Genomic DNA, 72089 nt, shown 5'->3' on the forward strand with positions numbered 1-72089 from the left:
AGCCTTGTTCATGAAAAGCAAGGCAAAAGACATTTTTATTTCCAGAAAGTCATTTTAAGAAGAAAATCATAAATGATAATAAACCATTTTAGCTAACACAAGCTATACACACACACACACACACACACACACACAGTAGAAGGAATCTAATATTTTGAAATAAATTAAATTTTCAAATATTTAGTGATATAAAAACATCCCAATAACCTTAAATTAGAAATTTAAAACGGGAAAGAAACTACCAAAATTGTAAAAAAAAAAAAAAAAAAAAAATGGTAGTTGATCCACCTTAGGAAAGAAATAGAAGAAAAAAGAGAAAATTGCTTAAGTAAAGATGAAATTATAAGATTCCTGAGAAACAAAAGTAGGAAAACATCAAACAGAATAAAAGTTGAGAAAATGGAGTAAAATTGGTCAGAGAGGCACCAGTTGAAAAAGACAAGCAAAGAAGATTCATATAAATATAACTGAAGTTACTGAAGAAGAAACAATGCTGGAATGACATTAATATTTATATTTATTAGACAGAACACTTTCCAGAAACAAAATATAGATCTATAGAGCTTCCTAGTTATCTTTGAAAGATGATCCAGAATAATCAGGCCATAGGCATAATTTAGCAAAACTATTCAACTTAAAATACAAAGAAAAAATTAATCAGGCCCTCTAGGCCTACACAAACACATTTCATGAAAATCAGGCTGTCATTAGCCTTCTCAAAAGCAATTATAAAGCAAGAAAGCAATGAGCAACCGTTTCAGGATATTCAAGGAAGGAGTGGATGAAGAAGGCTTTTTTACCTCGGCAAACTGTCCTTTGAGTGATCAGGCTATAGTCAAAAAATTGAAAACATGATATTAGGGATCAATTTTTTTTGAGCAATCTGAGAGGACAAGCTTTGTTAAACCAAGAGGTGACTAAGGGAAGTTTGGCAAAAAAAATAAAATAAAATAAAAGGATGGTGACAACTTTATGTGTTTAATTAATGATCTAAGACTAAAATAACATGGGGAGGAGGGCTACAGAAAAACATACAAATATATCTTTTGATGGTAGAAATAATATACCTACAAATGCAGGAAGAGAGTGGGAAAAAGGAAAGTAGAAACCTCATTCGCTGTTGTGTAAACAATAGGTATAGTCAAAAGATTCTACTACAAATTTACTAACTAGATAATAAAAGATCAAACAAGAAAACCAGAACAAAGGGGCACTTGAAATATAAAGATAGCCATTAGGACAAAAAATACGAAATTACTTTTTTTTTAAAATAAACAAACAGAGAGCACATTACACAGAGAAAGCAAACACAACAGGCCTAGTAATTGTGCTTGCTTGGATAGAGTGGAGACCAAACAGTATCAGTCTTTTCAATAAATGTGCATGGGTTTAAGATTCTCAGTTTAACTCACAAAGCAAGACTCAACTGTATGATGTATATAAAAGCATATGCAAACAAAAGGATCCAGAAAGGTTAAAAACAGAGATGGACAAAGGTATGCCAGGCAAAGGAAAACAATAAGAAAGCACAGGTTGAAATTCTGATATCAGACAAGTAAGAGTTTAAGTCACAACTATTAAACATGACAAAGAAAAGCACATTTTATATCAAGACACAATTCAAAATGAAAATATAATATTCATTATCTATGCACTGAGCATCTATATAGTAGATACCTCAGGTAATATACGAAGACACTGAGGAAAAAACATTATAAAAATGAGAGAATTGGGCAGCCCAGGTGGCTCAGTGGTTCAGTGTTACCTTCGGCCCAGGGCCTGATCCTGGTGACCCGGGATCGAGTCCCACATCGGGCTCCCTGCATGCAGCCTGCTTCTCCCTCTGCCTGGGTCTCTGACTCTCTCTCTCTCTCTCTCTGTGTCTCTCATGAATAAATAAATAAAATCTTAAAAAAAAAAGAGAGACTTTTATACACTTCTTTAAGATTAAAAGGACAAATAATAAGTGGGTATATAGAAAATCTGAATAAGAAAATCAATTAGGAAGACCTTACAATTACTGATCTTTTACATCCTGACAAAAGAAAAGACATTGATAATTTTTTCTAACAATGCAATAAAACTAGAAATTAGTTACAAGATATAAACCAAAGGGTCTTTCTACCAGGAATAAAAACTTACTGTTAAACACCTCTTTATTCAAAATATAGCTTTTATTGTTATTTAGGTATGGCAAAGGCAACAGGTCAGAAGACAACTGCCATTGAAAAGGTAATCTCTTACGCTCACAGATCCCAAAAGGAAGAGTCATACCTTACAATAGGGACCACATACAGAAGCGCACTAGTTAGCTTGTACTGCTTTCTTAGAAACACATGGTGGAGTCATTGTAGTTCCTACTTTCTAATTTAATCACTATTGATTAATACACAGGCTTTACTTTCTGCTATCTGCTGTTCTATTACTAATTCCAGCAATCAGACTGTGTTGTCAAGTGCATGAACCAGGATGACAGAAGCTATCTACTTACACAAGAAGAATCCAGTGAATATACTTTAGACACATGACTTAAATAAAAAAAAATAATAAAAAAAAATGGAAGAGTCATGTATTTTTGAAGAATATAAAATATAACATGAAAAACAACACTGTGTGGAAGGAAGCATAGGAGGCAATAGTGACCAAGAGTGTGATAGCCTGATAAAGAAGGTATTTGGGAGTATGGACCCTGGACTGGTTGGTTTGCATATGAAAGATATAATCTAAGTGAGTTGTTTGCTATATCTAGGAATTGACTAGCCTTGGGAGGGCAATCTCTCCAGGGTCAGCAGGACTCCAAAAATGTGAAAGCATCAAAAATACAAAATAAAAAGACATGATTTATATATTAGTGAAAAGGGAAATACAAACTAAAAAGTAAACAAATTTAAAAATAATGATAAAAAAAAACAACACTACAGCTGGTACAAAAGATAAGAAAAATAATATAGGGCAGCCAGGGTGGCTCAGTAGTTTAACGCCGCCTTCAGCCCTTGGCATGATCCTGGAGACCTGGGATCAAGTCCCACATCCGGCTCTCTGCATGGGGCCTGCTTCTCCCTCTGCCTGTGTCTCTGCCTCTCTCTCTCTCTGTGCCTGTCATGATAAAGTAAATAAAATATTTAAAATATATATTTAAAATAAAAAGAAAAATAATATAAATGCTAATAGGTAGAAAGAAAAAAATAAAATTATTTCTATTTACAGATTATATTATTGTTTCTTTAGGTGTAAGCATAGGTTGTGGATATGAGACTTTTCTTGCTTCTTGAAGAAGACCTGTATTACTATATCCTGCCTTCTTATGACAACCTCTGCTTCATCCTAAAGGTTTTGGACTGTCATGTTTTCATTTCCATTTGCTTCCATGCATTTGTTTTTATTCCTTTTCTAATTTCCTTGTTAGTACATTCATTCTTTAGTAGGATGTTCTTTAATCTCTGTATATTTGTGGTCTTTCCCATTTTTTTTTTCTTGTGGTTGACTTCAAGTTTCATAGCATTGTGGTCTGAAAATATACATGGTTTGATCTCAGTCTCTTTATATTGGTTGGGGTTTGATTTGTGACCCAGTATTTGATCTATTCTGGAGAATGTCCCATATGTACTTGAAAAGAATGTATATTCTACTGTTTTAGGATAGAATGTTCTCAATATATCTGTTAAGTCCATCTAGTCCAGTTGCCATTCAAAGCCATTGTTTCCTTGTTCATTTTCTGTTTTGATTATCTATCCTTTGTTGTAAATGGGGTGTTCAAGTCTCCCACTACTATTGCATTATTATCAATAACTGTCTTTAAGTTTGGTACTAATTGATTTTTACATTTGGGTGTTCCTAATTTGGGGAAATAAATATTTTTAACAGTTAGATCTTCTTGTTGGATAGACCCCTTATTATAATATTATGTCCTTCTTCATCTCTTATTACAGTCTTTGTTTTAAGTATGGCCAATCCAGCTTTCTTTTGATGTCCATTATCATGATAAATGATTCTCTAATCTCTCAGTTTCATTCTAGAGGTGTTTTTGGATTTAAAATGAGTCTCTTGCAAGCAGTATATCAATAGATCTTATTTTTTACCCATTCTGATTCTCTGTGTATTTTGATTGGAACATTTTTTTCATTTACATTCAGAGTAATTATTGATAGATATGAAATTAGTGCCATTATATTACTTGTAAAGTTGTTGTTCCTGTAGATTGTTTCTTTCTAGTCTTTGTTGCTTTTGGATTCTCTTTCCTGCTTAAAGAGCTCTCTTTAATAGTGCTTGCAGAACTGGCTTAGTGTTCACAAACTCCTTTAGTTTTTGTTTGTCTTGGAAACTCTTAATCTCTCCTTCTATTCTGAATGACATCCTTGCTGGATATAATATTCTTGGTTGGATATTTTTCCCATTTAACATGCTGAATATATCATGCCACTGACTTATGGCCTGTTTAGTTTCTGTGGACAGATCTACTGCTTACCTTATATGTCTACCCTTGTAGGTTAAGGATCTTTTATTCCTATCTACTTTCAGAATTCTCTCTTAATCTTTGTATTTTGCAAGTTTCACTATGATATTTCTTTTTGTTGACTGATTTTTATTGATTTTGAGGGGAGTTCTCTGTGCCTCTTAGACTTGAATGCCTGTTTCCTTACCCAGTTTAGGAAAGTTCTCAGCTATAATTTGTTCAAATAAACTTTCTGACCCCTTTTCTCACTCTTCTTCTTCTGGGACTCACGTGATATGGATATTATTGTGCTTTATGGAGTTGCTGAGTTTCCTCAGTCTACATTTGTGATCTAGAGGTTTTCTTTCCCTCTCCTTTTTGGTTTATTATTTTCCATAATTTTATCTTTTATACCACCTCTTCATTCCTCTGCTTCTTCCATCCTCATTGTGATTACCATCAGTTTTGCACTTCAGTTATAGCATTTTTAATTCAGTCTGACTAGTTTTTAGGTCTTTTACCTCTGTAGTAAGGGTTTCTCTGGTATCTTCTTTTCTTATTTCAAGCCCAGCTCGTATTCTTATGACTATTGTTTTAACTTCTTGTTCAGATATTCAGATACATTGCTTATATTTATTTTGAGGAAATCCTGGTCTATGATTTCTTCTTGATCTTCCTTTCAGGGATAATTCTTCCATCTTGTAGTTTTGTTTAGGTTTCTGTCTTTTGTGTGTTATGAAATCTTGTTATAGTTCCTGCTACTGAGAGTCATATTATATTAAGAAGGGGTCATACACTGTACAGGGTCTGGTGCTTTCAGAAATGTTTCTGGTGGACAAAACTCTATAAACCTGATTCCAAAGAAAAATAAGAAAACTAAAAAAGAAGCCTGATCTAAAAAAGAGAAAAGGAAACAAAAGAAACAAAAAACGATAAGCCTGATACCAAAGGAAAAAAGAAGAAAGCAAGCAAGCAAGCTTGGTCTTTCCATCAGAAGTTAAGCTGACACTTTGGAGCAGTCTATGACCAGTAGACTTAGTGCATGTGGGGGGCTTGTGCTGGTCTTCTGTAGGAAAGGACCACTGTCCTTAGTCAAACCTTCCCTTTTACTTCTAGGGTACAGCAGGGCAGGGTTTGGTGTAAGCAACTCTAGCCTCTACTGGGGGTGCTATGTTGCTCCTGAAATCCAACCATGCTACTACATTCTCTCCTAATTATGCAAATTGTTCTCTAAATCCTCAGATCGATTTCCTAGGTGTTAAATTTTGTTTAATGTTAATCTAGGAACCCTTGGGTGGCTCAGTGGTTGAGTGGCTGCCTTTGGCTCTGGGCGTAACCCTGGAGTTCCAGGATCAGGTTCCACATCGGGTTCCCTCCAGGGAGCCTGTTTCTCCCTCTCCCTCTGCCTGTGTCTCTGCCTCTTTCTCTGTGTCTCTCATGAATAAATAAATAAATCTTAAAAAAAATAATGTTAATCTAGCTGTGTTTGAGTGATGAGGCAAACCCAGTGTCCCCCTACTTCTATGCCATCTTAACTTCTTCCCTTATATTATTATGTAAAATATTGCAAAAATCTACAAAAAGAAATTCCTAGGACTAACAAGTATTCTAAAGTTACAGGATATGACATTAACAGACAAAAATTAATTCACTAGCTAAGATTGAAATTTGACTAAGAAACAATATCACAGTTGCTCCAAAGAAAATAAAATTCTTATATATTATGAAAGGAACAATATATGTAAGGTTAAAATTATAGAATGCTGGTGAAAGAAATAAAAAAAAATCTAAATAAATGAATAGGCATACTGTGTTCATCAACTGGAGCCTTAATATAGTAAAAAAGTCAATTTTCAGGGTGCCCGGGTGGCTCAAACTGTTAAGTGCCTGACCTTTGATTTCAGCTCTGGCCATGATCTCAGGATCATGAGATTGAACCCTGGGTTGGGCTACATGGTCAGTGGGGAGTCTGCTTAAGATTCTTTTTCTCCTTCTCCCCCTCTTTCTCTGCTTGTGTTTTCTCTCTCAATAAATAAAATCTTTTAAAAATTCTCCCCAAATCAACTAATGGGTATAATGCAACTCTTATTTAAAAAAAAAAAAAAAATCCCAGCAAGGTTTTTCTGTAGACATATGCAAGCATATTCTAAAATTTATATGGAAAGTCACTGGGCCTAGAATAGCCAAAATAATTTTGAAAAATAAAAAGGAATAAAGTGGGAGGAATTATAACTTATATTAAGGCTTTCCAAATAGCTAAAGTAACCAAGACTATATGCTATTGTTGGAGGAACAGACATAGTTGTGAAAATTTTGACAAAGATGTGAAGGCAATTACATGGAGGAAGGATTGACCCTTCAACAAATGGTGCTGGAGAAAATGAGCATCCATAAACAAAAACTAAAATTTGATTCAAATCTCAAAACTTTATACAAAAATTAACCAAAGTATATGATGAACTTAAATGTAAAGCATAACACCATAAAATTTTAGAAAAAAACATAGGAGATAATATTCATGACCTAGGGCTACATGAAAAATTCTTGAGCTTGACACCAAGAGCATGATCCACAGAAGTAAAAATTGATAAAATGGACCTCATCAAAGTTATGAATATTTACTATATAAAACAGTTTGCTTTACAAAGACACTGTTCTATTCTGTGAAGAGTATAAAACAAGCTACAGGTTGGGAGAAAATACTTGCAAACTACATATTTGAAAAAGGACTTATATTTAGAATATATAAAATAAAATTCTCAAACTAAGCCCTAAAAATAAAAACAAAAAATCTTATTAGAAAATTACCAAAAAGACACGAACAGATGGATATACAGATGGCAAATAATCAGTGAAAAGATGTCCAACATCATTTGCCAGTAGGGAAATGCAAATTAAAACCATACTGAAAAAAAAAAACATACTGAGATAGCTGTATACACATATCAAAATAAAAGATAGTTATATACTAAATGCTGATGAGGATGTAGAGAAACTGTACATTCATAAATTGCTGGTGGGAATGTAAATGGCATAATCATTCTTGATAAGAGTATAGCAGGTTATTATAAAGATAAATTTGTAATGACTATACAACCCGGCAATTGAACTCTTGGCTATGTATCCAAGAGAAATGAAAACTTATACTCATGCAAAGTCCTGCACATGAATGTTCATAGGATACTTTATTCAAAATAGCTAAAACCTGGAACAAATCCAGACGTCCTTCAAAAGGCTTGTGGTTAAACACTGTGTTGTTTATCCATTCCATGGATATTAATCTGCAATAAAAAGGAATGAGCTATTGATACATACAACAACTAGAGTGGATCTTGAGGTATCAGGTTGAGCAAATAAGGCCAATCTCAAAAGCTACATATTGTGTGATTCCATTTATATGACATTTTGAAATGATAAAATTACAGAGATGGGGAACAGATTTATTTGTTGCCAGGAGTTAGGGATGGGGAAGAGAGCTAGTTTGTTGTGCAATAGAAGGGCAGCATGAGGAATCTTTGTAATAGAACTGTTCTATATCTGGATGTTGGTGGCGTTCACACAAATCTATATATGTGATAAAATTAATAAGTAAATACACACATTCAAATAAATACATGAAAACTGGAGAAATCTGAATAAGGCTGTCAGACATGGAAATTATTACTATTGTTAGAAGCAAAATGAAGGATATACTGGATATCCATGTTATTTCTTAAAACTGTATGTGAATCTGCAATTATCCCAAAATAAAATATTAAAAATATCACTACATCTTAGAATCTATGAAATGCATTTAAAGCATATTAGTGGAAAATGTATAACCTTAAGCACTTGTGTTAATGAAAATGAGAGAATGAAAATTAATGTAATTCCCAACTCAAAACCTAGGAAAATAAGACCAAATAAAGCAAAATAAAAACACACATACACAGACATCATAAATATAAAACTAGAAGTTAAATTAGGTAGGAAATTGGAAACATTATATGTAATTAATAACTCAAAAATCCTATTTTTAAAAAAATAATTAACAGACTTCATTAGAAAAATAAAACACCAATATTCATGTAATGCATGACAAGGGAAGAAATAAATATTTAAAGGGAATAAATTAAAAACATATGAAACTGCTGACATTTTCAACAAATAAATATGAAAACCTTGATTAAATGTGTATTGTCTCTAGGAGATACAGCAAGTTCTGTAAAAGAAATAAAGAAGATTATCTAGGAAATACTCTACAAAAAGTACTAATGTCAGATATTTCTACAGAAAAATTCTACCAAACCTTTTTATCACATATATAGATTTGTGTGATCCCCACCACCATCCAGATATAGAACAGCTCTATTACAAAGATTCCTTATGCTGCCCTTCTATTGCACAACAAACTAGCTCTCTTCCTCATCCCTAACTCCTGGCAACAAATAAATCTGTTTATATACTAAACATCTCTGTAATTTTATCATTTCAAAAACGGTGTATAAATGGAATCATACAATATGTAGCTTTTGAGACTGGCCTTTTTGATAAGCCTGATACCTTGAGATCCATTCTAGTTGTATGTATCAACAGCCCATTCCTTCTTATTACAGATTAGTATACACACACATTAAAGAATAATACAGCTGTATAAAAGAATGAGCAAGCTTTCTGTGAACTGATGTGGAGGGATTTTCAAAATAGAGTTTTAAGCTAAAGAAGAGAAAAAGATTAATGATAGTATGCTACTTTTGTGTAAGAAAAAGGAGAAATAAGAAAATAGACATATATGTTTTTAACATTATAAAAAAGAAACACAGAAGAAATGTCAAAAACTAGTGAGATTGGTTGCTTACAGAGAATGAGTGGGATGAGGATGGGAAAACTGAGGACATAAATATGGGAGAAAAGGGGTAGGAAAGGTGTAGAGAGGATACTGTCACCATCAGTGACTCCTTCATTGATCTCAACTCCCAGCATGATTCCACTCATGGTAAATTCCATGGTACAGTCAAGGTGGAGAATGGGAAAGTTGCCATCAATGGAAAGCCTGTTATTATCTTCTAGGAGTGAGATCCCACTAATATCAATTGGGGTGATGCTGGTGTATGTTGTGGAGTCCACTGGGGTCTTCACCACCATAGAGATTATTAGGGCTTACTTGAAAGGTGGGACCAAGAGAGTCATCATCTCTATACCTTATGCTGATGCCCCCACATTTGTGATGAGTTTAAAACATGAGAAGTAGACAAATCCCTCAAGATTGTCAGCCATACCTCCTGCACCACTAACTCATTGGCCCCTCTGGCCAAGGCCATACTTGACAACTTCAGCATTATGGAGGAAACCCATGACCACAGTCCATGTCATCACTGCCACCCAGAAGACTGTGGACAGTCCCTTGGGAAGCTGTGGCATGATTGTCAATGGGCTGCCCAGAACATCATCCCTGCTTCTACTGGCACTGCCAAGGCTGTAGGCAAGGTCATCCTTGAGTTCAATAGGAAGCTCACTGGCATGGCCTTCTGTATCCCCACCAGGTGTCAGTTGTGGATCTGACCTGCCACCTGAAGAAAGCTTCCAAATACAATGACATCAAGAAGGTGGTGAAGCAGGCATTGGAGGGTCCCTTCAAGGGCATTAGGGCCATGCTAAGGATCAGGTTGTGTCTTGCAATTTTAACAGTGACACCAACTCTTCCATCTTTGATGCTGGGGCTGATACTGCTCTCAATGACCACTGTGTCAAGCTCATTTCCTGGTATGGAATTTGGCTGTAGCAACTGGGTGATGGATCTTATGATCCATATGGCCTCTGAGAAGTAAGGGCCCTTTGGACCACTAGCCCAGCAAGAGCAAGAGGAAGAGAGGCCCTCAGCTGCTGGGGAGTCTTTGGGCCCAACTAATCCCTCAACATAATGGGAATCTGCTGATATCCACAATTTCCATCCCAGACCCCCTGAAGAAGAGGAGGAACTTGGGGAACCCCACTTTGTCATGTACCATCAATTAAGTATCCTGGGCAACTTTCCCCCCCAAAAGAAAAGGATAGCTAAACCAATATTGAAATCTAGTTACTAGTTTTCCTCTCACAAACTCCTAATGGGATTGGTTGGCAATTTTGAAACCTTTTTTTTGGTGTATTCTAGCATTGAGCAAATAAGTAAATATACAGATTCAGATACCTGGGTTGAAGACAGGATCATGGTGAATACTGTGTTATGTCCCTATGTCCCATTTTAGGACTAAAGGACTTTTTCTCTGAGCTGCTACCAATGCTGCAGGCTGACAGTCCTCAGCTGTCAGTAATCCATGGGAATTACCCTTAGCTCAATAGAGTTGTCTAGCCTTTTACAGAATGTATGATCCAGAAATACAAATTCCACATCCTATATATAACTATGTGATTCTTGGTTTAAATAATACATATGAACAGGGCGCCTGGCTGGCTCAGTTGGAAGAGTGTGTGCTTCTTGTTCTCAGGGTAGTGAGTTCGAGCCCCACAGTAGGTGTAGAGATTACATAAATAAACAAATAAACTTAAAAAAAGAAATATTAATAATAACAATAATAATATAAATTAAAATAATGCTAACCAGGGGTTTGAAATTTATGACACAGAAGGCCAAATTCAGACCACCATTGAATTCAGAGGCTGCTTCCCTCTGTATCTACAGAGCTGAGCAATTGCAACAGATACCATATGGCTCACAAAACCTAAGATATTTACTACCAGGCTCTTGTCTGGGAAGAGGACCTTTTTCTTCCCTTTAAGGTCCTTCTGGCTGGACTTAGAATCAAATTGACATGAGACAGATTAACAGGAGAAAATAAAATTTATTAGCGTACATATGATGAGTCTAGTTAGGTTCTAACAGCAGGCCTGTAGGCCAGCAAAAAAGGAAGTCATGGCCAGCTATGGGAAAAGCCAGAGGCCTGTCCTGGCAGTGCTCCAAAACAAAGCTGGATCAAATCAGACAGGCCCAAGATGGCAGGTGCCATGACAGAAAACCTTTGACCAAATAAGGAAGAAAAAGTGTTAAACTCAGTTTCCAAGAAATCCCTGCCACAAATAATGAGTATTCCACCCCCTTGTTAACAACTGTCAATGAAAGAAAAACCCAGACTATGGTGTATGGAGCTCTTTCTCGAGCTCATCTGCTCTCTTATTTCCAGAGAGTACTTTTGCTTTAAAAAACTGCTTGTATTCTGTGTATCTACTGTATTGTGTCTGTCCTTGAAATTTTTCTTCTGATGGGATGAAAAGCCTTCAGGGACATCTTTGGGATGGGCTGGGTTGAGGCCTCAGGGCCTTGGACCCAATGTCTCCCCAGTTCACCTGGCAACAAGATTGCAGGAAACTCTATAAGCAAGGGATCAAGTCAACATCTCCAATGGGCTCTATTGGCTTCTTAAAGTCAACCTTAGTTCCTTAAATCTGTCTAGACATATCTGAGTCTATGCATGTCTCAAATATGAAATTCCAGTCAAAGCCTTGATAATATAACCAATGTTTCCATTGGTGTCCTCTTACAAGGAGAATAGATTCTTACTGAACTTATGCAAATAAATATATGGCCATAAAATATTAAGAATACTCACTGAAGTTTTGAATTCTGGAGGGTTCAGTAGGAAGAAAAGACAAATTTCTCAATTCTACTTATAATAGTATAATTTAACAAATTGCTATGGGTCAATTTGCATAAGAGATTTCTTTAGATCTGGAAAAATAAAACATTTAAAAAAGTTGGCAGGGCACTGGGATAGCTCAGTTGGTTAAGCGCCTAACTCTTGATTTTGGCTCAGGTCATGATCTCAGGGTCATGAGATCCAGCCCTGCATTGGGCTCCATGCTGAGCATGGAGCCTACCTAAGATTCTCTCTCTCCCTCTCCTTATGCCTCTCCCCCTGCTCACACACTCTCTCTCTCTCTCTCTAAAAAAAAAAAATAGAAATAATAAAGTTAAAAGTCGGCCGTATTTTATTTTATTTTTATTTTTTAAAGATTTTATTTATTTATTCATGAGAGACACACACAGAGAAAGAGAGAGAGAGAGAGGCAGAGACACAGGCAGAGGGAGAAGCAGGCTCCACGCAGGGAGCCCGATGTGGGACTCGATCCCATGGCTCCAGGATCACACCCTGGGCTGAAGGCGGCGCTAAACCACTGAGCCACCCGGGCTGCCCAAAAGTCGGCCATATTTTAAACAAAGAGTCATAAAAATTATGATTAACTTCTTCAGTTATTTCAGTCCATGTCATTAATTTTTGTTTTGTTAGAATCTAGTTTTTCCACTAGTTTTGAAAATTCTTACCTAATTCAGTTTTATAATCTTAAAGTTATCAGAAATCTGTACTCAAGAATTCTTTTTATGGGTCTCACTGAGGAGGAAACATATTTTTGGGATTCCTGGGTGCCTCAGCGGTTGAGCGACTGACTGGCTCAGGGCGTGATCCTGGAGTTCCAAGATCGAGTCCCACATCAGGCTCCTTGCATGGAGCCTGCTTCTCCCTCTGCCTATGCCTCTGCCTGTCTCTCTGTGTGCCTCTCATGAATAAATAAATATAATATAAAAAACAAAACACAACATATATGCAACAGCATCCATGTAAAACAGTAACTTAAAAAATGGCCATGGTTAAAGATCTGATTAAAGTTCATCATGATGTAATGGACATTTGGTTATTTCTGACACACAACACTTCAAGGTAATAACATACCTTGATGTCAGATTTCTAGGGATTTTATACAATTTTTAGAACACTTATTTTAATTATGATCTACACAAATATAATCTAATAAAGTTTAGTACTCTTATTTGACAAAGCTTTCCATTTAACATACAAAAAAAGTCTGATTAGTTTAATTTCTCACAAAATCTTTGAAGTGTTTCAGAGAGCTGGAACATCTCAGATTGTGGTCAAAGGATTTTGTTTTAGAATTTGGCTTTGGGAAATATGTCAGAAAATATCAATGGTTTGAATATTTGATTAAATAGGATCATATCATTATGAAACAATATTTAATTATCCATTTAACCAAAATGCAATAAAAATGTCAAAGATGAATATGTAAGGTTACATAGCTGTGAACAAAATTTAGTTTTTTAAAAATATGATTTTTTAAGTAAATCAAAGATCTGATAAACATAAGAAATTATTTTGCCAAACCACAGAATCCTTGTTTTCTAGGCAGATAACTTTAAAGATAAAAACATTTACAATGTCATATTAAAAGCAGATCAGTGGTTTAGGAAAACTTTGTTTTTTTAAAAGGAGAAAACAAAAATTTTAACTTCACATCAGTGTATTTTTGATATTAAAACTTACTTGCTTACTTAAATTTATTCCAATTTAGCCAGTATTGACCACACACAAAATTCCCTTCTACAGATTCTCTCTCCATAAACCTTCTATAACTACCTTTTTACATTCAGATTTTGTCTCAAGTTTTCCTTCTTTAAATAAACTTTCTCACTTTAAGACAGAATTACTTTCTTTTCTCTCATCAAAAATCTATTCCCATTTCTCATTTTTTTCCTTCAAAAACTCAGATCTTAACTTTTCTTGCATACAAAGTTGTTTCCCTTATTTCTAGTAGTCTTAGTAACATTTATTAGACTTCTCAACTCTTAGAAACTTAATTTCTAGTGAAAACTAAGTAATAAGCAATTGTGAACAGTTTGCTATGCCAGTATTTTTTAGATTAGCAAATCTACGAATACATTTTATGATTTCCGGAAATGTGTTTTTTTCAATGTACAATTTTTATTAAAGCACAAATCAAGTTTACTAGCAGATCCATACTATCTTTAGTTTCTTGCAGTAAGACAAAAGTAGGCAAATGTATAAGTAGTACTCAGTCATTATTTTATCTTATTTGGAAATGATCTCGATATTCAACAAACTGAACTTCTCATCTAACTTAGCAAAACTCCAAAATTTCAGTTTACCAAATATTTTGGAGGCTACCCAATAGCTTATCCATAAATATTTTAATCTTATTTACATCTATTAAATCTACTTATTCTTAACAGTTTAGATTACCCACAAAATTTCAAGAGGAATTAGACAAAGTTAACCATTATTCTAATTTTTCTTTTTGACTAATTTGTAACAGAAATGATATGAACCCATTCAACCTTAATTAAATGCAGGTAAAGTAAGTCTTACATTTAATGCATAACTAACTCTAAAGGCAATTTTATTTTAATTAAACCAAACCTTAAATTAGCGTTAGTATTGAATATTTTCCTAGATCATATACATGTGAAAAACATTTTGATTAGTTTCTATCTTTCAGGGTTTTGGAATGCCCAATTCTTACAATTCTTACAAGTGCTTGCCTTCAAATCAACAAAATAGAACTTTTTTGCAAATGGATTTTAGCACTATCATCGAGAGGAAAAATATCTCACATTTATAGCATATAATGACACATACACAGACATCGATGCATAGAAACATACAAAGACAAGATGCAAACAGTCTTCTAGCTTTTGTTCTATTTGTGGAAAGGACATTAAAGGCCCAATTTCCAAATACATCCCTCTTCTTTTTTCTCATTTTGCGAAAAATTATCCCCTTAAAGTTCTCCTTAATTCTTATGTCCTTGAGAAGATGGGGTAGAAAATTTATATCACAAAGGCAGAGAAAGTATTCACATTTTTCCAAAGTGGAGATTTGGTGCATATCTGTTTGTTATGAGAGATGCAAGAGTTTAGGCACAAAAGTCATTTTAGCAGTTTCTATTAAAATAAAACAAAACATCTTTTCCCCCTTTATTTCTTTGGTTTTGGGCAATTATGGGCTGTGTTTACATTTTAAAAACAAAAGATTTATTAATTTCAAGGGACAGAAAGAATGAATTTTTTGTTTGTTTCCAGAGTTTCGGGGTAATTGTGGTTTAAAATTTACCTTTTTTCCCCTTTAAATACATGACACTTGTTTTAATACTTGATCTTTCACAATACTTGATCTTTCACAATACTCACAAACATTTTGAGAGGAATAGATGAGGTCTGGGGTTTGGTCAAGATAGGTGAGCTCTGACTTGTTTCTAGAGTTGCATTTCTGGTTTTGTAAAGATTTGTAAGACAAAGAGTTGTTTTTAATTCCCCAAAGAACTAGATTACAATCTGAATATCAAGTGACTGGCCTGCCTTTTCAACTATATTTGCTTTTTTAGATTGAGGAGATTTTTAACTAAAACTAAAATCAAAAGATTTTTATCTTAGTAAAATCTGTAGAAAGCATTTTAACAAAAATCTTCTTTCTGTGTGTGTAATACAAATTTGGCTTCTATTAGTCTTCTCAATATTGTTTTTTCAAGATCATTTGTAAGAGGGCCTAGGAGAAATTTCTGGTCCTGTTTCCTATGAAGGGGGTTTGTAAGCAGTCATTAATCTTTTTAATCTCTAAATTTGGTAGCATCTTTTCAATGGTGTATAAGGGCTTTATAAGTTAAAAATTTTGCTGCTATCCAGGAGATAGGAATTCATTAGCAGTGGGGGTCAGGATTGCATAGCAAGACCTGAAGCTAGCAGAGCTAGATTATCAATCTCTGGATAGTAGAAGCAAAGTAAGCCTTATTTGCATTCTTAGGTGCTTTTTTAAAATTTATTTCCTGGCTTTAGCACCTACATGAGCAACTTAAACACTCTGAACCTAGAGACTTAGTGCTTCCTGTGTATCTTACAGGGAAAGGTAACTTAAAATAGGTGGATGAGGCTAGGTTTTAAGGGAAATTTACATTAGATGTGGATATTTATTTCTAAATCTTAAGTCTAATTTCTTTGATATCATTTTGTAAAGGGAGTGTCTTAGGGCTAGCCATTATTGTCAATAAGATAATTGAGAGCTTTCTGTAAAGAATATTTTTCTTTCAAATATAGCCAATTTAAAGGGTCCTTCACCTGGCCATTGACAAGTAGAATCTAATAGAGACTCAAACAAATAAACTTTAATGGCTTAACCAAAGACGTAAGATGCATCCAGAGAGGGCACAGGTGATACAGGCCAAGATATAAAAGTTTACTCCCAAAACTAGTCTAAGAAAGGAAAAAGTTCTTCATTCTTCATTGCACAGACAGTAAGGATGGTGTGGTATAAATGGTGTCTCGAGTCTCCCATAAAATTGTGAGATGCCTGATATGGGAAACAAAGGCAGAAGTAAAATTATTAAATTTCTTTACTACTTACAGCCCATTGACAAGTCCTTAAAAACAGGCAGAGTGACATTCCTCTAGGAACTCAACTGCCTCCATCTATATTAGTACTTTGCTAAGGGCAAAAGGCTAAATCTTAGCCTGCTCCCCAGGATCCTCTAAGTGTACTTTAACATATAAAAATTCCTTTAGAAATTTCCTTTATCTCTAAATCCCCAAGATACATGTTGGCAATCATCCCCCAAGTATATAACCTATTGATATACATCTGAAGGGTCTCATGACTAAGGTTTTATTAGCATAATAAATGACCTTTTCCCAACAATAGGCCCCTTCAAGGTCCTGGGAACCTTGCTTCCAAAATTCCTTAGAGACTTAGGCTATCCCTAACACCCTCCCAACTTGAAAGTATAAAATAAGCCACTCCTCAAGACCCCTCAGGGGGAGCTCTTTCTGCCCCTGGGTCCTGTCCCCATGCTTTAATAAAATCGCCTTTTTGCACCAAAGACATCTCAAGAATTCTTAGCCTTTGGCTTCGAACCCTAATGTCTTTTCTTACATCAATGCCCTTAGTCACAGACCCACTAATCTGTGACACCAGGTAGGCAATACTGGGAATGGGACTTTCCAACACTAACAAGCAATGATGGTTGAGACAATAAAGGTTCCTATGGGCTAGAACCTCTCATGACAAACACCCCTGAGAGCTGGCATACTTAAACACACACACCCCCACACATACACACACACACAAAGAGAGAGAGAGAAAGTGAGTTAGAGTCAGATCCCCAGTCTGTTTGGTCACCAAGGTGAAACCCAGTAAGTACATTCTTCAAATGGTGAAGGCCAAAGACAATGTTCTCATTGGTCATAAAGCCATGCTCTTATAACATAGAACAAAACAACAGGGAAATATATGAACATCAATAGTGCTGGTTAAGCCTCGGGTCTGTTGGAGCCACACTAATACCTAAGCGGGTTATGCTGTGGGGTTGGAGACCATGTGTTGGTTTAGTGTACCTCATTGCATGCAAATTTTCTTGAAGTTGGTACTTAACTGAGTGTCAATCTGACCTGTTCTGTGACCAACTTATCCTATCAAAGGAATCTTTTTGAGGTGGCAAGCGTTGTAACAGCTTTTAAGTGCTCGACCTGTGCCTGTCAGTTTTGAGACTTTGACTTTTTAGATATCCCTTAGCAAAAGCCTTTACCTCATGTGCACATCAAACAACACAGAAAAAGAAAACAAAGACAAAGCTCTGGGAAAAAAAATGGATCAACATCCAAAGAGTATGCTACCGAATTTAACCAAAGAGTTGCTAGGCCCAAGGAACTAGTTCCACAAATAATTTCTTCTGCTAATCTAAATGTAGAAAGAGAGATAAAGAACTCTCCTCACTCTCGCTTCACAGGACTTGACAGAGATTCTGGGAGTCTGACTTGGTAAGAAATCTCACCTTCTGCTGGCTGCTTATCAGGTGTCCCAAGGATCTCTCAGCTGCAGCAGAGTCTGGGAAAGCAGTGTCCAGCAAGTTTTATCCTGCCAACTATGTCAGGACCTCTTACATTCTTACATTACATTCTTTAACAAAAAAGGTGACCCCTTCTCTACAAAACTATACATTTAGTTCTAAAATACACATCAAATGGTGCCTTGCTGGCTCAGTCAGAACATGTGACTCTTGATCTTGGAGTCATGAGTTTGAGCCCCATGTTGGGTGTAGAGATTACTAAAAACAAACAAACAAACTGTAAAAAGAATAAAACATGCATCAAGATAAAAGGACTAATAGGACTTAAGTCAACTGCATTTTATCATCTCATCTCTAACAATAAGAAGGAACCCATTCAGTTGATATTTTATTAATTGGTAAAGTCAGTTTTTTTAACATTTCCTGTATGGAATATTGGATATTGGGTATTATTTTTAAAAGTTCTTCTGTTAAACACTTTTGAAACATGTTACATACTATCTTCCTCTCCTGGGAAGTCCTTATAGTCATTGCTGTATTAAAGTCCTCAGTAGCCACACTTTCTATTTCCTTTTTGTGTGGAAGATAAAATATGTACGTATGACCTGTGACTTTTTTTTAAAAAGCACATAGAGTCCAAAAAAGAAAAACAATTACAGCCTCTAACTTCCACACAGATAATGCTAATGAAATAAAAAACAATTAAAAATAACAGTATAAACTGCATATTTACAAGGATAGAAATCTAAGAGTATAAAGAATTATAGGACTAGAAATAAAAACCTTTCTCCTCCATTTTCCTTCTTTCCACTTTTCAAAAATAACATTTTTTTTCCTGAATTTTTCCATTTTTTTTTTAGAAATTAGAAAAAGAAAATTCAGGTATGTCTACTTATATATTCTTTCTATTGTTGTTTTTGAGGAAAGAGATGACATGATACACGGTGTTTTGGATCTTGAATTTTACACTGAACATGTATTTTAAAGAGTATTAGCTATCAGCATTTACTTTTATTTTCTATGGTAGCTGTTTTTCTTGATAGGTATCCAGAAGCTTATTTAACCCGTCTCCTGTAGATGAAATTGTTGCTTTTATATTTGTTTTGTTGTTACCGTTTATTTATTTTTGCACTTAAGAAAATGCTGAAATGAAATCTTTGTACATATATTTTAACACAATTTCTATATCCATATAGTGAAATTCTGGCAGTGGGATTTCTAGGTAAAAATTTAAAATGTAATTAAATTGTGTTCTGTAGAAGTTGAACTGTTATATGTACTCAACAATGAATGGAGTATTCTTTCTCCATAGTCCTATTAGCAATAAAAATCCTTTTATTTGAAAAAACCCTTTTATTTAAAAAAAATCCTTCTAAATGTCTCATATTTAAAGGTAGATATTGAGGAAATATTGTACTCTGTTATAATTGCTCTTCATTTTATGAAATAAAGCACATTAGTAGTAATATGAATAACAAAAAGATGAATTAAAAATAAGCATATATTTATATTTTATTATTTGTAAAATATTATTTATCCTTTATGTGATATTTGTGAAGTCAAAATTTATAAAAATGTATCATTGAGTTTAATAAACTTTATCTGAGTAGCATAAAGAGAAATGTTAGCTGATCACTAAACAAAGCTATCATTATGTGATTATTAATCTTATCAGAAATAACTCCTAAGAATTCCCTTCCTAAAGTTAGATACCAGAGAAAGGATATTAGTGTTCCGTAGATGTTGTTATTTTCATAGTCGCTTGCATTTGCTTGCTAGATTCAAACGGCCAGGGATTAGAAACATATCCAAATGACCTCCATCTGTTTTCCTGTTTGTCCTTATTGTTAGGTAATAATCCTGCTGGGTATTTTAGATTTCTCTCAGGGATATCACGTTTGCATTAAGCACAGGCTAACTTAATGGGATGTTACAGCAATGGAAAGAATCAGGTGTAGAGTTAGGACTACAGTTGTTTTCAAAAAGAACCTCTCTCTGGTAGCTTTTCTGTAGCCTTAGGTCTGAGAGACAATTATTATTCTCTTCCAAAAATAAGGCTTTTTGGAATTTGAGGCCAACTGAATGCATTTATATGTGTATGATGCTTCATTTAGTGACACAGTAAGAATTTGCATCAAAAGGAGACTATAAAAGCTTGTTGTAGCCATTGAAAAGTTGGCTTTCTGTCTGATTTAGAAAGCTGACATATTATCCTAATTAAAGGAACCAGATACTCTTACTGATTCTTTGATTTTGTGATACAATCAATTTGACTGGCAATGGCTACCTTTATTTTTCTAAACTAACACCTGATATTTCATAGAGCCAGAATTAGGGATTCACTGAAAATTCTGTATTTTCCCACTGTCAAAAGAGTAATCGCAAAATATTTCTTTTATCAATCTCTTTGAAAAGAATGAGTGTTGGTTAGGCTGGTTTTCTCAGATGCAGGGAAAAGGCTATGTTCATTCCTGAACTTCTGGCCCTCCTCTTTCTCTCCCAGCTGGAACATTTTTCTTTTCTCCTGCTCTTTATTCTAAGGATATTCACATTTACAAACTCAGTTATGTTTTTCTCTTGGATGTGTTTCCTAAAAAGCCAGAATTCTTTGCCAGATTCTTCTCTGAATTTCTTTGTAAGTACCCTTTTCTTTTGAAAACATTTCAATTGATCCTGCAAGTGATATGAGATAGGTACAACATATACAAAGCTGCCTATTTTATAGATGGTAATAATGAGGCTCATAGGTTAAATACTTTAGGCAAAATTGGCAACTGATATAAAATAGAGCTGAAATTAAAACTGTATTTCCCAATTAAGTGCTCATTTGCCTCAATATGCTGCCTGTTTAGTTATAAGAGGATTTATTCTGCAATCGTTTATTGTGTACTGACTATGTGCCTGATAATCTACTTGGTATTGAAGGAAGTTATAAAAAATGTAAAAACATCTGATCTTCTCATGGACTTATAACCTAATTGGACATAAAGAGACATGTAAAATAGTTGAGGAATAATGTAAACTGAAAGAAAATTGAGGGGGGAAGACAAGGTGATTCAAAAAGGTCAAAGGCTAATTGTGAGGGAAGATCCAAAAGATGGGTAGGGTAATGAATAATTAGAGCAAATGGCAAGGAGAAGGGACCTGAAATGAGAGGTGCTTTTTGTAGACTATCTTATCAAGACTTAAGGGCAATGTCAGGCAATAAGGTAAAATTGATTGAGATAGAGATCTAGAACTGACTGTAGGGAATATTTGTCCATTTGCTCCCTGATACTCATTCCTCCTTTCTGCTGCCCACAGTACTGTTTCCAATACTCAGCTTTGAGGTTTGGGTGGAATAACTTCACCCAAATTGTGTAAGCTAAATTTGTACTACCCCAATGATTAGTATAGTGTTGGGCAAATTAGAGTCAGTGAGATGTGAAGAGATGTTTAGTGGGACTCTGGGGAATGGAAAATAACTCTTTCATAGGAAGTGAGGTCTGCAAACTGTCATAATCATTTTCCTACATAAAGGAAGAACCCAGATATTCCAGAGATAACTAGGTCAAGTCTACGGATCAAGAAAGCACCTCAAAAGACAGGAGGAAGAAAAGAAATTTGTTATAGTTGAGCTAGATTATTAAGCTTTGCTTGAAGATAGCATTGCTTCTTTTTGCCAAATAGTAGATCTACTTTTTGCTTAACTCACTCTGAGTGTTCTCTCTCTTTAATATGCATACTCACTCGCAAGTCTAAAAATCAAATGTTTAGAAGGTTTAATTGAAGTCATAAACAGGATCTGTTTATCTGTTTATCGAGGATCCCAAAACTGAGCTCCTACTTTTAGGAGGCAAGATGTATATATAAGAAGAGCCATTAAAGAAGGTAGGGTGGTAGAAGAAAAAAAAAAACATAGTTCAATATAAGAAAAGCAAAGAGGAGACAAAAATCTCAACAAAAGTTGGATATCAATGCTAAGTCTGCAGTTTTTGAGCTCTGCATCATTGGGATGAAAAACTTCTGGAGTCTACAGAGTTGAGATCTACTGTCATCCCAGTCAAAGGAGAGATGTGGTGGTCTGGCTATGATCCCAGTGCCCGCTGTCTTCTGAGACTTTCTCTGCATACTGTGGTTTGTGGACCAGCACAGGCAGCTCAGACATGTAGAAACTTGGTTCCTATTTTCTGCCTTCACATTCAGAGTTTGTATCTTAATGAGTTACCAAGGTGAATTAATGTGCAGCCTAAATATGTTGTTTCTTATCCTTATCAGAAAGTGATAGAATCCTCCCAATTATCTTTTGCTACTTGATTGTCTCTGCAATATTTTCTTCTTTCGATCTAAAGTAGCCTTCTCTTTCCAGTATTGATTTCCCCATTTTGAAAAGTATAAGCCTCTTTACCTCTTTATTGTAACTAAAACCCCTACTCCTTCCTCCAGATCATTTATTCTTATACACTGTGTTGCATTTATATGGAATGGTAAATTTTATTCATTCATTTATTCACAAATGCAGGCATGCATTAATTCATCCTTCAGATTTGATGAACAAAATAGAGTACAGCCCACTAACAGTGAGTATATCAACAGTAGCCACATATGCTATGCCTTGCTTTAATAACTACATTCTGATGTCACCATGCTCTTTCTCTTTCTTCATGTCACCTCTTCCATGTTCTCATCTGAAGAATATGGAAATGAAGGGGGGCAAAACAGCATCTGTAGAGGAAAGGAGAAAAGGAAATAGAGAAAATATAGTCAGGCTGCATATTTATGAAATTGGTGCTGTTGCATTCAATGAGATCAAATATCTGGAGGATAAGCTTACGCAATAACAGAATGATAACTAGGGTTTTTTTTCTTCCTCAGAGACATTCTCTCCTCATGTACACCTGGGTTCTTAAATGGCCACTTTAAGTTCTGTCCTTTTGATGATTTTCTTCCTCAGTCTGTGAGAAATTCAGGTGTCACCCATACATGATAAACTTGAAATGATTCACACATCCCTGGGGTATTAGGTTGAAAGACCCAGGGAGTGTCATAGAGCATAGACTCCCAGACAACTGTGAGCATACTGTGATTTCTAAGTATTTAGAAATTAATTTCTAAGTAATTTCTTTTTTTTTAAGAAATTTTATTTATTTATTTTATGAGACACACACACACACACACACACACACACACACACACACACACACAGAGGCAGAGACACAGGCAGAGGGAGAAGCAGGCTCCATGCAAGGAGCCCGACATGGAACTTGATCCGGGTCTCCAGGATCATGCCCTGGGATGAAGGTGGCGCTAAACCACTGAGCCACCCGGCTTGACCTCTAAGTAATTACTTGAGAAGAAAATAAGTCAATATAATGAGCTGTTTAGAAAACAACATTTATAAAAGTATTATCCTTTATTCTGATTTTAAGCTTTTCTCATATTTTGTTGTTACAATGTATTTTATGAAGTATTGGTTAGAAAAGATAGTTGCTTTAAACAAACTGTCCTTGGCTAAACGAAAAATTAGAAACCATAAGTATGATCAAATATATAGAAATTGGAAATTTGTTATGGTGTCTGCAGGATGTGGGGAGTCCCTTCCCTTGTTCCTTGTCTGGAGATCTGTTTTCTTCCTGTCAAGGCCCTGTGTAACCTAAGAACCTTCCTAGAGTAAGAATGTAAATTGCATAGCAAACATTTGGAGACAATGACAAGGTAAAGCCCAGCAGAAAAGGAAGGCTTTTGTGAGGTGATGGTTAGTAGGTATGTCAGATGACAAGAAAATCTTCCAAATTATATATTTTGTAATCTAAGTAGTAATTATAAGACATAAGGATAACTAATTTAGAACAATACTGTCCTTAGGATAGTGTGTTATACAGTTACAAAAAAGGCTGAGTATAGATAGACCTGTTTTTCAAAAGGCCAACAAGGTTCCACTGTTGCAACCTTCGTTGCCAGGGAGGTGTGTATTTGTACACGCATGTCTCCTTGGCAAGGAAGGAAAAGACTTCTATAGTCTCTTCCATTACAATTTCCCCAGTGTGTGTGTGCGTGCGTGTGTGTGTGTGTGTGTGTGCATGCATGCACATGTCTGTTTTAATTCCCTGATAGGTTGTATTAAAAATTAACATGAAAACATTTAGGATGACTCAGGAGGAAATCTGGGACCTCAGAATGCCTTGAAGTTATCATTATGGACATTTATTGTTATAGTAGTAACCTTGCCTCGCTGTAAAACATCATCTTTTACAACTCTGCTTTTCGGTAAGTGATTTATTGTGATAGATTCCCAGAACATAAGACTTGAAAAGGACTTGGAGAACTTACAATTACTGTCCTCATTTTAAGAATAAGAAAATTGACAGTCAGAAACTTTAAGAAATTTTCCTATGGTGACAAGTCTGGAAAGTGGCAAAACTGGGACCTGAATTTAAGTCTTCTGACTGTAATGATTTTTTTTATTATACCACACCAGTTGTAATATTTTTAAAATGAACATCCAATGACAAAAGAACATTTCAGTCAAAATTATTAGCTATGAATACAAAATTTTTAATGGCAAATGCTCTAGAAGTTAAATTACCAGTAAATTAGGATTCTACTAGAGTTTTCAACTAAACCATCACATTAACATGTGGCCCTCTAAAGTAAAAAGTACAGAATTTACCATTCATTCATTCAATAAATATTTATTAAGGGTTTACTAATTGTCAGGAGACAAAGATAAAATGAGGTTTCTTGTAGTACAAAATAAATCCCAACAGAAACAATACTTACTTTAAATATTATTTTCAATTTAATATTTTAATTTGGTCTTCATTTGTTTAAGAATTAATTCTTTCAACAAATGTTTTCTGACAATACACCCTTCTAGGCATCATTCTAGGTACTAGGTATCAACACTGAACAAAACAGACACAGTTTCCAGCTTTCCTATGGCTTATGTTCCGATTGGGAAGACAGGAAAAAACATGTATTAGTTGTATGGAAAGTCAGAAAGTGATAAGTGTTATGGAATTATATCCATGATTAGAAGGGTGGTATGGAAGTGTAGGAGATTTGTAATTTTACATAGCATGATAACAGTAGGCATCATTGAAAGAATGGTATTTGAGCAAAAATTTGAAGGAGGTGAAGAGCAAAAGATTTTTTGACGCATAAAAAACAGTACAGGAAAGAAAAAGAAAACAGTACAGGGTTCTGAGGTAGGAGTATGTTTGGAATATTCAGAAAACAGTGAACAAATCAGTATGGTTACACAATAGTGAACAAGAAGGAGAGCAGATGGAAATGAGAGTCAAGAGGTCACAGAATAAAATTAAAAGTCACTGATAAAGAGAAAATTTTTAAAAGCTCTCCCCTTTTCTGGGGAAAATTTACATTTAAAGTTACATATGAGAAATAAAAATAAAGATGGCAGCAGATTTCTCATAGGAAATAGCACAAGTAAGAATATCAAATATTTCAGGAAGAAAAAAAATATGTACAGAAAATAGAAAAGGAGAGGTTGTTTTCCAACTCATTTTAGGAGGCCATCACCACCCTGATATCCAAACTAGACAAGAATATCATAGTAAAAAAAACCCAAAACAACTGTAGACCAATATCTCTCATAAATATACATACAAAAAATCTTAACAAATCTAACAATATACTAAAAGAAAAATAAACACATCATGACCAAATACAATTCACCCCAGGAAAGCAAAGTTATTTTACATTCAAAAATCAATAAATATAATTTACCTTAGAAACAAACAAAAAAAAAGTATATGGGTATCTCAATAGAGGTAGGAAAAAGCATTTAAGAAAACTCCAACAACTATTCCTAATTAAAATACTCTTTAAACTAAGAGAAAGGAGCTTCCTCAACTTGATAAAGGGCACGATTAAAACCTACAACTAGCATCACACTTCCTAGTGAGAAACTGAATACTTCCCCTCTAAGATAAGGATCTAGGATGTCCACTCTAGCACTCCTATTCAACATCTAGTCAGTGTAATCAAAGAAGTAAAAGGTGCTTATATTGAAAAGAAAAAAGTAAAATTCTTTATCTGTGGATGTGACAGTTCATATAGAAAATGGTATGTGGAGCACCTGGATGGCTCAGTGGTTGAGCGTCTGCCTTCGGCTCAGGTCATGATCCCACGGTCCCTGGGATTGAGTCCCACACTGGGCTCCCCACAGAGAACCTTCTCCCTCTGCCTATGTCTCTGCTTTTCTCTGTGTCTCTCATGAATAAGTAAATAAAATCTTGAAAAAGAGCCAGATTATGAGCCAGCATTAAACACTCCAACATAAAAACTAAACTTTCATTAAATGTAGAAGTGAGGGTACCTGGGTGGCTCAGACAGGCTTCTGCCTTCAGCTGAGGTCATGATCTCAGGGTGTTGGGATTGAGCCCCATATCTGGCTCCCTGCTCAGCAGGGGAGTCTGCTTCTCCTTCTCCCTTTGCCCCTGTTCATGTGTTCTCTCTCACCCACTCTCCAATAAATAAGTAAAATCTTTAATTTAAAAAAAAATTGTAGAAATGGAATAAATGAAAGAAAAAATGGAATTCATACCTCCATTTAAATTTAATTTTTATTAATGAAGCTTTCCTTATATATTCCTCTGGAAGTCATATTTTTCTTTGACTCCTACCATTTATTTGTCTAATCATCTCTGATGCAAATACCTCAAAACAGTATTTTCCAGTGCAAGAATGGAGATAACTGCCTTGCTCTTTTTTATGCTTAAGTCAGTGGTTCACACAAATGCGAACCCAATGAACAGTGGCCCATTGCTAATATTTGGAGTCATTACATAGATCTGTCATACCTCATTTTGCTGTAGAATTTGAATATATTTAGTATTAGCTTTAAATAACCCAAAGATATTCATCTTCAACTCTACTTTCATTTTTTTGATATGTAAGAATGTCTCATTTAATAAAGAAAAATTTCTATACATAAAGATTCATATCAGTACAACTTTGAGTTAAGTAAAATTGAAAACAGTGAGGACTTTAACAAAAAGGGGATGTTATTATCTATTGATCATTTTAAATACAATTTAAGGAACATGAGATTTAAATCTTAAAGCTTCTATTTGAAATATTGACCCAATCTTTCATTTTAAGAGTAAAAAATACAAAATGATAAATTTATTAAGAAAAGTAGAACCCGAAAAAAAAAAAAGAAAAGTAGAACCTGAAACTCCTAGCAAAAATGAAAGAGATAAAGAAAGAAAGACTACTGATAATTTTTACTTCACAAGGGAGCCGGGAGTTTTGTAAACTGAAATTAAAATTTAATTCCAATTTGTGACAATTGTGCAACTTCATAGATAGCCAGCAGGTGTCAGACTCATACTATCTTTTCCAATACAGAACTACACTGGGCAAGGAGTTGGGAGTTTCCCGACTTTTTATGAGATATTCAAGAAAGTAAATTAAATATAAGGGGAAGAATACATAATTCTACTTGACAATTTGGGAGGAGAACTTTTAAAACATGCTTCTAGATAAGAACTTAATATTAATGCACTGATTGTGAAATGGCAAGATCTGGAAAGTTATTTGGCATTATTTATTCAGAGTTGGGATACAAAATTCATATTGTTTTAACTTAAAAATGAGGCAAACATTTATGTATATATATTAAAATGATTTCATAATATTGGTAACTTCAAAACAGCACTATACAGTTATCATTACATTCATATATGTGTGTATATGTATAATAGATATATAAAAGGGACATAATTTTAAAAGTATGTTAAAAGGCATCACGTTATTAATAGTCATTGATGGATGGGGATATTCTGCTCGAATGTTTACTTCCTGGCACCTTTACAGTTTCTAAAATACCTGTGTTTTAGAATATACATAATGTTTTATTTCAAACTATAGATACTACAAATAAAACATTTCTCTAAATTATTTCTCTTCAACATGAACTCCTAATTCATTCTGGAGATGTGATCTGATGACATGTATTACAGGACACAGGGGCCTTTTAAAAGGAAACACCTTTATTTATTTATTTATTTATTTATTTATTTAGATTTTTAAATGTTACTCTTTGCTAGTAACTTTTCTATTTTTAATTTTGGTAGTTTGACTGATCATCAAAAGAGGAATGTGCAAGTTTCCATTATGTATCAAGGCCACAGTAACATTTCCCTTCCTGAAACTCAGTACAGCTGACCAGAGCAGGATCTCTTGTGTTTTGCTGAGCCCTCTGGGATAATCTGGTTGGCAGCCCAGTGTGTGATAATGTAGACCATATTTGGTTTTTGTATCCAAATTAATGTGCCAAAAATCAGTGTGCCAGTCCAGTCACTTCTTTGAATCTTGGTTTCCTTTATTGCAAAATCAGGCTTTAAACACCCTAACTTTTAATATAATACTTTTAATATTAAAAGGAATATAGTTTTGGAGTTTCCCACACCTTGCTGTCCATAATGTTATTTGTACTGTAGTTTGTGTGACCTGTGAGTATAGTGACTCAGTTTCTTCTGAGTGATGTCACTTGTTTGCTTTATTTCTTGTTTCATTTATTACATTTTTAAGTAGTGCAGATATTAATTTGTTAATCCCCATAACAACCTTATAAGGTAAGTGCTGTTTTTATTAAATTAGGAAATCGAGGCACAGAATAGATAAATGACTTGTTTAGCTCATCATCTGAAATGAAGTAATCAGATTCCATGTTCTAACTCCCTCTGGTAAATCCAGAAATACTATATGGATGGATGATGACATTTTATTTTTTATTTATTTATTTTTTTAAAGATTTATTTATTTATTCATGATAGACATAGAGAGAGAGAGAGAGAGAGAGAGAGAGAGGCAGAGACACAGGCAGAGGGAGAAGCAGGCTCCATGCACCGGGAGCCCGACGTGGGTTTCGATCCCTGGTCTCCAGGATCGCGCCCTGGGCCAAAGGCAGGCGCCAAACCGCTGAGCCACCCAGGGATCCCCGATGATGACATTTTAAAGTGATAATTATTTTGATAATTAGTTAGATACAAATCTCAGTCAGCAAAATTTAGGTGTAAAGAAATACCACTTTATGTTGTTTCTGCCTTTAATACTACTCTAGATCTAATGGGTTCTTCTGATGTTTGTACCACATTCTCGTGAATCTGGGAATGGCTCTGCTGCTTCCATGTTCACCAACGGAGGGAGCTCTCTCCGAGGAATTAATTTACAGCCCTGTCTGTCCATGCATAATAGATACCTATTCTTTCCCTAGAGTCTTGCTGTTTCTGGAGTATTACACTCCTGAAGCAGCACACAGATTCACTATTCTCAGATCCCACCAACTTATCTGTGGTGTTCATTCTTTCTCAGGCCTCTCTGGGCCACTGAGCATCTGTCCTCTAATTACTCTTACCTAAAGTCTCCCTTTCCTGAGGAAATGCACATTAGAAAAACTTGAGTAACTTGAACATGGCAAAGGGCAAATGAGGGTATAGAAGAAAATGACAGAAAAAACATATTAATATTTGCTAACACATAAGAAATATTTAAAGGAGAAAAGTAGGTTTAAAAAGTCTAACATATATTAATACATAGTGCAATTTTTATAGATCTTGTATCACATTAAGAACTCTGAGCTTCTCACAATTTCTGAAGTGTGTGGGAATAACTTTATTTGGTATAGGTGAGTAGTAGCCACACAAAGACTATTATCTTTTAGTTTCTCCTCTGTTTTTGTTTCATAAAGGAGAGACAGACAGACAGAACCAGTGACAGAGACAAAGAAAAAGAAACTCATAATTGTTCTAGAACAAATTTATCTTTTTCCATCAGCTATTTCCCAGCTATCCACTATTTGGAGCCATTGCTTCATACTTCAGTGGATCTCTATTGTGTTTGTGCAATTTTTGTATTTTTTTACAGTATTTTCATCTTCTTAGCAGTTTCTCATATATGCCATGTCTAGCTCCCATTAGCATGTGTCTTTTCTGTGGAATTACCATTTGGTGTACTGTCCCTCGTCTGACTAAAAGGACTTACTGTCAGCTCCTGTGGATGGCTTTTTTTTACAGATACTAAGTTGCACAGGGAAGTACTGACATTACATAAAATCTTCTGTCTGCAAAATGTTAGGCATTCTGAAGCTTCTGTAATAGTTTTCAATTATCTGTTGAATTGCATTATAGTACTTTGTCCGGAAATCAACATGCACATGTAGAGTCAAGGTTTTGTTGTTGTTTTTGTTCATGTATTTGTTTGCTTTTTGATGTGAGCTGATCAGATATGGCTAGTGCACTCTGAAAGAAAGGTAGAGGTGTTGAATGTTATTACAGATGTGCAAGACTATTGTGTCCACTTGTTTCTTGCTAGAGTAGACTTTCATGTCTGTTAGATGAGGATGCGTGTTTATGTATAACACGGTATTCTAATACTTTTTTTTTTTAAGATTTTACTTGTTTATTCATAGAGACACACACACACACAGAGGCAAAGACACAGGCAGAGGGAGAAGCAGGCTCCATGCAGGGAGCCTGATGTAGGACTCGATCCCGGGACTCCAGGATCACACCTAGGGCTGCAGGCGGCGCTAAACCGCTGCACCACCGGGGCTGCCCAATTTTTTTAAATACTTTTTTTTTTTAAGATTTTATTATAACACGGTATTCTAGAATAGATTTTTTTAAATTTATTTATGATAGTCACAGAGAGAGAGAGAGAGAGAGAGAGAGAGAGGCAGAGACATAGGCAGAGGGAGAGGGAGAAGCAGGCTCCATGCAGGGGAGCCCGACATGGGATTCGATCTCGGGTCTTCAGGATCACGCCCCAGGCCAAAGGCAGGCGCTAAGCCGCTGCGCCACCCAGGGATCCCTAGAATAGATTTCCCAAGCTTTCTGTATGAAGACTGTTGACTTTGGAAACAACAAGACAGATTACTTTCCATAGGAGAAACTATGGGTAAAAGTATTGTCTCTTCTTCATATCTTCCAGAAATGTTTGTCCAATAGAGGGTAGTTTGTATATTCCCTAAAATAAAAATCCTGACAGAAATTACAATTGCTGCCTACAATGATTGAAAGGCTTTTAGAATATTTTTGCCTTATTAATAAGGTTCTGTACAGAGCTTCCCATTTACCAAAAATGCTTTTAAAAAGTCTCTTAATTGTGAAATCACATAGAAAAGCTTCTAATTGAATATCTACAGTTCTGAATACTAAAAACTACTAGGCTATTCAAGCAGCCATCAGCTGTCAAGACATACGGTTTTAGTCTCCTGGGAACACATGTAATCAGTGCAACCTTTATGAAAAAAAAAATCCATTAGCTATTAGAAGAACATTTGAGTGCATTTTCCATTTTCTATCAAAATGACTGGGTTTTGGGGGGATCAACTTTGTTGCTTTTTACAAGGATTAAATTTTGCTTTTCTGGAATTTTAATCATGGATGTAAATGAATTTGAAGATAATATGAAAGTATTCTGAATGACTTGACAGTTATTTTAAGCATTTAAGATTTACCTAAAATTTTAGCACCAATAGTGCTATAGTACCAATGTTTTGTTACAATATATTTTGTCCAAGTGCTTATGATAATTATTTCTACATTAAAAGAAAGTCTTAATAACATTCAATAGCAAAAAGAAAAAAAATCTTCCCTAAAGGAGAGATTAACCAAAAACAAAACCCTAAAAAAAAAAAAAACCCAAACAAAAGAAAACAGAAATATGTGTTGTACTAGGAATTGGAAGTCAGGTATTAATGAAGGGAAAAAAAAAACAAGAGAAAGGAAATAATCATTTCATGAAGGTTGATTCAACTTGTTGAGCCAATGTTTCAAGCTTTTTATGAAATTAGAGCAAACAGACTTTTGGGTGTCTAAACCTTAGGAAAAGCAGTTTAAGCAAAGAATCATCTGTGGGAGAAGGTACATGAGTATGCATGTGTGTGACAACAGGCCAGGCCTATGTGTATTTTAGCTAGCGAGAGCAGATTCTTTTTTTTGTTTTATTTATTTATTTATTTATTTATTTATTTATTTATTTATTTATTTATTATTGGACTTTTATTTGCCAACATATAGTATAACACCCAGTGCTCATCCCTTCAAGTGTCCCCCTCAGTGCTCGTCACCCAGTCACCCCATACCCTCGCCCACCTCCCCTTCTACTATAGGAGGGCAGATTCAATGAAGATTTTGACATAGTTCATTCCTCCTTTCTTTTGACAACCTATGGCTGGATTCTTAAAATCTCCTATGAAAATAAACAACTGTCTTTATTAGTTGTTTTTTCTATGCACAGAATTGGTTTCTTCCTCTCCTTTCCTCCCCTCTCCGGAAAGGCAGTGCTTGTGGGATGTCATTGGCAGAAATAATATTAATTTTTTTTTGAGAAAACACTTAACAAAAAACTAAGTCCCCAACGTGCAAAACATCTGTTCTTTCTCCTGGAAGGCCATCTTATTGATTCCACTTAATTTCCACTCTCGCAAGTTTTTCTTTTCTTTTCTTTTCTTTTTATTATTTATTACTTTTTAAATTTATTCATGAGAGACAGACACAGATGATAGATAGTTTAGATAGATAGAGGCAGGCAGAGGGAGAAGCAGGCTCCACGCAGGGAGCCCAACGTGGGACTCCATTCCGGGTCTCCAGGATCACAACCCAGGCTGAAGGTGGCGCTAAACCGCTAAGCCACCCAGGCTGCCCACAAGTTTAACTCATCATTACCAGAGGATGTCTAAATGGCCTTGATCTCCATAAAATAAAATAATGATTTGTATCACTCCAAGTGTCCCTCAAAACATTTAAAATAATTCTATATTTAAAAAAATCCCTACTGAATTCACAGTATGATCAACCAAACAACTGAAAGAAATCTCTTTTCCATAACATCCAAAGATAGCTCTTGACTGGACAGATAATAACTCAGCTTTTGAGGCTCAAAAAGAAATAGTTTGGACACTGCTGTGTGAATTAAAAGATCTGGGGATCCCTGGGTGGCGCAGCGGTTTGACGCCTGCCTTTGGCCCAGGGCGTGATCCTGGAGACCCGGGATCGAATCCCATGTCGGGCTCCCGGTGCATGGAGCCTGCTTCTCCCTCTGCCTGTGTCTCTGTCTCTCTCTCTCTCTCTCTCTCTCTCTCTCTCTCATAAATAAATAAAAATTAAAAAAAAAATAAAAGATCTGTGTTTCCTTAACATGCATTTAGAATTGTCTAATCCTGCCTCCCCTTCTTCTTTCACTCCATTCAAGAGCTCATTTTTGAAAGGTTACAGAGACTTCTGTCATATGAACAAATTATTTTAACTACCTGATGAGCTCCTTTTCTCCAAGGATTATGAATCTGGAGCCCAATTTTGCCTTTTGTTCTTTGTATTCTCTGACTTGCAACAGAACTATCATGCTTCATATTGTTATTACCTTCTGTTGTTGTGGACTGGATGTCAGCTCAGAAAGCAGTATCTGTTGATATAAGTAAGCTTTCATTTATATATAAAATGATTCCTCTATAGGTTAGTGTCTAGAAATGATATTACATTTTTACTTCTTTCTCTATTCCTTTGATTTTTCTCACATTTACAGTTTGGCCAAATGGAAACAGGGACACAGTCAGTAGAACAGGCTCTTTGGTTGCAAACAGTAGCCCTAACTAAGCATTGATTTGTCCTTAGTAGTGGCCCAGGCATACTCAGTACTAAACATTTAATGAATGGTTGAATGAATGACTCCATATAACTTCTGGAGGAGCAACAAAAGAACCTAATTGGTCCATGAGGGAATTGAACTTATAATCTTAGCTTCATCAATATAAGTCTCTATATCCAAATGTAATTATGTGGATCTTATATTTTTCATAAAGAAGCTTTTAGCAACAGTAGAGTGGATGTGATATTCCCCAAATATCACTTTTCTTTCTTTCTTTCTTTCACACTTAGTAAATAAAAATGTGGAAACATTTTAAAATAAAAATTGAGCTCAGACAAGGGAACTAACCATGCTTGTCAGTTTGTTCAATCATGTCTGTGCATGAAATCTGACAGAGCAAGTGCTCTCTTGGGCCCTAAGGTTGTTGAAGTATATGAATTGTAGCTTAAGCATACAGGCTTCTGGGGAGAGATCAAGCTACAAATAGTGTCACACTATGCAGGGACATCTCTTGTAATTGAGGGGGTGTCAGAGTCAGCTCAACTGCCGAAAATTTCTGTTTATTTCCTCCTAATTTCAAGCCAAAAGATATTATAGTCTACTTGTCTATACTGCTTTATCTTTACTTCGTTCAAAGTTCCCTCTTCCACAATAGCACCAACATTGAAAGTGTTGAAATATAAAAGTCTCCTAGCACCTGAATTCACCATGTTATTTAGGAAAAAAAAATAACCAAACCCAACATTGTAAATATAGTATTGCTTTTCTTACTACAGATAAATCTCAAACTTTTAAAAATAATGCCTCCTTTCTGGGAAAGCAATAATGCTGACAAAATGTGACATTGGACAACAATATGTTATTCATTATTTATGGCACCAGGAAAGAATAAATTACTACATGCATTTAAGATATTTTGAGTAAGTATAAAGGTTTCTTCCAGTTCCAATGTTTTGTGATTCTAATAGAGGATATTCCTTAATGGCTGAAATAATAAGAATCATCAATGTTTACTGAGCATTTTCTATGTGCCAGACACTGTTGAGTAATTACCTTATTGCATTTCAGTCTCAGAAAATGTCTACAAGAAAGGCAGTGCTATTACACCTCATTGACAAGGTGGGAAAATGAAGATTAATGAGCTTGAGACTTGCCTAAGTTTCCAGGGAGGAAAAGGTAGAATGGAGCTTTGAATCCAAGCAGTTTGACTCAAGGGCCCAAGTCTTAGGCACTCTATACTAAAACCAAAACAAAGAAAGCTTTTTCTTTGCTACTCTAAGATTTTAACTATATAGTTTTATTCACCAAGTAGAGCTTATAGAAAATCTAAAGATAGTATCACTGAGCTAAGAGGGAAGATTGTAGCTTCTTTATAGACTACCCCCCTCCCTGTCAACTCCTGAAAAAATGAGCAAAAAATGTAAAGAAAAAAAGGAAACCAACGATAAATTTACCAACACTACACAGGGTAAATAGAGTAATTTTATTCAAAACCCAGAGCAAACAAAACAAGCAAAAACCAAAAGTCTCAGTAAAGAATGAAGCATATATTTCTGAACAGAATAGAAAAGCACAGCCTGGTAGGGTCCTCAAGCCCAGAACCACTCTAAGTGAGAGGAGAAGTTTTCTTAATAACACCCAAACCTGGAAGAAAACAGAATGTTGATCCCTTTTCCCTCTAACTTCTAAAAAAGCACAATGGAAATCCCTACAGCTAAAGGTGAAGCAAAAGAAAGGAATAGGCCTTTGGAAGTAAAGTTCAAGCACTACATTCTGTTTTTTTTTTTTTTTTTAAGATTTATTTATTTATTTATTTCTGATAGACATAGAGAGAGAGAGAGAGAGAGAGAGAGGCAGATACACAGGAGGAGGGAGAAGCAGGCTCCATGCCAGGAGCCCGACGTGGGACTCGATCCAGGACTCTAAGATTGTGCTCTGGGCCAAAGGCAGGCATTAAACTGCTGAGCCACTCAGGGATCCCCAAGCACTACATTCTGAATTGGGGAAATGATTCAAAGTTCAATGGCATTTCTTCTATACAAATGGCCTGGCTCTCTTCTCTACCACCCTCCAAACTTGATGCAGTATGGGCTATCAGATAAAATGCTTATAATAAACACTTTTTTATTGTTTATCTCGAATTCAAATTTAACTGAGTGTCTTATATTTTTATTTACTACAGGATCTGTAGTTAAATTTGAATTTCAGATGAAAAATGTATATTATTTAAGAATAAGTACACACAAAATATTACTAATAAAAATACTGCATATCTGATCTATTTTTCTTCATTTTTCTCATTTCAGTCTTGAGATTCTTTAGGAAATTAATTTTCTTGTGAAGAAATTCAAGGTTTAAATTTTTTTAGTTTTATTCTTATTAAATTAAGTAAAAATAAATGAAATGTTTTAAATTAAATAAAACTTCTTTATTCTTATTTCATCTTAATTAAAATGTTCCTACATCTATCTCCTATCTTCTTATTGATTTACCTATTAGCCCATTTTGTAAATCTCTGCTTTCCTATCTCTGTGTATTCCAAAAAGTTAGTTAGGATGGTATTTACCTAATGGAAATTATGATCATTTTTTAGTAGTTTTTCCAGGATAACTTTTAAGGTTTTTTTTGGTACTTTCTGCATTGTTTGATTCTTATTGAGTATTTATAATGCTCATAGAAATAAGAGAGTGAATAAAAAAAGATCATTGTGATCCAAAATGGTAGGATGTTAACAGTGGATAAATCTGGGTAATTACATAATCATGAGTAATTATTATTTCCTTCAAGTAGTGTTCTATTTTTTAAATAAAGAAATTCTAAGCATATAAATAATTTTATATAATTTAGAACTAAAAAACTAGAAGAAATGGGAAGAAGGCTTATAAAATATTAGAATTTCCCACCCCAAGAAATGAATCTGCCTGTTTGTAAGAAAAACAGTAATATACATATTGAACCCAGATGAAAAAAACAAGCAAGAAGAGGGAATAAAAAAAGACAAAATAATAAAGAGAGATTAAAGAAATATCTTCTGATGAAGGTTAATTTTAGAGATTTTATAGAAAGCTAGCCTTGCAGTATAAAATTATGTCATGGCACAATTCTCATTTACTGCCTTGTATGTGGACTTTTTTTTTTTTTTTAATAATGATAGGATTGTTTTTTAATTTTTTAAAGATTTTATTTATTTATTCATGAGAGACACACACAGAGAAAGAGAGAGGCAGAGACACAGGCAGAGGGAGAAGAAGCAGGCTCCATGCAGGGAGCCTGATGTGGAACTTGATCCTGGAGGATCAGGCCCTGGGCTGAAGGCAGTGCTAAACCGCTGAGCCACCCGGGCTGCCCTGTGGACTGGTTTTATCCCAGGTGAAGACTGTTAAATTTCCATTTGCTTGTCTTCTACTTATGTAATTTACTTGCTGATTACAGAGAAGCAGGAAGACTTAGGGCTTTCTCATCCCAATTTTCCACTTTCCTTAACATCTGATGACTGTTCTAGTCAGAGTGAGAAACCACAGACTTGTGCCCAGGACTAATAAGTGATGATTGATGACCTGCTATGTCCAGACTTACCCCTTTCTCCACTGTCAGGATATTTCTCTTCACTACCTTCCCCAGATCTTGAACTAAGCTCAAATATCTCCTTCTGAAGTATTGGTTATGCTACCCAAGATATAATTAATCTAAAATGGCTAACTAGAGTATTGATTAAATTTAGATAAACAAGGGGATTTTTTTTTAAATAGAAACACTTCATAGTGGCATTTAGTTGCTGTTGCTACAACGGTGAAACCTCAAGAAATAATAGTAATAGGTAATAATTATGATGGCAAATAGTGAAATTATAATTGTTTACATGTTTGTTTACTTTTTATATAGATGTTTAATTTATGAGTCTGTTTTATATTTAAAGTTACTTAATTTACATATTCAAATATTTAAAATAGTCATAATTACAATAATTGTCATTTTGGCCATAAACCTCAGCCCCTCTTCCATCCCACTCAGATAATGATTCTCATCACGTTAGACGCTCACATTTGCCCATTTATGTCATCTCGAAACAGGTTCCACCACCCTCCCACCCTTGCTCACATCTGGGCACTCAGGAGACTACATCAAAATTATTTTGCCACAACTACGTTAAGGAGACAACCTCTCCACCTGGCATCTCCAAGCAAGAACTAAGTACGGACAGAGCTAACAACAACTTGACGGACCAGGCTTCTCAGCAGCTTTGCCCTGACTTGTCATTCTGGAGTCTGGCTCACACCACCGATCAAGAAACCCTGAATCCTCTGAAACTTTGCTGGAAACAATGGTCAGAGTTACAACGCGAGGGAGATTTTCCCCAGGGGCCTGGCAAGGACTGAAGGACTGAATTTCATCTCAACAGAGGCGCAAGGGGGAGAGGGAAATATAAGGTCTGTTTTGGGGAGGGAACTGCACAGGAGTCTATCATCTTCTAGGATATCCAAGACATTGGCCAAGACACAGGTGCAGGCTCCTGAGGAATTAGGTCTTTATCTGTCAAGGCCAAAGTCGCAGCACCCCTTACTCATGGTTCCATTCTTCTAGAGGCCAGTTGTTCCTCCCGGTGGCCGTAAGGCGTCTAGAATTTGCCCCAGGAGTCCATCGCTGCTGCTCCTCAAGCCTGTCCCCCGAAGAACAGCCTCAGGGCTTTGATCTCTCTTTGAGAACCGGCCCGACTGCCAGCACCTTGCACTGGGGACCTGACCCCATCATCCAAGCTCCTCTGTAAGTAAGTGTTTTCCTCGTTTGAACATCTGTGGGGAAGCGCGAAGGGAGGGCCAGGAGCTGGTGGCAGGTGTGTGTGTGGGGGGTGGGGGGGGTGGGGGGGCCCCAGGAAGGTAAACAGGAACCACAGATGGAGCTCGCATGGTGCACTATGTGGCTTCGGGGGTGTGTGGGGCGGGGGCGGGGGTGACTTCGCGTAGGTCCTGATGGAAGGACACGCAGAGAATGGGCTGGGATGCGCTCAGCCTCGGGGGAGGCTCTGGAAATGGCCAAGCCAGGCGCGAGGCTCTGCTGCCGCAGCCACTCCTCCAGGAAGAAGCCTGATCTCTGGAGATCTTAGAGCTCTACAGGTGCCAGCAGGGGACTCCCGAGGCGACAGACACCAGGGCACCCCGGTGGGGGGGCTCTTCCCCCAGACTCCTGCTCATGCTACCTATCAAGCAAACTCCAGTTCTCCTGGGTGCTTTGAGCCCTCTCCATCCTCCTAGAGTCTGCACTGCTGGCGCGTCGCTTCGGGGGCCAAGGTGGGGGCAACCGGCTCCCGCCCAGAGGCTGTGCCGCCGAGAAACTGGAGGCCCCAAGGGAGAGTTGAACTGCGCAGGCGCGGGCCGAGGAAGCTATTGCCTTCCTGAGGCCCCAAGGCCTCGGGGCACAGGTGCGGATGCTGGTGCGGAGCTCTGAGGTCCCAAGGCGGTCGGGGCCCAGGCCTCAGCAGCCTCAAGCCCTCTTCCCTTATCCTCAGGGCACTTGTTCCTCCCGCAGCGATGCAGCCACAAGGTGTCTAGAGTTCATCCCAGGAGACCAGCTACAGGTAAATTAAAAGAATACTTAAATAAGTTGTTTTATTAATATTTTTTTTTATTTTAAAGATTTTATTTATTTATTCATGAGATATATATGTAGAGAGAGAGGCAGAGACACAGGCAGAGGGAGAAGCAGGCTCCATGCAGGGAGCTGATGTGGGACTCGAACCCACTAACCCGGCATCAGCCCTGAGCCAAAGGCAGGCACTCAACCACTCAGCCACTCAGGCATCCCAAGAAGTTTGTTTGTTTGTTTGTTTATTTGTTTTATTGGAGTTCAATTTGCCAACATATAGCATAACACCCAGTGCCAAGTGCCCCCCTCAGTGCCCATCACCCAGTCAGTCACCCCAACCCCCTGCCCACCTCCCCTTCCACTACCCCTTGTTCATTTCCCAGAGTTAGGTGTCTCTCATGAATAGGTTGTTTTTTAATGTTAATGGTACCATTCCTACCAGACTAGCGAGAGAGACAGATATGGGGTGTGAGCTAGCTATGTATTTTGGAGAGCCTTGCCTTTTCATAATACTATGCAACACCCCCTAATATTTTAAGTATTATTTTTAACAGCTATCATTTGTAGACTATTAAGTATTTGGATATTATTCTTTAAATAATTTTGTGTAATTTTTGTCATACAAGTGAAGTGAAAAATATCTTTCCTCTGGAATAATGGCAGTGTACTGTGTATATATATATGTATATACACACATATATGTTACATATATACATGTATATACACACACAATATATTGCATATTGTGATTTATGTTTCCTGTGATTGGTATAGAATATTATATACATATATATGTATATGTAATACGTATATAATATGCCATATGCATATAATACAATGTAATGTATATTGTGATTTGTATTTCCTGTGATTGGTATAGAATATTCTAACACATGGGAAAGTGAAAAGTGTAGTCAGAATAGAACAATTTTCTGGAAAGCATAAGTAGGATTTTGTTCTTAGTTTGCCACTAACTAGCTTTAGGACTCCTAATGAATTCTATCAACATATTTTCTGAGCAAGATTCAGTTTCAGGTAGAGAGATAACTCAAATTTTATTTGCCATACTGGGGTCATCTGTCCACACATTGGTCAGAAGAGACTTGTGTCCCTTGATTTACAGTCAGACTTATCAAGTGTGTGCCCAATAGAAAAAGGTTATTTTGTTGAAGCAAAACTGATAAATTTTTGCCAGTGGTGCAAATAGGTTTTGGGAGGACAATAAAATGGATTTTCACTTAGGATATGTGACCTTTCGTGTCCTGACAGCCTTAGTTTCTTAACATCTTAAAATTGCTTTATTCTATTTACTGGTACTTTATATGCTGCTGTTCTTCATTTAGTAGTTACTAGAAACTGCTCCAAGTTCAAATCTTTAATCTTAGATGGAAATAAGCAATGCCAGTTTTTAAAATGTGACAGAGTACATTTTTGATGTACATTTTTTTACCTTCTGTCAAAAGATAAAGTGAGTTCACGTTAACATTTTCAAGAACTTGAACAAACATTGATTTGAATCAGGCAGCACCAAATCAAAATGGTTAGGAGCACTTTGTTGACAGGACCTAGGGTAAAGGCTTTTATACAGCAGATGTGAAAGCATAGCAAGAAACTTAATTGATTAGGTATACCTTGGGCAGTTGCCGTATTTGGGAAAGCATAGTTGGCTGTTTATGATTGCTTGCTCTCAAATTTCATTTTCTCTGATACAAGTGTATTTATAGGAATAGACTCTGGCTTAGATTTTGGTTTGCTTATCACCTCAGTTTAATTGTTTAATTAATTTAATACTTTATAACATCATTAACCAACAAAAGAAATGATGAGATGGCAAAATAAATAGAAGGATCTTTAATTATATCCAGGATACATTAAAACTATGTGCTACATTGGAAAGACTAAAGGATGTTAGATTATTAACAATTCAGACGGCTTCCATGCTACCTGAATCTGGATATGCTGTAAGGAAAGAAGTCTCATTTAAATCTCTGATTGGATCTTTTCTCTCCCATGTGTTGTACTCTACCTCTATGATGATGAATCCTATACCTTTATCTAGAGCAAACTTCTCTTTTTAGCAGTCTGTTTGTCCTACTGTTAACTTGATAGCCCTACCTAGACATTTTCTCAAAACTTCTTTTCTTCCAGAGTTCTACACAGTAATGGCTAAGCTAGAAAACTTGGAGCCATCTATGACTTTTCCCTCACCAAACATTAATTAATTGTTTGAGAATTGGTTGGCTCTAACTTCTAAATCACTTTGTTCTCTGTCCAAATTTTGATTCATGTGTTTAATGCTTGCCGTTAGTTAATATAATTATTAATATATTAATATAATATTAATATAATATATATTATAATTAATTATATAATTAATATAGCATGTTGTCTGCTAATTGAGTAATTTGCAGAAGTAGAGAAGATAGATATGACAAAATATGTGATGAAGGCCATTTTGGTAGTATGAATTAATTGGCTTATGTACTCCTAGGTAGTATGCAGTAGTAGGAAAGGGATGCTACAGAAAGACAGGCCTGGATTTGAAATCCTGATGAGCTGTATGATTTTGGGGAGATTATGCAATCTCTCTTAACCTCCTATCCTCATCTATTAAAGTAGAAATAAAAATATCTACCTTATGGCACTCATGCAAGCATTATATGAGATTATGTGTATGTATTGAATATATATATTATACAAGATTATATATATCATATATATATACATGTTACATGAAATATACATAAAGATATAAGTTTACAGATTTGACATATTTATTTGCAAGCACTGTTTGTTAGGCACTGTTAAGGTTTTTATAATGCCACTACTTAAGGAAATTTATAATCTAGGGGAAAAGACAAAAAAATAAACAGTAAAGTCTAACATTAGAGATGACTTACTCTGTGATCAGTGCTGTTTTAATACCCTATGGGTAATAATCCATTTAGTTTGTAGGCTAATCCTTTGATGTAAGTGCTATTGATATATTGACATTAAAATAAAGACATTGAATTACAGTTATGATAAATAATTTCCTCAAGGTCATACCTCTAGTAAATATGGAGCCTGAGTTTAATTAAGGGACTAGTAGATTGGAATTTGACTATACTTTCCAAAGGAGCTGACTTTTATATGAAATTATGATCACTTGTGCCTCTTTGCTTTATCCAATAGCCTCTTGAGCTAGTATATTTACTCTCCATACCATTGCATTATTGGGACATAAAGTGAGGTAATTCATTGAAAAAATACTGTATTATTCTCTCTCTCCTCTATGGTAGTTTCACAAGATGGAAGGAGCCTAGGTCTCCAAATGACTATTAATAGTAGAGCTGACTTTATTGGACAGTAACATGAGTGAAGGGTGTGTGTGTATCTGTGCGCTTAACAGTAGACAACATTGTTTATGATGCATAATCCAAAGAAAGGAAAGTATTTTCTCTTATGGCTGAATCACAGAATGCTCACCATTTATTCCAGGACTTTCAGACTAAAAGAAATGAAATGAAAATAGTAATAATGTCAAACATTTTGTTTTGAAAGGGCATTTTGATGGTGGGAGTTAGGGGAAGAGTTAGTTTAACACAGAAGTTGATATTGGTTATATAAAAATATTAAATACAGTCTCAATGAAGGCTGAGTATTGTTAAAGGAGTTCATTGTAATGCAAAGGAATAAAATCTCATGCCCTCCCTTTAGGTAGAAGACTTACAGATAAAGTTTAGTGAAAACAGATGCAGATAAGAATAAAAAACAATGGAGTTGTAGAAGTCTATATATGATAGATACTATTTTATTGTTGAAGCAGTATTTTTTTTTTAAGATTTTATTTATTTAATCATGAAAGACACAGAGAGAGAGGCAGAGGGATAAGCAGGCTTCATGCCGGGAGCTCAACGTGGGACTTGATCCTGGGTGTCCAGGATCACACCCTGGGTCAAAGGCAGCGCTAAACTGCTGAGCCACCAGGTCTGCCCTGAAGAAGCAGTACTTAAATTAATCTTCTTAGAGTGAAGGGAGGTGGTGGTAATTTTAAAATTTATCTTCGAGTTTAGTGAATTACACATTCAAGTAAACTATTGTATTTATAAATCATGGAAACATGAGTAATTTTATAACCTAATACATGTTATTGGATTAAATTCTCTGCAATGACATTACCAGGATAAATCTATTCACTGAACACGTTTGCCAGCATAAATGCTTTTCTTTGGGCATATACACATAGAGAATCATCTTTATTGAGAATACCTGAACCAAATGTCAGAAATTGGGCTGAGGGTGAAGAGGATGGGATTTTAATTTTTTGCCTTCTTGTAAATGATGAGTGAAATTTCACAACCATATTTATCTTACTTTTATGGTTTGCCATTAAAGAAACTCAAAAAAGCACTAGAGAGTCAATAGAAATTTGCTCAGAGCAACTGCTTCCTTTTTTTTCCTAAGGGGAAAGTAACTAGCAGGAGTCAGACACTCTGTCTTTTACGGCTGGTACAGCAAGTAGTTTAGCAGTTTGTATTTGATTTATCTGTATGCTGTTCAGTAGAGCTTAGCATTTAAAAAAAATAGGAGGTTAGGTTAGCAAGATCACTTATAAAAGTAGGTTTGAATTCTCGTTGAGTTTCCACCTGAGCTTTTTAAATGCTGACCCACTGGCAGGTGCTTACATGAACATTTGATATTGTTCTTTGACACCATCTTGGACAAAAATAAGCTTTTCTTTGGGTTTTGCATACTCCATGGGAAACCAAAAAAAATGTACGGAGGTGCCAGACGCAAAGATCAGCAAGACTATAAAAGGACAAACAACCCAAGGTACCAAATGTTTCTTCCCTGGTTGGAAATTTTGCACAGAATATGAAAGATGAAAATGAGATCAGGAATGAGCAAGTGCTCATTGCTTTTTTAAGCAATGCTCTGAAAAAAAAAACAAACACAATCACAGACTTTTAAAACAATAAGGAAATGTGAATTTTGTTAGGATGTATTCTCACATCTTTAGTGCCTTTCTCCAGATCACTTTTAGTTTGACAATACTCTTAACATGCAATCCTTAAGCAAATGACATCAAGCATTTCTGAAGAAATACTCTTTCTTAAGGTGGTTGGAAAACTATATTGAAATTTTTTTTTTAAAGATTTGAGTGTAGAATGAAAACATTTGGCTGTTAACATTTTCTGTCAGACATTTGTATCAATTTACTTTCTTCATAGCACTAGTTCCTCTTCATATACATTCATGTATGCCTCTTTTTTTCCATGTATTTTTAAGTCTTTGATGTGAAATATATTTAAGCTTATCCAAAATATTTTTCTATAATATAGGTTGGATGTATTAAAAAACTTGTGATAAGGATTTGAAATGATTATTTTATTAGTGAAAATGAAGTGGCACTTAAGTGGTGAAGTAGTCTATTACAAAAATTCTGCATATCAAGTGGAAATAACAAGTGAGCAAACTTTAGCTCATACTCTTAAGTGGCAGAAGCAAGTAGTTACTTTGTAACTAGCTAATTTTATGATAGGGCAGCAATTTCTGAAGATGAATCATGACTTTGAGTGCAGGAAACGCTTTAGTCTTTCACTTGTAATTGGATACACAATCAGGATACAGTGGTGGGTAAATGACCCAATTCTGGTCAGTAAAATGTAAAGAGAAGTCTTCTGGAAGTGAGTGGTCTTCTGCAAAGTCGCTTATTTCTTGATAATGAGGGCAGATATGGCTTTGTCCTTAACACCCTCCTCCAGCCTTAAGCAAGATCTTAATGCCTGCAGCCCTAGTGGTCATAGTTGGCCAAGAGACAACACGCATGAAGATGAAAAGACAACAGGATAATAACCTGAAAATACAAAGTACCCAAGGCCATGATGCATTCTTGAGCAGCTAACCAAACAAGAAACTGCTTATTTTGGGACTTTTTAGATATGAAAAACAGACTTTTTTGATTAAGTCAATATTAGTTTAACTTATTTTTTTGAGCCTGAGAATGTCCTGGATTAGTACAAATAACTTCTGTTGATTCCATTATATTTTTATTTTGTTTAAAGTTAACATGCAGTAAAATTAACTTTGTAGGGTACAGTTCTATGGATTTTAATAGCTGTGTAGATTTGTGTAAATACTCTCATACCAGGATATAGAACATCTCCATGACTCCCCAGATCTCCGTTTTGCTGATTTGTTTACTGTCACTATAAATATGTCTTTTAGAGAATGGCATAAAAATGTAATTGCATAGTACATAACCATATGAGACTGGCTTAATTCACTCACCATAATGTTTTTGAGGTTCATTCAATATATTGCATATATTGAACGTGTTCTTTTTTTACTCTGGAGTCCATTGCATGGATGTCCTGCTGTTTCATCATTTACCTATTAAAGGATGCTGGACTGTTTCCAATTTTGGAATATTATGGTTAGAGCTGTTAAAAACATTTGTGTAAACATATGTTTTTATTACTATAGGGTAAATACTCAGGTCTGGGAGTGCTGGGTCACATTTCATATTTCACTTTGTAAGATATATGGTGAATATATATTTCATTTTGTAAGAAACTGTCAGCCACTTTCTAGAGTAGCTGTTTCATTCTGCATTCCCACAACAACATAGGAAAGTTGCTTTGTTCTACATTCACAACAGCACTTGTTATTATTGAAATTTTTAAATTTTAAGTAATTTTAATATGTAATAATCACAATATATCTTTTCATTTACTTAGGCAATTTTAAATTTTTTATTGGTGTTTTTTAGTTTTCAGCATTCAGATGTTTTATTAGGTTCGTGCCTAATAATTTCATTTTTTTGGAGATACTGTAAATAATTTTTTAAAATTTTGGTTTTCAATTATTTTAGTTCCCAATTGCTGGTATATAGAACTATGATCAGTGTATGCTTTCCTTGTATCTTGTGACATTACCAAATTCATTAATTAGTTCTAGGAGTTTTTAAAAATAGACTTCTTAGGATTTTTACATTTTCCTTCTTTCCTGATCTGTCCTTGGAACTGCCAAGTCACTTCAAGACACCGGGTGAGTGTTAGGGTCGCCCTGAAGACAGCAGGAGTTGTCACAAGGCCACAGATCCATCAATCCTGTCAGTTCCAGAGGACCATTCTCAAGGCAAAGGGTCACTGATGTCATCATCTCCATCTTCTTTAATGCTAATTACTTTTTTTACCAGATCAACATAAAAATCATCTTAAATGTCCTCATTAAAGCAGATGTGATTTCTGACCACAGAATCTTCAGATCAGCCTGGGAAAGACTTTCAGGGCAGAAAATGTTCCCTGAGCCACAATGGCTATTCCAAGTGATTTAGAATATCAAGTTTGTTTGATTTTTAATCATTAAAGGAGACATAAAAATATAAAAAAAAAGTTTACCCATGAATAGGAAGAGTTCCTTTCCAATCTGTATGACTTTCTTTTCTATTTCTTGCCTTATTGTGCTGGTGAAGACTTTTAGTAAGTTGTTGATTAGGAGTGGTGAGAGTGAACGTCCTTGTCTTGCTTCCAGTGTTGAGGGGGGAAATCATTTAGTTTTTCACCTTTAGGTAAGATATAGATGTAGGATTTTTGGTAAATGCTTTTTAAAAAAAATAAAATTGAAGAACTTCCTTTATATATTGAGTTAGGTGTGTTTTTATCAGGTATGGATTCTGAATTCTGTCAATGCTTTTTCTGCATTAAATGATATCATTATGTGTTTTTTTCCTTATTGATGTGGTGGATTATGCTGATTGATATTCAAATATTGAACAAGACTGTGATTTTATGAATAATTCTACACTTGATTGTGATTCATTTTAAAAAATATATTGATAGATTTAATTTGTGAATATTTTGCTGAGGATATTTTCTTCTTTATTCATGAAATATATTGGTAGGTAGTTGTTTTTCTTATCCCGTCTTTGCCCACTTTTAGTGTCAGATTGGTGCTGAATTCATTAGACAAATTAAGAAGTTTACTTCTTTTTTTTTTCTGGAACATGTTTTATAGGATTGGTGTTATTTCTTCCTTAAATGTTTTTTAAGAAATCACCAGCAAAACAATCTACATTTCTTTTTCAGAAGGTTTCAAACTATGGATTTAATTTCTCTAGTAATTATAAAGCTATTCAGATTATTTATTTCATTTTGGATGAGTTTTGATAGTTAAGGATTTTCATGGAATTAGGCCATTTCATCTAAATTGTTGGATTTATATGCATAGAGTTGTTTATAATATTCCCTAATTGCTATTTTATTTTATTTTAAAGATTTATTTATTTGAGAAAGAGAGAGAGAGAAAGAGAGAGAACACACACACTTGCATGCATGAGTGGGGAGAGGGGCAGAGACAGTCTTCAATCATTACCCGCTGAGCCAGAGCTGCACGTGTAGGGAGATGGGGAGTACTTGATCTCATGACCATTGAAATCGTGACCTGAACCAAAACCAAGAATTGGATGTTTAACCAACTGAGCCACCCAGGTGCCCCCTAATTTTAATGCCTGCATGCTTTTATTCCCCATATTGGGAATTTATGTCTTCTCTCTTTTCTTTTATGAGTCTTACTAGGGCTGACATTTTTATTCATCTTTTCAAATTACTGGTTTTAAGCTTTTTAAATTTCCATTGTTTTTTTTTTTAATTTCAATGATTTCTACTTCTATTTTAATTATTTTTTTTTCTTTCTTTCTTTCTTTCTTTCTTTTTTTTTTTTTTTTTTTTTTTGCTTCATATTGCTCTCTCTCTCTCTCTCTCTTTTGTCTCATAGAGTGGATGCCTAGGCTACTGATCTGAGTTTTTCTTTTTTTCTTATAAACATATAATACCATAAATTTCCCTGTAAGTACTGCCTCACTTGCATCTGATAAATTTTGATAATATGTAGATTGGTTTACATTTAGTTCAAATTATTTCCTAATTTCCTTTGAGGCTTACTCTTGGAACCATGAATTATTTAAAAATGAGTTGTTTGATTCCCAAGTGTTAGAGACCTTAACCTTGAATTTTTATATTATTGATTTTAGTTTAATTTCATTATGGACAGAGAACATACTTTATGTAATTTCATTTCCTTTAAGTTTGCTAGAGATTTACTGAATAGTTTAGGATACATTCTATTTAGCATTTCCACATGCATTTGAAAAGAATGGGTATTATGCCTTTATTGGAAGGAGTCTTGTGTAGATTTTAATTATATCATATGGGTTGATGTTATTCAGTTCTATAACTTTGCTCATTTTCTGTTTACTAGTTCTAATGATCAGTAAGAAAGTAGTATTGAAGTTTTCAATTATATCAGTGAATTTGTCTAGTTTTCATTTTATTTTTGTCCGTTTTGGTTCATATATTTGAAGACTTATAGTTAGATGAATACACATTTAGGATTAAGTCTTGCCAAATTGATTCTTTTATTATCATGTAATGTCCCTCTTTATTCCTGATATTTTTCTTGGCTCTGAAAAGTACTTTGTTTGATATTAATATAACCACTTCAGCTTTCTTTTGATTAGTTTTGTCTGGGTTTACTTTTCTAACCTATTACTTTTCTTCTTTTCTTTTTAAAGATTTTATGTATTCATTCATGAGAGACGCACAGAGAGAGAGAGAGAGGCAGAGACACAGGCAGAGGGAGAAGCAGGCTCCATGCAGGGAGCACAATGCGGGACTCAATCCCCGGGTCTTCAGGATCACGCCCCGGCCAAAGGCAGGCGCTAAACTGCTGAGCCACCCTGGGAGCCCCTTCTTTTTAAAAAGACTTTATTGTTTTATTTGAGAAAGATAGTGAGAGAGATCACAAGGTGGGAGAAGAGGGAGAAGCAGGGTCACTGCTGATCAGGCCCCATGTGACCTGAGCCAGAGGAGGATGCTTAACCAACCTAGCCACCAGGTGCCCCTATCCTATTACTTTTAACCTACCTATAACATTATATTTAAACTGAGTTACTTGCCAATAGCATAGAACTATGTTACTTTATTTCAAACCTTTATTGACCGGTCTTTTTTTTTAAAGATTATTTATTCATGAGAGACAGAGAGAGAGAGAGAGAGAGAGAGAAAGAGAGAGAGAATGAGAGAGAGAGAGAGAGAGAGAGGCAGAGACACAGGCAGAGGGAGAAGCAGGCTCCATTCAGGGAGCCTGATGCGGGACTCAATCCCAGGACTCCAGGATCAGGCCTTGGGCCGAAGGCAGGTGCTAAACCGCTGAGCCACCCAGGGATCACCTGACATGTCTTTTATATTGTATGTTTAGATCATTTACATTTAGTATAATTATTGACACATTTGGAATTAGGGCTACCATTTTATATTTGTTTTTGATAAGTCCTTATATTTTTAGTTTTTCTGTCTCCCTTTGCTTATCTTCTTGTGGGTTTGTTTGAACATTTTTTTTTTTTTTACTATTTCATTTTATCTATTATGTTTACTATATTGTTCTGAATGGGTTTTTAAATTGATTGCTCTAGGGTTTAAAAATACATACTTAAATTTTTGCAATTTATTAGGGATCAATATTTTCTACCTCAGATGTGATATAGAAATCTTATTTTTATATAGATTCTTTAACCCTTACCCTTTATTTTGCAGTTGTCATACATATTATGTATACATGCATTGAAAGCTCTATCAGAAAATGTAGTTTTTTCCTTTAACCATCAAACATGTATTAAAGAACTCAAGAGAGATACAATAATCTATTGAAATGTTACCCATTTCTATTGGTTTTCTTTCTTTCCTGATATTCAAAAGTGCCTTCTGATATCATTTCCCTCTGCCTTGAAGTGCTTCTGCTAGTAATTATTTTAAAGCATTCTGCTAGCCATGAATTTTCTAAGTTTTCCTTCATTTGTGAATGTCTTTATTTCACCTTCTTTTCTGCAAAATATTTTGCTGAATGTAGAAATCTTGGTCACCAATTCTTTTCTTTCAGCACTTTACAAATGTTGTTTCACTTCCTTCTGACTTTTGTTGTTTCTGATGAGAAATCTTGTGTTTTTTTTTTTTTTTCAAATCATTGTTTTATTAGAAGTAATGTAACATTTTCCTGTGGCTGCTTTCAAGATTACTTCTTAGTCTTTGGTTTTCACTAGTTTGATTATTAGGTGTATAGGGCATGTTTTGTTTGTTTTGTTGTGTATCTTTATCCTGTTTGACCTTTTCTGAGTTTCTTAAATATGTAGCATTAAGCTTCACCAAATTTGAGATGTTTTTTATCTATTGTTCATTAGGGATATTTTTCTATACCATACTATTTCTATTCTTTTTCTGAGACTCCAGTGACACAAATAGGCCTTTTGGTATTTCCTCATGGCTTCCTGTCTCTATTCATGTTTTAAACAAAATGTTTTCTCTCTCTTAAGAAGACTGCATAAAGAGTGCCTGGGTGGTTCAGTCATTTAAGCGTCTGCCTTCAGCTCAGGTCCTGATCTCAGGGGCCTGGGATTGATCCCCACATTGGGTTTCCTTGCTTTGTGAGAAGCCTGCTTCTGTTTGTGTTCTCTTTCTGTATCTCTGTTGCTGTTTCTGTATCTCTCAAATAAATAAATCAATAAAATTTTTAAAAAGAAAAAAAAAGGAATACTGCATAATTTCTTTTGATCTCTTTTATTTACTTTTTTTCTGTCAGCCCCATTCTAATATTGAGCCCATCTAGTAATTTTAAAATTTTGCTTATTATTTTAGTTTGAAACTTTACATTTGATTTTTCTTCATAGCTTCTATTTCTTGATAACGTCTTCCTAGTTTTCCATTGATTTCAAGAATTTTTGTCTTTATTTTTTGCAACATTTTAAGAATAACTGCATTAAAGTCTTTGTCAAATAATTCCTGCATCTCTGTCAACTTGATGTTGGCATATGTTGATTGACTTTTTACATGCAAATTGATATTTTACTGGTTCTTCATATTCCAAGTAATTTTGGATTATATCCTGGATGCTTTGCATATTATGTTATGAGACACTGAGTCTCTTTAAATTCTATGAGGAATGTTGACATTTCTGTTTTAGCAGGCAAAATATCCAATGGCATTCAAACCACAAGTTCCACTTGGTTCTCCCAGGCTGTGGTTACAATGTCAGTTCTGTTTTCAAAGCCTTTTCAGTACTATTCATATCTGCCCCATGTGTGTGCTATTTAGTAGCCAGTCTGAGACTTGGACAGTATCCATATCATAGTTCAGTTTCCAAAGTCTACACAATATACATTTAGGGTCAAAACCTTATATGCACAGTTCAGTGGAGAGTGTAGTTGTCCATAAGCTAATTTATAAGAGGAAAAAAAATCTTAAATCCATTGCATTGATGAGGAATTTTCATATTACTAGGTAATTGAAAAGAATAAGGGAATTTCCTATTACTTAAAAATATTGAAGTGCTTTCTTATAGAACTGTTTTAAAAATTGTCATATGCTCTCTATATAGAATATATCAGTCAGTTCTTGTTATACATCGAGCTCTTGCTATCTTTTTCATACTTTCTCCAATGTACTTTCTTTAAAATTATTTTATTAAATTATTATTATTTTTTTATTAAATTATTTTTGTGACACTTTCAGTCAGTTTGTCTTGTGGTGTCCATCACATAAAAAAAAAAAAAGGCAATAAAGATAAAAGCAATAAAGATACCTTGTAACTAATACACCTTAGATAACTAATGTGCTGTGCTGTAATACAATTTGATACTAAAAGCAATTTTAAAGATTGGCGAGCTGAATGGCTGCGTGGTCATTGAAATTCATTTAGCCACTGATCTCTTCATTGTAATGTAACTGAAGGGCATTGTCTTTCTCAAATCTTCAAGAAGCCATTAGCTAGAAGAAAGGAAAAGCTGCCCTTGCATATAGGTATGATCTTGATATTTTTCTCTCCGCATGTGCATGCATATACATATATACAGACACAATATTACTGTGATTTATAATGTAGATGTAGTCAGGCTTCTTAGGTTTGAATTACATCCTAGCCATCTACTTAGCCAGATGACTTTGAGTAAGATATTTATGTCACTAAACTTCTTATCTACAGAATGGCTATGATGATGATATGGCCTTTTTCATAGTTTTGAGCATTAAATAATATATTATATATAAAACACTGGGCCTGTTCCTGGATATTGTGTAATCTTTCTAAATTTCATTATTTATCTATTTTATTTGGTTGTACATATATGCATTTTGCCCTGAAATTTTTTATGTTGCATTAGTCAGTATTTTTACTATCATTAAAGCTTGTATTAGTTCCATGAAGAGAAACAATTATATCTATGAAGTATATTGGTTCGTTGAATGAAGAGAAAAAACATTTTGTTATTTCTTGGAGGTTGATTTTAGTCTGGACTCAAAAATCAAAGGCCATCAGAAACTACCAAGGGGATTGTATTTATGTGTGAGGCAGGCTTGACTAGAAAATGGGAGGCAATTCCAACTGTAGCATACTGGTACATACATGACCCTGCTACAGGCATTCAGTTTTAAAAACACATCTGCATGAAGGCATTCTACCTATGAGCCTTGACTTTGTGGCCCTTGGGGCAGTGGAAAATCTCTGATCTATGTAATCAAGGCTATCAGTGTGATATTTGGCATAAAAAAACAATTAAGTCAGTTCAAGGGAATAATAAAAATATAAATATATTCAGAATTTGAACCTTTTATTTTAATTCATAAAAATGCCTTCATTTTTAGTCTTTTGATGTGGGGTAATTATCTTTTTTTTTTTTTTAATTTTGTTTATTTACTAATGAGAGACATGCAGAGAGCCAGAGACAGCAGAGGCAGAAGAAGGCTCCATGTGGGGAGACTGATATGACACTTGATTATGGGACCCCAGGATCACGATCTGAGCCTAAAGGCTATACGTTTAACCACTGAGCCACCTAGGTGCCCCATCTTTCTTTTGAGTATGCAAGATGATGATTGTCATCTTAGTGTCATAAATCACACTATCTTCTACAATTTTGATTTTCAGTTTAATGAAAGCAAAATGGGAATTTGAAATTAATTTTGAAGTAATCTAAAGGTAGAATATTTCCAGATTTTATAATTTTCCTCCCAGTATTACTCATACCTGATTTGTTGGCATTTTTGTTTTTTATGACTGCATTTATCAAAAATTTCCAAGGCTCCTAGAAGAATTTTGGCAGAGCAACATTATTTATTTCGAAGATCACATTTGTTTAGAAAATGCTTAATTAAATTTTATAATTTCAATGACAAATCAAAGGAAATGAATGGTTTTAGGAATGATACAACCACCTCTTTTTATATTATTTATGCTAATATATTTATATGCTAGTATATACTAGGAGTGGGATGGAGAATTAGATGTTTATAATTACAAAGAGTTATTGCCCTTTAATAATGATACATGAAGTTAGCTTAAACTTCGGTATATTTTAATTTGGAACTTGGAAGTTACAGTAATCTGAACCTTCTTTAAAACAGCTTCCATTTCAATTTGAGAGGAAGCCACGTTGATTTTATCATAAAACATTTAATTCAGCAAGCACCCTTTTATTTTAGGTTTGCGAGATTTGTCAATCAGTTAATGAACAATATTTTATTGAGTGTCTCATCTGTTGGACACTGTGCTAGTTTCTGAGCACACTGCAATGAAGAAGGTATTACTAGCCTCCTGCCCTCATGGCACCTAGAGGAAGAATTCTATTGAAGAAATAATTGCAAGAGTATGGTATGTCTGATATGTACAAGTACAGGATGATTTGGTAGTATGAGAGTTGAAGGGATTTTAAAGGTGTACCCCAAATCTCTAAGTGGTCTTTTGGTTTGTGACTGAATTCCTTGTGATGGGAAATCCATAATCTGCTGAGTCACCCAATCCATGCACGCCTGAGAAAAATTGACAGTTTGTAGCTGGCAAACTTGAAGTACCCCATTCTCATGGTATTTGAGTATAACACTGATATAGGTGATAAAATGCCCAAGCAGAATCTATGTGTCACTATACACCATATCCCTTCAATTCTTTGACTCTTGTGAAAATGAAATTTTAATTCCTATAGAAAATTCTGTCACTGTCAACATTTTAGGGATAGGGCATCCTTCTGTTTGTCTGATCTCTAAACCATATGTTGAGAATCAAATTTCTTACGTCATTTATCACTTGTGGCAACTTATCCATTTCCTCACTCTTTATATAAAAAAGTCCCAATTTTCTTGCTTTTCCAGTGCTACAGTGGTAGGACTACAGATGTCAAATTCAAATTTATTATTTCCCTCTTGATTATCTCAGAGTTTAATAAAGTATGCAGTGTTTACATGTAGTGACCTTGCAAAGGAATTTGTCCTATAGTTTCAAACACCAGTCATTTATTGTTCAGAGTGAGTCATTAATTTTTTCTGACAGATTGAAGATGGTATGGGAATTAAGGTGCAACCTACAGATCACCTGTCTCAGCTGACTTAACCAATGACATCACTCTACTTTCTACTGTCCATTAACATTTGCTCTGAATTTCTGAGCAATGCCTGCCATTTCCGGAAGATACTTTTCCAAGTGACCTGAATCAAGACTGTAGCATTTATGTCTGAGGTTTCCATCTGTCCTGCATGATAAGAGAGATTGAGGGTGATTAATATTTTACAATCTGTCTTCATAGTTTGGGGAAATAACCACAAGTCATAATTCATTGAAGAGGACCTGATGTTTCTTATGTGCTTTGAATTGTCTCTCTGTTTAAAAAAAATGCATCTTTGCTTTTAGGAAAAGCCCCAGTGAATAAGACATTCCTTTTATTCATATACCTTTCTAATTTATTGTAGTTAAGCTGGATGAAGTGTGTCCTAATTTTAAGCCATTCCACCAGGTATTATTTTACTTGTTTAATAGCCTCTACTAAAATGATGATGTTAATATGAATGAAGGACACTTCAGCAACATGCATAGCTGCTGAGAGTAGCATGCTAATTGGGTTTTGTGATTGATTGACTTCTCTAGTCAAACATATATGAATCTGAGAAAGGAAAGACATAATTAGTTACTTTCTGTCCAGAAGATAAGCCATTATAGAAAGATTTTAAAAGTTTATGCAAGCATGCATACACTTCCCATAAATAGAGGAAATGAATTAATGACAAGAGGAGGGCATGAAGCTAAATATTATTATTATCATATAATTACTGATTTGCCATTGATGTCTGGTAGAAAGTGATCATTATTTAATCTTATGGGCAGTCAGTATTTAGTGAGAACTCACTATGTTTAAGGTAGTGAGAATAGGACAAAATTTCTGTAATAGATTTATACAGTGAAATTGAGAATAAAAATATTTTGTCAATTTAGGAAGAGTCTATGGGGAGAGGTAAAGAGAATAATGAAATCAACAGGGAGAGTCAAGAGAGGACTCCCTGAGGTTAATCTACAGAGACCTGAAAGGGGAATAGAAGTTTAGTATCTCCAGCTCCTATCCTTATCCTCCTGGCTTTAAGCAGTAGTGCCTTTCCCCATCAGGGAAACCATTCTTCCCCACCCCAGTCAGAAAATTCTGGTGCAGATTTCCAGTCATACATTCCCATCCTATGCCATCTGACAACGCAGCCTAAAACCTCACAGTTTTATGTTGGAATCATTATGGCATTCAATTTTCAGCTCAACTGTTGATCTAGAGATGAGCATGACCCTAAGCTGAGAAAATTATTATATTTCCCTTGAATTTTTATTATTGAAGAATACAAGTTCTTTTTCTATTTTGATCTCAAGGCATGAGCCATACCCATACCACTCGTTTCCCCAAGTAATGAAGAAAATCTAAAAGACCATCGGTGGCATACACTAGCTGAAGAGCAGATAGCCCTCCATCTCTGGAGCCCTAGTGGTGTCAGTATCATCCTCCAGCATGTGATCTTTACACAGAAATCTTTGGACTGTGCCTGTCATGCTTCTCAAGCTGAGTACAGGAGGTCTATAAAGCCAGAAAGAAGCATGATTAACATTGAGAGCATTGATTTCATTCAAAGATTTATGACAAGGATTAATTAACATATAGGTAGCTGAAACCATGTTTATATTAGAAGAAACATTGATATATTAAGGAGTAGAATACAAAACTTGCAAACATTTTTAAAGGTTATACTGACACTTTAAATATTTCAAACTTTAGGTGGCACTTTGGGCTATGCCTGTAGGCTCCCCAAGGGCTGCATTAAATTTTCTAGGCCATGAGCTTAATGGAAAAGTTTAGGAGGATTATCCTAGGTGCTTTTTGATTAAAGAAACGATAGTCTATATATTTGTATTTTCACTTCACATCCTTGTTTTAAGTCAAGACCTCTCTATTTCTTCCCTGATGATATGGATATTTTCTTCGGCCTTCTCTATAGATCTGGCCAAAGGCTCATGAACCTAGAGTCTAAATGGTTTCTGTGGGCAACAGGCATAACTTAAGTAGTTTTCCATTTCTAATCGGTAGCCCGGGAGTTCAAGTTAGAAAAAACCTAGCAGATGTTATAGTTTCTCCCAAGGATCTGGTGTAAAAGTGCTTACTAAGGATTTTAATGTTATTCAATTTAAAGTTTTCTTGTCTCTCACCCTTTCTTTGAATACTCTTCCAACAATTTATTAAAGAACTACATTTAAACATTTTTATGTGATTCCTAAAATTTCTGAAAGCCATCCATTAAGTTGACCTTTAGGTTCAAATTGTCATTTTTCTTCAATATTGGATCATAACCTTATGATTTTAAGCCATTCATTTCTCATTCCTATAAATTAGAGGAAAAATTAAATAGTGTTACATTAAATGCAAGCAAAGGTTGAAGTCTGGAAAGTGAATCTAGAACATCTCATGTTATTAGGAAGATAAGGTCATGTTCACAACAACTGAGAGAAATACAATGACGAACTCTTAAAATGTACTTTCTTACAGTATTCAGTGTATATGATTTGTAAAGGCAAAAATTGAAATGAAAATTTCAGAAAATTGAGTCTGAGAATGTTCCTTCACTGACCAAAATTTAAAAGATAAATATAGGGTTAAGCAAAATCATCAGTGGAGATTTAGCTCTCTTCATATCATAGGTGGGTTTTAAAAAGTACAAAGTGCATGTTAAAAACATAGTATCTTTCTACCTTGTATAATCATTTTACTGGAGCCTTATCTTCATTTTCACTTGGTATCCAGAAGCAAGTGGCTCCTAGCAATAAAATAATTGTTGGTTCATAGACTTCAAGTGGTCAATTATCTATCAAGAAAAAAATTGAGTATTCATGTGTAGATTAACAAAGTGAAAAGTTCTTCGAAGTTAATCATCTTCCAATAATGTGAGCAGTTGGGGTACCTGGTTGGTTAAGTGTCTGCCTTTGGCTCAGGTCATGATCCCAGGGTCCTGGGATTGAGCCCCATGTTGGGCTTTCCTGCTCAGTAGGGAACCTGCTTCTCACCTTCCTCGTGCCCCCTTTTTCTCTCAAATAATTAAATAAAATCTTAGAAAAATAATGTGAACAGTCTTCCTTAAATTATTTTTCTTTGGTTTAGTTGTTTTTTTTTTTTAAACATTTAATTTATTTATTCAAGAGAGACACAGATTGAGGCAGAAACATAGGCAGACAGAGGAGAAGTAGGCTCCATGCAGGAGCCTGATGCAGGACTCCATCCTGGAACTCTGGGATCACGTCCTGAGCTGAAGGCAGATGCTCAACTGCTGAGCCACTCAGGCATCTCTTTGGCTTAGTTCTTAATTTTAAATTTGCATGCCAAATTTTCTTAAATGGTACATATTTACTTATATATTAATCCCTATTTTTACTGGTTAATCTCTGTTGGCATGAACATGCATGCATTCTCTGGGCTCATTCAACTAGAAAAAAACAGCCATGATTTTCCTTAAATTGTTGGGAAACTTTAAGGTCATTTTTATGTGACACTGACTAAGAAGTCGTTTTGATCCAGGTGTTTGAATAACTACTTAGTTGAGTAGTCAGGGATCAATGAGCATGCCATCTTCTTTGTTACCTGATATACTTGACATAAAACATTATGTTAGTTTCCGGTATATAACATATAATGATTTGGTATTTGTATATATTACAAAATGATCACCACAATAAGTCCAGCCAACAACATCTAAAACATTTTTTAAGTATTCACATTGCTTCCAGAAAGATGTTGCAACTCGTTAGCAGAATGTACTCTTATCAGATCCCTAGTCTTGTGTAACTTTTTAGACTCATCTTCCACTCTTTCCATTTCATACTCAGTGGTGCAGAGACCCTGAGTGTGCTGTTCCTCAGCCTTTCCATGCTGTTTCAGGCTTTTGCAGTGAGGCCCATCACTCACCTGTGCCAACAGTACCCTCACTGCTTATGTATTTTTTGAGCCCCTATATAAGCCTCAGTCCTGGGGAAATGTTTGCTTGACATTTGTAAGCAGAATTATATTCTTCCTCTTTTGTGGCCTCAAATATCTTCTGCCTACTGTCAGTACTATATTCATTGTAAATTGCAATATATATATATATATATATATTTACATACCTTTAATTAGACTATTGAACTGTGAAGTCAGGGACTTTGTTTTATTATTTTTTAAGGCCTTAATGCCTCTGTCTTTGGCATATAACATAGGATTAACTTTTTCTAACATTTTATTGTGAAAATATGCAAATATACAGAAAAGATGAAAAGTTCAAATAATTAGCATGCATATCCACAATCTACATTCAATATTTTTTATATTTGCTATATTTGCTTGATCTATATTACCATCTTTAACTTTCTATCTCTCTCTATGTATATGTGTATATATATACATGCATATTTTTATTGGAATCATTAACAAATAAGTTGCAGATATAATGACACTTTATCTATAAATATTTTATTTGGTATTTCCTAAAAAAAAAAAAAAGACTTTTCCCTACAAATCCATTGTCATTATTACACCTAACAAAAATAACATAATTTCCCAATATCATCTAACATCTAGTCCCTAATAAAATTTCCCTAGTTCCAAAAACTTTGGAGTTTTTTTTACTAGCTTATTACTAAATTTTTGATCAAATAAATGAATCCTGAAACCCAATATTGGCACAGCTTGAATGTTTTTTTAGGGAGAGAAATATGGAATGCATATTTGATATTTGAAATTCTGTTTTTTGAAATGTCAGATTAAAGCTGATAGGTTTGGCAATTGGCAGAAGCATGTAGGATTTAGATTATAATTGAAAGAGTTTAATTAAAGCAGAGCAATATAGCTGCACTGGCACTTATTGCAGCAACAGAAAAGCCTTTGAAGGCAGCTCTAATAGGAGAGAATGGCAGGAATCAATCCTGGTAGTTATAAAAACATCTGCTGCTATTGTGAAGGTCATGGAGTATAGACATTATCTAGCTAAGCCATTCTTATTTAATGCTGTACCATAAAACTTCTTGGTTGTATATAAATTGTGGCAGCACATGCGAAGTCTCAGGTCATTTTGTACCATTAGCTTACCTAAAATTGCTTACTGCAGCCCTACATTCTAGATCATTGCCATTTACTGACGACTGAAGAAAAAATTTTAAGATATCCATGCATAAAGTGCTGTGTAGCTTTTAAGGGAAGCTTCAGTCTTGTTCCCAGAATTTTCCATTCCAGCCCCTCCATAGCGTTTGCTATCATCAGCAGATGTTCTTTGTGATTCTTCCTTTGTTATTTTTTCCTACTGCTCTGATTCAAGGTGGAAATTGCCATCACATGGTAACCCTGCTGAAGGAAAGTACCTCATTAGCAATATTTTCCACAGACACCAAGATAGAATAAAGGAAAATCAGAACAATATAGTACCAGAGATCAGTAGTGAAACTGCATGATTTAAAGAATAAAACAGCTTAGAATATGAAAGCAATAACCTTGAGGGGATGACTTTAGAAAAATGACTTCTCTATCCTTCAGTTTCCTCATCTGTTAAATGGAAACAAAACATTTGTATCTCCCAGAGTGACTACAAGGAGAATCAAATGAGGCCTATCTATGAATGTTCTTCAAACTAAAACAACTCTCTCCCCTCCTCTCCCTCTCCTTCTCCTATATATATATATACATATGTATACATATATATAGAATATATATGTATATATACACAAAACATTATATATACATACAAAATATTAGCAACTTATTTCTAGAGACTTTATAGAATTTTTATATCTGATTTATTATAGTCCTGAATGAAAAAGAGTCTAGCTCTTTCCCTTTAAAAATGTTTACATGAACCAAGCTAAACAGCATCAGCAGTTTTATTTTGGAAACTCTTTAGAGGAGTTAAGCAGGTGATGACATTTCTCCATATATTTTCTTGAATCATGGACCTTGGGTATTCTAAATTATCAGAAAGTATATTTGTTTTATTTTCTAGTTGTCAGGAGTATTGTGCTCAAAGCAAATCCATCTGTGTCAAATCAAAGCATATACTTGAAGCTGTGGGGACAGAGGGACTGCAGCACTGGTTTTATTTTTAGTCTGTGTGCCCAAAAATCTCTATTGAGAGGAACTCCTAGGTAGCATTTGCTTTCACAGAATGCAGGACTGTTTATTCATTGCTGGAATGGATTGATTACTCACTGCTCTTTACTAAGAACAGCATGAGTTTTGGAAAGAGAACCATTATGCTAGGTTCTGAACACCAAAACTGGATAAAAACCAATATTATTGATTCAGCACACAATTAGTGGCTCTCTGTATAAAGACAATTGGGATAGATAGGTGCCATGGAAGGATAAAAGACAGACACAGGTCCTGCCCTGAGAAGGCTTGCAGTTTAGTGGAAGTATTAGCTGAATACATGGATAAGTGTAAAACATGAAATTTTGTGAGAAGAGGTTTAAATCAATTTCAAAGGAAATTCTCATATTTTTTTTTCTTCCTATGTTGAAAAATCCTCTTCAGCTAGCCCCGATCTTCCTCTTACTGTCCTAATGAAAATTCTTCTGAAGGAATGAGCTATATAGAAAAAACCTGTTTCCTAACCCCTCCTGGATGCTCAAACTACTTGTGCTAGCTTTTGGAATAGGAGAGAAAGTGGAGGCATAATGAAAAAAGAATTTAGAGCAGGGCTCCCTCTTTGGAACAGCAGCTTGGAAGGATGTGGTGATGGGTGTAGGCAATGATATATATTGAGTTCCACTTTATGCCAGATACTAAGCTGTTTCACCTGGATGGAAGAAGAAATAATGTTTACACAGCACTATACAGTATTTTATTAAAGTTGGTAGTGCTACTTACATTTTAGACATGAAGAAAGTAGAGACTCATGGAAAGAAGAGTACCTGCCCAATATTAAAAACTGCACAAATTACTTTCGAACCAGGTCTCTTGGACTCTAGCAATTCTATTCTATCATTCTTCTTGGCAGACAACTGAAGGCCAGAGTAATAATATAGTGGAAAGAGTGAAGAACCAGGACTCCCAGGGATTAGTGAAGCCTGCCTGTTAGGAGGTCCAGAGCCAAAATTTGGAAAACATAACTAAGCAAATAAAGACAAGGGTACCTTGAACCAAAATATAGTTTATAGTATACTATAAACCATATTCGTAGGCATGTTATTGTGGTATGTGGAACAGAAATATAAATGTTTATGTACAAATGTTAAAATTAATAAGCAGCATTAAAAAGCCAAAATATGGAAAGCTTTTAAGTCTGAGATATTCTTAAGCCCAAGGCCATGGCAAATGCCTTTCCTACATGATGATTAATTTTATTTGTCAGCTTGACTGGGCTAAGGGATGCCCTATAGTTGGTAAAACTGTAAGTATGTCTATCAGGGTGTCTGTGGAAGAGATTGGCATTTGAATTGGTAGACTCACTAAAGCAGATCACCCTTACTGATGTGAGTGGGTATCATCTAATCCACCGAGGGCCTGAGTAGAACAGAAACGCAGAGGAAGGGCAAGTTCATTCTGCTTGAGCTGAGACATCCATCTTCTGCCCTTTGACATTAGTGCTCCTGGTTCACAAGCTTTCAGACTCAGAGAGGGATGTACATACCACCAACCTTTCCAGCTCTCAGCCCTTCAGACTGAGACTGAATTACACTACTGGCTTTCCTGGTTCTTTAGCTTGCACACGGCCAATCTTGGGGCTTTGCCTTCATAACCCTGTGAACCTATTCCTGTACTAAATTTCCTCTTAAATATATGTCTGTGTATCCCATTGTTTCTGCTTCTCTGGAGAACCAACTGATAGAGCCAGGATCCTTTAATTGGCCTTATACTGTATTAGAAATCATATATCCTTCATGTGAATCTTGAATTTATTGTTGTCATATACTTTTCATTATTACCCACTTCTGTGAAATGAGTAGGTTAAACTAGGTCAGTGGTTTTGTTAAGTTCATGTCATGACCCATTGCTTGACCGAATGAAACAGAAAATAAAATGTATTTCTTTAAAAACATTTTCATTTTTGCATTTTACTTATATGGTATTTTGCTGAATATAAAAAAATGTATTCCTAACTGAGGGGGGATGGATATTTTTTAACACTCTGCCTTATGTCATCATCAAGATTGTTGGCAGCTCCAAAATAGCTTTATTCTGTCTTTCTCCAAAAATCCAATGGCCCCTTTTCAGACCACATTTTCCTCCTGCCTCTAAAACTGCTTGGAATGCCTGCCTTGTGAAATGCTTTTGCCTGCTTTCATAGCAATGCCCTGCTCTGCTTTTGTTTGTAAATTTTCCACTTTGCTGCCTTCTTTCTGAACTCTTCTTCCTGCCTTCAACTATGGAGCTTCCTGGAGTTTTGCTTTCAGGTAATGGGAAGAGGACCTGAACCGATATTTTCCAAAGAAAATGAAACTGAAACACTGTTCAAAAGAAACTCATGCTCAAAACCTCAACTATTACACCTAAATATGAGACCTGAAGCCATAAAACTGAAAGAAAGCATAGGCAATAGTTGGCTTTAGCAGCATATTTATGGATATGTCTCCGGAGGCAAAGGAAACAAAAGCAAAGATGAACTATTGAGACTATACCAAAATAAAATGTTTTTGAGCAGCAAAGGAAACCATTGACAAAATGAAAGACCAACTATTGAATGGGAGAAGATACTTGCAAATGATATATCTGCTAAAGGGTTAATATCCAAAATATGTAAAGAACTTATGCAACTTACTACCAATAAACCCCAAATAATTTGATAAAAAATGGGAAGAGGACCTGAACCGATATTTTCCAAAGAAGACATGCAGATGGCCAACAGACACATGCAGAGATGCTCAACATCACTAATCATCAGAGAAATGCAAATCAAAACCACAACGAGATATCACCTCACTCCTGTCAGAATGGCTAGTATCAAAAACACAAGAAATAACAAGTGTTGGCTAGGATGTGGAGAAAAGGGAACCCTTGATGGAACACTAATTGGTACAAGCACTGTGGAAAATATTATGGAGGTTCCTCAAAAAATTAAAAACAGAAATACTGTGTGATCCAGTAATTCTACTGCTGGGTATTTACCCAAAGAAAATGAAAACATTAATGCAAAAAGATATATGCATCTTTATGTTTATTGCAGTATTGTTTATGTCAGCAAAGATACGGAAGCAACCTGAGTGTCTATAGATAGATGAATGGATAAAGAAGATGTGTGTGTGTGTGTGTGTGTGTTTATAATGACATATTACTCAGCCATAAAAGACTACAATCTTGCCATTTGTGACAGTATGAATGGAACTACAGGGTTTTATGCTAAATGAAATAAGGCAGAGAAAGACAAATACCATTTGATTTCACTTGTATGTGGAATCTAAGAAACAAAGCAAATGAACAAACAAAACACCAGACTTAAATACGGAGAACAAACTGATGGTTGTCACAGGGGAGGTCGATGAGAGGATGGGTGAAATAGGTAAAGGGGATTTAAGAGACACAAAGTTCTAGTTATAAAATAAATAAGTCATGGATATGCAAAGCATGGAACAGAGAATATAGTAAGCAATAGCATAGTAATGTTATATGCTGTCAGATGGTGACTACACTTAATACGGTGAACACTAAGTAATGTATAGAATTGTCAAATCACTATGTTGTATACCTGAAACTAATATAACATTGTATGTCAACTATACTTAAATAGTAAGTTTTAAGAAAAGGAAAAAAAAGAAAAAAAGAGTATTAAGTACCTTCTGCTCACCTAAACCCTCGGTCACAAACCTCCACCATCCCTTCCCACATGTTTCAGTGTAACCACAGATTTGATTTCTCATTCTTCACCTGAAATATGTTTTTCTTTTTCTACAGGTTCAATTTAAAAATTATAACTTAGTGGGATCCCTGGGTGGCGCAGCGGTTTGGCGCCTGCCTTTGGCCCAGGGCGCGATCCTGGGGACCCGGGATCGAGTCCCACGTCGGGCTCCCGGTGCGTGGAGCCTGCTTCTCCCTCTGCCTGTGTCTCTGCGCCTCTCTCTCTCTCTGTGACTATCATAAATAAATAAAAATTAAAAAAAAAATACATTAAAAAATTATAACTTAGTGATGCTGTTTTGTTTTCTTTTTTTGAGAAGGGTCATTGGGGTTGCTCTTAGTTTTGCATGTATAAGGCAAATAGAACCTAGTGGAAGATCATAAGTGACCTTTCTTATTTACTTGTTTTTGGTACATGAAGGCTTAGCTCAGTGATTCTCCAAGTGTAGCAGCTGGACTAGTGGTATTAGTATTACTTGGGGACTTATTAATATTATACCTTCTAGACTCCACCCAGACTTACTGGATCAGAAACTCTTGTGAAGCCAAGCAACTTACCTTTTAATACATTCTCCAGGTATTTCTGATGAACACATCCTGAAGTTTGAAAACAACTACTTCATACCTCTTAGTATACAGAAATGGAGTTGCACTGGGCACCTGGTTGGCTCAATTGAACAATTATCTGCTTTTGGCTCAGGTCATGAACCTGGGGTCTCAGGATCAAGTCCCGCATCAGGCTCTCCGTGGGGAGCCTGCTTCTCCCTCTGCCGATGTCTCTCATGAATAAATAAATACAATATTAAAAAAAGATGGTGTTGCACTAATTTGCTTAAGAAGCTTAGGGATGACCTTGTGAGAGAGAAATTCCGAGATTCACCACCTGTACTTTCTGAGACCCAAATTTAGAAGAGCGTGATAGAGATGGGGATTACATGAGGAACTATGGTCACTTGGTAAAATGTTTAGGCTACTGTTTTATGCTCAACACAAGTTTTTTTTTTTATTTATAACAGCTTCATCAAAATATAATTCACATATCATTGTTAAAAATGATTAAAGACAATGTGGATGATACAAACGTATTTAACACTTAATGAAGTGGGCAATCTCTCTTCCTAAGGGTCTAGGGAACTGCAAAATGGGTAGAAGACAGGAAGCTTTTATAGGGTAAGGAATAGGAACAAGGAAGAGAAACATAGGACATTAATTAGGAACAAGGAAATAAATAGGAAATAAATATAGAGCCTAGTTGGTATTTGAGGATTGGCTGACTGGATATACTGTTATATGCTGCAATATAACAGCAAGAAGAGTATTTTTTTCTTGTCAAGAAGAGTATTTTTTTTTAAGATTTTATTTATTTATTCATGAGAGACACACAGAGAGAAGTAGAGATAGAGGGAGAGGCAGGCTCCACGCAGGAAGCCCGATGTGGGATTTGGTTGTGGGACTCTGGTATCACGCCCTGAGCCAAAGGCAGATGCTGAACCACTGAGCCACCCAAGCATCCCTCCAGAAGAGTATTTATAGGAACATGAAAGTTATCTAAGTTTTGGTCTGTTCATGTGATACCCAGACAGTAATGGCTCTACTTGGGCCTAGAAATTTATTTTAACACTGAAATTTACTCTCTTAAAGTACATAATTCATGGTTTTTAGTATATTCATAAAATTGTGCAACCATCACTACTCTCTAAAAAGATTTTTAGAAGCTGACTTTGGTAAAGTATGTGAATGATGCTAGGAGTTTGTTCAAGCCAGAATCTCTAACCCATTAGGGAGTTCTGGTAAACAGTGACTGCTCATATGCATGTAAGTGAGGTACACTATAGAGGCAGAACTTGGGAGAAGCACCTCACAATTGGGGACTGGCAGGGAAAGATCCTTATGGCAGAGGCAATTGATGTATTCCAGAAAACCATTTAGGACCAACCTTCAACAGAAATCAACAGTGAATAGCAAGGGTTGATTAAAACCTGTTTGCCAAAGGCAGGTTCAATTTATCTGTGTGATCCTGGCATAATTATTCATAGCATGCCCTTTCACTCACCAGTGTGTACCAGTTTACAGCATAAATCATATGATCACCTTAATTGGGCCTTCTAGTTCTCTCTTGAAGATCCTTTCTCTCTGTTACTCTGCTTAATCTCCTCTGTAGCCCCAAGTTCCAATTTCCATCTCCAAAGCACAGTGAGACCACCACTATCTGTTTGCACTGTTGTCCCTCACAAAGTGCACAGAACACCACTACTCATGGGGCACTTTGGGGATTACTTCATTTTCTTCCCTTGGCCACTTACTGTCCAACATCTGGAAAATTATATCAGATAATTTGAATTTTGGTCTATTATCTGTTACTCAACCATGACATTACATCTGTGAGATTGTCTACATGTCATTGCTTATAGCAGTATTTTATTCTTTTTTTTTTGTTTCAAATTCTTTACACGAATAATATACAATGAATTTATTCAAGTTTTGATGGATATTTTGATGATTATACTTTTTTACTGTTACAAATTGTACATATTGTTTGGTAGGCATACATACTTATTTCCATTGGACATACATCCTGAAGTAGGATTTTTGAGATGTATATTGTGTTCATCTTTAGATTTTTAAGTAGTTTTCTGAAATAGTTTTACCATTTTACCTTCTATCAGTGCATGAGCATTTCAGTTGCTCACGTTCTCACCAGCACTTTGTATTGTCAATCCCTTAAGTTTTTGCCATTTTTTTTTGGCAGTACTGAAACTCCACAGTTCTTAATGCTTTATTCTTTATTTCACACTTAGTCTCTTTATTTTATTTTTTTTTAACTTTTTTTAAAATTATTTATTTATTTATTGATAGTCACACACACACACACAGAGGCAGAGATGTAGGCAGAGGGAGAAGCAGGCTCCATGCACCGGGAGACCGAAGTGGGATTCGATCCCGGGTCTCCAGGATCGCGCCCTGGGCCAAAGGCAGGCGCTAAACCACTGTGCCACCCAGGGATCCCTAGTCTCTTTAAAATAACATTGGAATCTCTAAAATTTATGCCCTGTATATTCAAATGTAAGTAAAATCTAGGTCTGTAAAATTTAAGAACTATTTCATACCTAATCTTTTAAAATTCAAATAAAAATTTAAAAACAAAAGTAGTATTTTATTTTATTGTATGCCTTTTATTAAGGATGGCATTAAATAGCACCATTTCTAAAATATCTAACAATTTTTAAGTCCTTTAAATGTATATATATACTTTGTGCTATATTTTGAGTTCAGGTATTATTCAGAATTTCTTAGTCTTTCTAGACATTAAATGATCATATCTCAAAATACTATGGCCTACTAAATTCTTCAAATAAGTAACAGAATTCACTGATATATGCTTTTATGTAGGTATTATCTGTGTTGTACATGGCCCTGTGCTAGGTACAGTGCTAGCCATACCCGTGAACAACATATGCACATTTAGTTGATATGAGTATGTTCTTGAAGCAGCCATTAGATGAATGCACCAATGTTTATTATAAACAAACATTTCCCAAATGTTTTGCAAAGAACATCTTACCTAAGATGGTAACTTGAAAAAAAAACAACAACAACAAAAACATAAAGAATACCCGAAAGAGTTCTGTTCTATCAAATAATTCAAGAAAATAATGCTATAAAATAAGATAGACTATACTGAGAATACTTTGGATTTCAGAAAAAAGAGAGTCTGTATTTATTGCAAATTGGTTTCTCTAAGTAATACTGGTATTCACATAACATAATTTGATAATTGGAAATTGATTTATTCGTGGAGTCTTAGCATGGAGCTTATAAGCCTATCTATGACTGCATATATCTGGTGGGAATTTGGGCTCTTGGTGTTCCTTGGCCTTTCTGTTAATTTACTTATAGTGTTCATTAGGACTGCCTAATTAATTTTTGTTACATTCACATATTATTGATCTAGTAGTTTATTTGTTGAAAACCTTTCCTTTTTATTGTTTTAGACGAAAATAAAATAATACTGTCAAAGTGACATGGGATTGTTCTTATTCCATTTGTAATGTTGTATATATTTAACTGTTATTCAGTATTGGAAGAATCTTTTTAATTTAACTAGGTCCTTATATTGATTTCTCTAGATCCCAGTAGTTGATCAGATTTATTATATACATAAGTAAAGCTAATGTATTAATATAAAGTGGATATTTTCAGCACTTATCTGAAAAATAGAATGGGCATGGTTAGTTCTCAGGAGATGAGATTTTTCAGAAAATTTTAATGGCTATGATATACTAACAAGTCACTTTCCTAAAGCTTTCTTTCTCTTCTTCAATGCAATTTAGTTTATATAACCTCTCCTAAAAGCTATTTCTAGTAAATAATGTATGTTCACTACATTATTTTAAAAGTTGGCTGAATGTGTCTTTCTATTTGGATTATTCTTTTCACTTTGTATTAGCTATTTTTAATTTTACAAGGTGATTTTTTGGTGTTGTGTGTTTTAAATGTTGGATTTTCTTGGGCCTCAGTACCACCCTGTGGTTGGTAAGACAGGTATATTCATTTCTTTGTACTAAAAGGGGGTGGGGATTTCTTCATACACTTGTAATTGATTTACCAAAGTTTGCACAGCCAGTTAGTGACAGTAAGTGCTATGACATTGGTACCTGACCTCTATTGCAGTGATATAATGCCAGATTACTCACGTTTTCTTCATAAGTATTTAATATAAGCAGGGTTTAAATAAATAGATATTTTATTCAAGAAGAAATTTAATGACTTTTTAAAAACTGAATTTCATAAAAATGATTTTAGTTTAAAGGCCCATTGGGGATTAATTCGTGGCAAAGCTGTTTTCCCAATGGATAAATTTTGCAGCAAATTCAAAAGCTCAGTATACTAAAAATGTGCTTATTTCCCAATCTGCTTTTATTCAATCAGCTATATGGTTTTAATTACGCCTTAGAAAAGAATTTTACTTCTTACTATTAATATGTCAAGACAGTTTCATTAAAAAAAAAACTAGAAAGACTAATTTCTTAAGTCATGCATAGGCAACAATCTCATTACTTATTCTCACCTCATTTGTACTTGGGACAGTAACATCTATTATTCTAGCAATGCCCCTATCTGAAATTTCAAAATGTTATTTGTTAAATCTAGAGATTCTAACCTGAATGGGGTCTCATTTTTTGTGACTTGCTTCTTTTCAGTCTTCCATCTTTGCTTCATTAGCTATTTACTCTGACTCTTTCTGTTCTCATTTTCTCTTCTTCGACATCCCTTCCCTTTGACAGAGGACACTTTTTTCAGGATTGCCTATGGGTTTCCAGGTAGACAGGGCCCATGGGAAGCACTGATGGAAGGCTACCTACCAGGGAATTTCTCACTGGCTTTTGCCTCAAGTAACACTTCTGGCAGCTGCTGAGTTTCTTCCACAGTTCCCATGCCAGAGAGAGTTCCTCCTCATTAGCTCTGGTTTCTAACATATACTCAAGCTTCTGGGCTTCTTCCCATTGTTCTTTCTATTCTAGGGATGGAAAGGGCTTCTTAAAGTTGTTGACCTTTTGGTTCTCTTACCTTCTGTTTGACTCCTCTTCATTTTCTTCATCTCTGTAACCAGTTCTTTGTTCTGAGTCCCCACTGTGTGTAAGACCAGGGAGGTTTCTGCTTGGAAGCTGCTCGATATAGCACTTAGTTTAACCACTCTGTAGAAGCTGCTGTGGCATATCACTTTCTCTTTACCATTTTTATCAAGTTAATCACCTTCTTTGGCTCCTCTTCCTATTTTTTAAATAATTTTTTTACTACTTACTGTTTTTTTCCAGTAACTATTAATGTATCCAAATCTTCCCAGGTCTAAGTTGGTTAGCAGTGAGGTCATATAAAAGGAAATCTCTAGTTTTGTTTAGTGTTCCCAGACCCTACCTTTATAACCATGATATAGGAGTCCCCTTAGCAATATTTCTCACTACCATGTGTCCTGGGGACTCCTCAGGCTTGCTTCATACACATTTAAACATTGATTTCATGATCACTCACTTTGTTTATGTTCTGACTAAGCAGTACCTGGACTCTGGACCTATGGAAATGCTTAGCTAGCAAATGTTTGTTGCTTTAAGCTACTAAATGTGTGAGGTGTCTGGGTGGCTCAGCCAGTTGAGCATCTGACTCTTGATTTCAGCTTGGTCAGGGTCTCAGGGTTGTGGGATAAGGTCCCATGTTGGGCTCCAGGCTGGGCATGGAGCCTTCTTGGGATTCCCTCTCTCCCTCTCTGGAGATGAGGGGAAGCTACTAAATTTGTGATGATTTGTTATGTTGCAATATAAAACCAATACCATTGCAGACATTTATTTTTAATTGTCCACTAAACATCTTTTTATATATTTCCATAATTTCCACAGTCTAGAAGCCATTTCATATGCTCCTTATTTCCAATAAAATTATTTTCTGTTCCTCAGAGCACCTTCCCTTCTCATATTGAACACCCTATCTTATTTAATACACTATCAAATATAAGATTGCTCAAGCCAGAAATTAGTCTTCTCCCTTTACCTCATTCCTAATAGGTGACTAAATGCTATGTATTTTACCACAGAAAAACACTTTGAAATTAATCTAGACTTTTTACTCTCTTGCTGAAGTAATCACAAATGTGGTTTTCAAACTCCAGTCAAGCCATCAGACCTTCATGTATGAGATTTCTCGAAAAAATAAAACAACCCCTCCACAACCCTGAAATCCCCCAAAACAAAACAAAACAAAACAAAACAAAATAAACAAGCAAACAAAACACCAAATCCATTCACTCTATTGATGAATTTGCCTGATTGCCAAGATGATTAAGTTCAAACATTTTAGGTAGGCAAATAGGTATAAATTCTAATCAAAACTGTTTTTCTTTTGGTATCCTATTCTAATATTTCTCATTCCAACTTTATGTATCATTGTTATCTCAGCATTTATCATGTTTTCTTCCCTTCTTTGCCTGATGATATGCCCATTATTTTCATTCACCCATTCATCTATTTATTTAATGTGCCAAGCTCTGTTTATTAGTTCAGAACAAGATAGATGTCCCGAGTCTGTGGAGTTCACATTCCTATGGAGAGGTCAGATGATAAGCAATAAAACATAAACAAATAAACACATAGCATCAAAGTATATTTTATGAAGAAAATAAACAGTATAGAATGAACATCAGTACTGTTTTTGGAAGGGTGTACTGAAGCAGCTCCTCTAAGGAGGAACAGCATAAGAAGAGGCCTTCCTATGGAGATAGGGAAAGCCATGGGAGAATTTGGGAGAAGAGAACTGCAGCAGAGGAAAGAGCCAAAGTAAAGACTGTGGCATGAGTATGAGTGTGGCATGTTTAACAGGAAGCAAGAGTGCTAGTATGGCTACAGCACAAAGAACACAGAGTAAGGGCATGAGAAGTAAAAGGTGGCAGTGTAGGTGATAGTAAGGAGAACTTATAAATCCCATAGGAAAGCAGGAGAATTATATAATCTGCTCTGTTTAAAAAACTCTGACAGCTTTTTTTTTTTTTTTTTTTTTTTTTTTAAGAGAGAGAAGGGAGAAGAGGCCAAGGGAAAAGGAAGGAAAGAGAGAATCTTAGGCAGGCTTCATGACAAGAGCAGAGCCCTACCTGGGGCTCCATTTCACAACCCTGAGATCATGACTTGAGCCAACATCAAGAGT

The 72089-nt window shown here is 35.3% G+C and overlaps 1 pseudogene; it reads left to right on the plus strand.

Moving 5' to 3' along the window:
* The first annotated feature begins 1486 nt into the window (after positions 1 to 1486).
* Positions 1487 to 38025, plus strand: LOC119876223 (annotated as a pseudogene).
* The last annotated feature ends 34064 nt before the right edge of the window (positions 38026 to 72089 follow it).

This window comes from Canis lupus, chromosome 4 (assembly GCF_011100685.1).
Source record: "Canis lupus familiaris isolate Mischka breed German Shepherd chromosome 4, alternate assembly UU_Cfam_GSD_1.0, whole genome shotgun sequence".
Classification (NCBI taxonomy): Eukaryota; Metazoa; Chordata; class Mammalia; order Carnivora; family Canidae; genus Canis; species Canis lupus.